We start from the raw sequence: 72,089 nt of genomic DNA on the forward strand, positions 1-72,089 counted from the left end.
CAGAACATCATAGCCGCGATTTGTTTCAGAAGAGATTGCGGGCCGCGAAGCAGAAAAATCTGAGCACAGTGTGATGTTGTTTAGATCTCTTCTGAAACATTAGAGGGGACAAATGTGAGAGTTGTTAGAGTATGTTTCAAAAGAAAATGTGAGTGGCAGAAGACTTAAGCAAAAGTCTCCATTTGATGCTTATCTAACCTCATTTCTGTCTAGGAGAAACATTAAAGAAGTTAAAGGTATAGTGGAGGATTTTCTTTTTCCGGGTGGATCATCAAGACTATTGGTCCTCCTAATTGTCAATCATTCTGGTGATATGTTTATGTAAGGCCGTCGTACGTGCTCGTCCCTAGGTAGTTTTCGCTTTCTGCGCATGCGCACTTTCAGGTGTATATGTGTGATGAGCTACGGTTTCAGCCATTCATTGAAGCTTGCCGTTCTCACCGGGTTTTTTCAAAATGTCTGAGGGTCGCAAGAGAAAAAGTGTCTACGAATTGTATGACAAGAAGAGAAAGGCCTCTGAAGAAAGAAACAAGACCAGAGTGTTTTTGGGAGAATATTTCACATACTGGCGTGCGCTAAAAGCACAGGTTGGGCTTCCCACTGATGCCTCAGTAGCGAAGTTTCTACTCGACAGGTAAAGTTTGGCATGCTATTTGGAGAAATCCATTTAAAATCACTGCTAGTAAAAGTTAATGTAAGCTATGATTGAAAAGTACAGAGAAGAAGAAATGAGTTGCCATTAGGGGTATTTCTAGCATTATCAGATACTGAAAGTGTGTATAATCCGTTTTTTTGTTGTTGTTGTTGTTGTTGTTGTTGTTGTTGTTGTTTTTGTTTGTTTCTCTCTCTTTTTTGTTGTGGTTTCCTTGTTGTTGTTTTGTTGCTTTTGCACTATGATTCTTTGTACTATTGTGAAATGAGTTTTTTATTGTATTAATTTGGGGTGTGGGCGCTTATAAGCTCTTTTGCTTCGGCCTACTCCTTTTGAGCAGAATGTTTACTGCTCAAATAAACTAATAAACTAAACTAAACTAAAAAAAACTAAAACTAAATTAGCGATGCTAGCCATCTCTCGTGCACACGTTTAATAGGCGTTCCCTCTCGGGTGTTGCGCATGTGCATTTTTTCAAAAAGTGGAGAGGGCGGTTCTTTTCTAAAATTCGGGAAAATCCTCCACTATACCTTTAAAGAATCTCATTTTTTATTTCTCTTACCTCTGGGCAGCTCTTAAAGGAACACTCCACCGTTTTTTTAAATAGGGCTTATTCACCTTCTTTCCTACATTTAGATAGGTGGGCAAATGCATTTTTGTCTCAGTGCATGCATTGTTTTAGTTTGACAGGGTTGGCGCTAGCTTAGCTTAGCATAATGAATGGAATCCTTTGTTGCCAGCTAGCATGTCCTGAGTAAAAGTTATATAAAAAACAAAACAAAAAACACCTAATTACTTCTTGTGGCCTGCGTATTCACAACAAGTACAAATAGCGATGCAGATTAACACTAGGCGATTTCCTATGCAGATTTTGACTTGGGACTATATTAGGGGGAAGCACAGGCGAAGCACTGCTACTTGGGCGCAGAGATATCACGCCCAAGTAGCAGTGCTTCGCCTGTGCTTCCCCCTAATATAGTCCTTAATATATAAGTCAATATCTGCCTAGGAAATCGCCTAGTGTTAATCTGCATCGCTATTTGTACTTGTTGTGAATACGCAGGCCACAAGAAGTAATTAGGTATTTTTATTTTTTTATTTTTTTATCACTTTTATTCAGGACATGCTAGCTGGCAACAAAGGATTCCATTCATTATGCTAAGCTAAGCTCACGCCGACCCTGTCAAACTAAAATAATGCATGCACTGAGACAAAAATGCATTTGCCCACCTATCTAAATGTAGGAAAGAAGGTGAATAAGCCCTATTTCAAAAAACGGTGGAGTGTTCCTTTAAAACTACTCGTTAGCATAGGAACATTAAAGTCCAACTGAAATCAAAATTGACCCTATTTACTTTGTTAGCGCATATTACTAGTCTTGTGGTGAACAATTAATCCGTGCAAGTTAAAACACAGAAAAAAATTGTTTACCGTCGTAATCTTTAATCAAAGTCTGAAAAGTTACTTCCGGTCTGGAATGGCGTCCCTTCTCTGATGACGTAGGTTTGAGGACTTGGGTTGGGAAACGCTTAACCACTCCCTTCAAATCGTTAGTCTGTAATGAGCGAGAGATGGAGAGGAGGAGCGCTAGAGTAAAACCCTGCCCTCTGTTCAATATTCCGTTTTACTGGGAAATACGTCACAGCACTGAAGAAAAGTCGTTTGCAACTTCCGGTTCACGCGGACTTTAACCACTAAATAAGTGGAATGGTTGATATACTATTTTAAGGACAATACAATGATTTTTTTTTTTTTAAGAGATTTACAAATTACCAATTGTTCTTTTCACAAACCCAAAGAATCATACAGCAATTCTGGCTCTGGCAGATGCACTACTTATACTGCCAAACAATCATTCTTGTGAGGTATTGTCTTTTTGACATAAATGTGTGCATGATCGAGAGTAGGTGTGGTCAACAAATTAGAATGTCTTTGAGGTACTGTAAAACTAAAGCTCAAACATTCATGAACCATGCCCTTATACCAGTAGAATTTCTTTATAAGCATGTATATATTTCAGCCATTAGTAAGCATACAAGCATATTAGCATACGAACCATGTAATACAATAATATATTATTTATTATAATATTTATTCTATTTTGTGAGGAATATTTATTTAAGTACAACTTATACGTTACAGCATCATATTTTGCAGTTAATGTCTTGGGGAGTGTTTTAAAATCAAAACACTCCCCAGTGCAAGACATTAGCAAACAACAACAACAACAACAACAACACAAAGGCTGTTCTAAAACATAATTGGCTGGATTAGACAGTAGGTGGATTTGCAACATTTTTGCTAATCTTATTTTGCTTATTTGTAAATGCATTGAATGCTTGTAAAACTATTTGTCAATCAGCTTTCTGTTTGTGAATCTATGTGCATTTATTAATTAATATTGCAACAACAGCCCCATACATGAATAAAGATCTGTGATGGACTGGAGATCCATCCAGGGTTTCTCTGTAGGACTTGGGATGCTGGGATAGACTCCAGCAAACCTACATTGACGCTGGGGTCCTGCATGTGCCAGTAAAATCAGTAGTCATCCAATAGCAATTTTGGTCTGTTTTCCAGAAAGGGAAACATCTTTTAAACATTTTGTTTGTTTGATTGATTTTTTAATATGTACATCTGACTAAACATAGATATGGCATCATTATATAGCCTATCATATAATTCATCATGATCACTATAGTCACAAAATTCCTGCAAAATTAACCATATCATTAGATTTAATGACAAATCGCATCTTCATCACTGTTAGTCCCTTTGTCTCCCTTTTTCACTATTGGGATTCTTATCCCTTATGAATCCTGTCAAATATTCATGTCCCCCACTATATGTTGATATCCGACATCTACAGTAGCATGGCAGGTAGCTGTCATAACTTGATTAATTTTCAGCATATCCTTTCAATACACTCTGTAAAGTTACATTTATCATCTATTGGTTACACATTTTCTCATCATGTGAATTCACAGGTCAGAATTCATCAAACTTGAACTTTCATACACATGTAAAACTTCTTTACATGGGCTTGCATTTCTGGGCTTTCATTCATATATATATTGAATTCAAGATGAATTATGAAGTTGTTATTGAGATGTTACTGGCTAATTTGTAAGAAAAACAATCAATTATGATAAGTGGACAGTTATTTTATAGACAAAATCTTTACTGCTGGGGAAAAAAACTGTATAATATTCTTTGAATTAGTACTTATTATTAGATTGCAAATTCCTCCAAAGGAACAAAAGGTCCCACAATTTGAATTTCGTTTAATGCACCTGAAAGTCCCCGCGCGCCCCCTGGTGGAGTAATAACTATGTCTCATTACAGGAAACAGTGAACAACATTTGCCGCCCAAATATTGCAGTAATTTTCTTAGAATATAATCATTTTTCTCTGATTCACCCCTCTCCTCGTGTACAACTACAGAAAGATACCTTTAAAATAATACAAGTGATACATAGTTTTTAAAATGGTTCAGTAGTATTTAACGTACACCATTCGCATCCGGCTCTATGATCCGGCTTGACGCGTGGCTGTAATATCGCGTTATTTCATTGTTTCATGTCTTTATGAACACACAACTCTAAAGTCTCGCGGCACTTTACTGCGTTGACAATATGCCACGTCGGTTTGAGTGTGAGCAGTAGTAGCATCTCATGGTCTCTACTCCACCGACAGTGAAAATAATCGAAGTCTTTGCAAATTATAATATTACTAGACGCGTGCACGGCTAGTAGACTGTTGATTGTGATACAGTGCGCGGTCTACAAGGCGTTTTCATCAGCAGCAGGTATTTACACGATGATCATTGCACTTTGTGAGACTGATCGTGTCGTGTGTTTATTATACTGATCACTGGTCTGTTCACTCTATAGGTAGATTTATTTGTTGTTTGTTGATACAGCAGATAAGTGATACTCTTTTTTAAATACTCATGATCATAGTGATAAGACCTGGATCTTGATTTATCTATCTCTAATATTTGACTGGAGCCGATCCATCACCAACAGATGCTTTTTATTTAACACCATTATCTCTTTAGCGTGGTTACTGAAAAACAAGTGTTTTTATACTCTGAATATTTATTTTAAGATTTTTTGGCTTGGTTAAGTAATTGTCTGTCTGTTGACTCCAGGTTTCCCACGGTTTTAAGATAAATCACTTTTAGTAAGTCATAGTCATGTTCTTCATGCTTGAGTCTGAACATATTTATTTGGATGGGCATTGCTATTTAATAAGTATTATCTTATAATAACTGCCCTCTTGAGATGTCATTGTTTTTCTTATAAATGTGTGTGATCTTCCTGTCAGGTCCACTTTGGAGGAGAATGTTATTCTGATATGTCAGTTATGACGTCACTTTGTAGGCCAATCGGCAGTTAGCATCACACTGGTTCCTTTTGGATTATTGCTAAAAACAACCTCTGTTATCATCAAAAGTTTGATACTTGCACTTGTCCATCAAGGTAACTTAATTATCACAGACGAACACAATTTTTATGAATTCTGAAGCCTAAATGCAGTCGTCAGAAGTAAAAAGCTAAAGGTTGGCTATAAAGGAACTAGGCCTATTCCCATCACCAAGCTTCCGACAACTCTTTCAGTTTTTATCTAAAAACATGTTCCCAGAACGTTTGAGTTAGAAAAGTTTATAAGATCACAATTATGAGCATAATTAAGCTGTTTTCTCTAATATTAATATTAGGAATGCACCGATATGAAAATTGTGGCAGATACTGATAACCGATAATTCTTTACATTTGAAAGCATTTAAAACATTTCAAATTTGTATATACTTTGATAGCCTGAATACAAAAACAAAATGTTTAACATTAAAAGGCATGGCCCAAACACTTCAACATAAATCAAATACGGTAGCCTAGTTTGAACCAGTGTAAGAGTCCTTAACTTTTAAAATTAATGTTACACTCCTATGGCCAACTTTCTTTATTAAAAAATGATAACATTTTATAATGTTTCATTTTGATAGCATTAGTTAACATGAACCAACAATTAATGAACAATACTTCTACAGCATTTATTAATCTTAGTTAATGTTAAGCTCAACATTTTCTAAGACATTTTTAAGATCCAAAGTTGTATCTGTTAACATTAGTTAATAATGCACTGCGAACTAACATGAACACAAATATTTGATTAATTAACAATAAAATCAGATCCAAAGCACGCACATCCACAGCAAAGCAATATGTTGCTCAAATTGGGTGCTCAACAAGGAAATTGTAAAAAGGTGTGAGTCTGTCATTACATTTTTCACATTTTTGGAAAAATTGATAGCAAAGGCTATTGCTCTCTGTTAAGTTCATGTTAGTTAATAAATGAGACCTTATTGTAAAGTGTTACCAAAAAATCTATTGCCTAACACATTTTTTAAATACAATTAAAATACAATAGCCTACCTAAATAATGCAAACAAGTCATTGGATAACATTGGGCTGCATAAAGAAACAAAATGCATGTGCCATGGATAAATAAAATGTAATTGCCTCTGCACGGACAATAAGGAAATCATTTTAATCAAACCATATTGTTGATGAAAATAATGCGAGAACAAAAAAGTGCTAGTTATTAATAATAACTAGGGCTGCAACTAACGATTATTTTGATGATCGATTAATCGGTCGATTTTTTTCGATTAATCGGTTTATGTACTTATATTTTAGTTTTGCCCATTTTTTCCCAAGTAAATTATTAACAAAGGGTCTTTATCATTCAACAGACTTTTTTTGAGATTTTAACCATTTTGCTTTGTCATATCCTCATCAAAAACATACCTGGAGTTGTGTTTTATTATGTGTTAGTAATCCTTTGTCGAACTCTTCTGCAATCAAAACACTGACCCATACGTACTCTAGCAAATTTCACAAGGAGATTTTCAAATAATGTTTTCACCATGGCAGTCCTTAGGGCTCCTAAAGTAGTTTAACATCCCGAACAAAGCTTGTTAAGGAATCTTTCAGAACATATTTTCACGAAGAATAAGAATAAAACAATAAAATTGCAGTAAATCGCATTTTATTATTTTTTTCCTGTAAACACACAGCTTATACCTGGGAAACAGCTTTATAGCTTATGCTGTGAAATTGTAAACAATCCTTCGAATAAAGTGCCAATGGCATGAAACCTGAATGGAACTCACATTTTAAAGTAAAATTTTAAGTAAAATCCATCAGAAGGTTGTCCAGAAAAAACGTGTTTTCGTTTAAAGGGATAGTTCACTTTGAAATAAAATGTTGGTATGTTTTAGCTTACCTCAAGGGCATCCAAGATGTAGGTGTCTTTTTTTCCGCAGTAGTTTCAATTTTGATATTTTTAGGTCAAACCGTTCTTGTCTGTCAGTCATATAATGCAGGTCTATGGTCACCACCTCAAAGAGCATGCACAGAGTCCAAATTAAACAATTCCCCATCGTAAGTACTGATGGCCTAAGACACGAAACGAGCGGTTTGTGTGAGAAAACGAACAGTATTTATATCGTTTTTACCTCTACACATCCACGTCCAAGTGATCTGAGGGCGCGCGCGCTTCCTGGTGTGTGACGTGTGCGCGCGTTCTGGCTTAGTCTGCCCAAGCGCTGGTTGTGTACAAGAGGTAAAAAACGATATAAATACGGTTAGTTTTCTCACAAAAACCGCTCGTTTCGTGTCTTACTTAGGCCATCAATGTGTACTTACGATGGGGAATTGTTTCATTTGGACTCTGTGCATGCTCTTTGAGGTGGTGACCATAGACTTGCATTATATGACTGACAGACAAGAACGGTTTGACCTAAATATATCAAAATTGAAACTACTGCGGAAACAAAGACACCTACATCTTGGATGCCCTTGAGGTAAGCTAAAATATACCAAAATTTTATTTCAAAGTGAACTATCCCTTTAAGGTGCTCGTGCAGAGACGTAGTACTCCCGTGCCAGGCCAGTTCAGTAGTGCAGAGTTTACAGGTTACTCTTCTTTTTTGAAGGCTCAAAGTGAAGTGCTCCCACACAGATTTAAAATATGCACGAAATGAGCCGCTTATGGCAAATAAAAGTTATTTAGCAACTAATCGATGACTAAATTAGTTGACAACTATTTTAATAATCGATTTTAATCGATTAAATCGATTAGTTGTTTCAGCTCTAATAATAACGCATCAATGTTTTTGAAATTACAATAATAGTAAACATCTTTAATATTAGGCTACTGTTTCAAATTACTTCATTGCTGTTTAAGCTGCAAGAATGAACACCTGTAAACTGAACAGCTTTGCTAGAAGGTTAATGAACTCAACGGTTGCTGAAGAATGTAGCCTAACTATACTCAAATAATTTACAACTATTTAATTACAAAAATAATTATATGTATATGCAATCCCAATTATAGCTTTTAATGTTTTGCATTACTGTTTAATCATTAAACTGTTTAATTATATACATATATATACACACAAAATAAACGTATTACAACTTACAATGGCACAAAATGCTGTGAGTGCTCAAGCGAACTTGACTGTGCTGCTTGACTCCATAGACTCGCTCTTTCCGCCACAACGCGCTCGTCGCGCTGAAACACTGGCATTCTTTTACAGTCGTTTTTTTCATTATAATGTTATGAAGCTTGTATGACAGATTTGTGCTGCACATGTTGCACTTACCTGTATCTTCCTTTTGGAAGTTATTCCAATCATTCAAAACCATCATGGCGAACAGTGCACATCTCTTAACTGAAGTAGGCTAAATAATTATCTATCGGCTTTGATATAACGGCCTAATTTTCTTATCGGATCGATAATGATAACATCAAAAATGATCATTTATCGGCCGATATCGATATGTGGTCGTAGTGCTGGGCGGTATGACCAAAAATCCACATCACGGTATTTTTCTAAATTACACCGGTTTCACGGTATGTGACGTTTTTTTTTTTTTTTTTTTTTGCATGACTGGGTGTAAAACCCATTTTTCACTGAGTGAGAGAGGAAATACTGCAGTAGATTGACTTAGAATGCCCTATTTTACTAGCCTGGGTTTCCCCATGCTGCCTTGAGCGCAGCGCGATTTTATTCACGCTGCTAGTCAGCATGGATTCCATGGACCAGATTTTCGCCTCAGCTAGGGAACCAATCACAGAACGGGGAGGGAGCAGCAAGACGATGACGACATCTATGCGACACACCGAAGCAGTTTGTTTATATCTATGGATCCAACATGACAGACGTAAAAATATATGCATATTTTTAGGAACACATCTACAAAAATATGCCTGTATTTCAAGTTGATAAAATAATTTAAAATCCACATCAGTTTATTTGTGCCGACGCGCCACGCCCTCCCAGGATCTATAACGTTACCTAGGCTACTTTCACTTTTAAAAATTCATCATAACCGCGCGCGCGCGATCTGCTTGCAGTCGCCGAGATGGATGCTGAGGAGTTGAAGAAAAGAAGCTAGTGGAGATTGTAAAGTTGTCGACAATATGTCATCAAAAATCAAGTCCAGTGTGTGGGAGAAATTTGGAGTTATCTGAAGAAAATATTGTGAAAGGCTTTGCTGCAAACATTTTCGTGTTGGATAGCCGCAAATGTGGAACTTCATCCCTGAGGAAGCACGCAGAAACTGTGGTAACAAAGCAGTTCTATTGAACGGTATTTTTCATATTTAACACTGTTAAGTATGTGTGGTGTGCAGGGCGTGTTTGAACCCAAAATGGTCAGATGTAGGCTAGACGAAATTGCGTGGCATATAGTGTTGTAGCCGCGACTGTTCGATTGGTAAAATGTTATAAGGCTACTCAGTTTTGTGGTAACGTTAGCCATGTTCTTCATGTATCGGCCTTTTGACAGCTTCGGCTGAAGTTGTCCTTGTGTTAATTGTCGTGTAATAACTTCTGTATGACCTGGCAATAAACATTTTTGTAAGCGTGTCTATAATGTGATAGTCTAAACTGATTTTATTTCGGGTGCGGGTCGGGTGTCGGTTCTATTTTAAGCGGGTCGGGTGCAGATTTTAATTCGTGCTGCTGTCGGAAAACGGGTCGGGTGCGGTTTTAAGCATTGCGGGTGCGGATTTACAAAATCGGACCCGTGCAGGACTCTGGTGTACACATAAATCTCTGACCCATCGTCGTCTTCTTCGTTGAATATCTGTCGCTCTACATACGTCATCTGGTATAATTGAAACGATTGGCTATGAGCTACGTACAGGCGCATTTGATAGACATTTGTAGCGCCCAATAAACGGCTCTGGGCATTCGTAAACCACGCCTCAAATACGAGAAAATGAACATGTGGTTCCCAGACCACGTCTCAAAGAGAAAGAGGTCTGACGTTAGCCAGGCTACTATTTTACTGTCATGAGTGAATATTGTAGAAAAAAATCCACACTAGTATTTATACAGGTTTGCAAGGCTGTTTACAAAGAGGTGCCAGCAGGAGGCGCTTTAGGAGCGGCAGAAATAGCGGTTTCCCCGGTAACGGCTGTACACAAAGCAGAAACGCTCATAAACGCTGATTTATCAGGAAAGAGAAAGAAAGATTCAATCGTAATAACAAAGAAACGTTTCTAAAGACCGTCAGTTCTCTTCAGATACATTCATATAAAAACACCCGCGCCGTATTTTGATTTTGAAACGTGCAGTGCTCATGTTTATTCAACGATGTCAATGCCAACCACAAATAGATTTTCCAAAAGGCTGTGTTGATATTGTGAACCAATGTATGGGAAACACTGTAATATAATTTGACAGCTATCAATTATAGTTTAACCTATCCATCTTCAAAGTCACGCTTAGTAACACGTGCATCACCACAATGCAACAGTGCAAAAGGACCGCGCCGCGTTCCGATCGTTATTAAAGCGACATACACCGATATTGCGGTATTTTAAAAATTCATATCATAACAAAAATAAACACCGGTATTCGGTATGAACCGGTACACCGCCCAGCACTATGTGGTCGATATATCGTGCATCCCTAATTAGGCCTGTCACGATTATGAAATTTGGCTGACGATTAATTGACTAAAAAATAATTGCGGTTATGCCGATTAATTGTCTGTGTTAGGGCTTTGGCGATTATGCCGATTAATTGTCTGTTTTAGGGCTTTGTGCTTCATTGATTAAATAATTGTAATGAATTGAATCCTTTGTAAGTTATCATTTTGCAGTGTAAGATTACAGTTAACACCTTTAAATATTAAATAAATATATTCAATAGCTATGACAATTTGTTTATTAAACTTAGTGAGTGTATAAATCAGCAGCAAAAAGTAATTTTTGAAAACATCTGCACAGTAATTTAATAAAAAAAAAAATCTAAACATGTTAATAAAAACAAATGTGCACAAACCATGATAATATGATACGCTTCAAAACAGAGCGGAACAAAGCGGGTGCAGAATGATGTGCTCAAAGCAACATGGAGTCACAGTGCGCAGCGCTGCACAAGTGCGCATTTAAAAGTTCACGGCACAAAGCGAAGAAATGTCGAGGGCAACAGTTTATTGATCATTTGTTTCTTAACAGTTTTAAACTCTAGTTATTGTGCGTCTGATGCCAATTCATAGTCCTTGTGCTGTGTAGGCACACGGTAGCAAGCGAGTCATTTAGAAACAGCAAAAAACTCCAGCAAAATAAAGTCATTTTATGCAAATCCACAGCCCTTTAACTACAGATCAAGCATTATAACGTCAATGTCACATTGGAGAAAGTTTTACCGTGTATCCTGTCGTAACCGGACGACGCGCGCTGTTTGAATGCTGAACGGAATGATTGACAGCTGCAGACGAGTTTGTGAACTTTAATTTAACAGTGTAAATATACTACTGTCCCTCACATTAAGCTATGGAATGGCTTCAGATGACTTTGAATATATTGCTGGAAAACGTAATTAGTGCTTGTCTATTTATTTTGGTCCATGACTCCCCCTTGTGCCGTAGGCCTATAAAAGAGTGCAATAATCGCGGTTGTCTGAAACAATCGCGGTTAGATCAAATAATCGCGATCAGACGGTTATTTAATTATCGCGACAGGCCTATCCCTAATTAATATAGCCTAGTACTTCAACCTGCTATCCTTCCCTCAATTTATTTTTCCATGGACACATGTGAAAAGTTGAGAATTTTTTTTACTGGTAATATTTTTGGAATTCGTTCTTGGATTGTATCTGTTAGTAATGATCCTGTTACCTTTGTTGCTCCTTTGAAACAATTGTCCTGTTTTGTTCCTGTGTCTCTGTCACAACTTAAAGACATAACCTAGTTGCACATGTGAAGCCTAGGCCTTCTTGTTCTTCATGTGATGTTATCCCATCTGCTTTATTTAAAGAGATTGTGGACTCAGTTGGTCCAAGTGTGCTATCTATTTGTCAATAGTTGATTGTCTACAGGTATTGTTCCAGGTATAGCTTCAAACATGCTTTCATTCAGCCCCTTCTTAAGAAAGCAAATCTTGATTCCTCACATGAATAATTTCCATCCAATCTCAAAATTCAAATTGTCTTTTATTTCAAAAATATTAGAGAAGATTGTGTTTGCACAACTGAATGAATTTTTTAGTTAGTAATAATATTCTTGACTGATTTCAATCAGTCTTCAGAGTTGGTCATAGTACAGAGTCTGCTCTATTCAGGGTCTCAAATGATATTTTATTAGGTGTAGATTCTGGTAGTCCTGTTGTTTAACTACTGTTAGATCTCAGTGCTGTTTTCGATGTGGTCGATTATGAAATTCTCATTGATCGTCTTAAAGACCAAGTTAGTATCCAGGGTCTAGCCTGGGATTGGTCTTCCTCATATCTTAAGGGTAGAACCATTTCAGTCAGTTGGGGAAACTGCTCGTCATCTGTAGTGCCACTAACGTGTGGTGTTCCTCAGGGCTCGATTTTGGGACTTTTTATTTTCCCTTTATTTGGTTCCATTAGGAAAGATTTTTGATAAGCACGGTAGTGCTCTATATGCTGATGGTTCTCAAATTTATTTCCCTATAAAACATGGTGAGCAATCTTCTCTTGAGTCTTTGTATAACTGTTTAGCTGATGTGAAGTGTTGGTTGGCAAATAACTTTCTCCAAGTCGAGGGCAAGTCAGAATTTATTGTCTTTGGTCAAAAGGGATATGGTATGGATACTAATGACAATCTGTCATTGCTTCCAGGAAAAAAAAAACGTTCCTTTGTGAAAAACCTTGGCTTTATTTTTTACTCTGAGCTTAAATTTGACCATCAAATAAATGCAGTTGTTAAAAATAGCTTCTTTTAAAAAAAAATCTGAGATCTATAGCCAAGTTGAAGTCTTTCCTCTCTTTTAATGATTTGGAGAAGGTTGTTCACGCATTTGTGTCTTCTCGTTTGGATTACTGTAACGCTTTGTACCTGGGTGTGAGTCAGGCCTCCTCTCTCGGCTGCTCCTGTATTAATTTTATTACATTGGTTACCGATTCGATACAGAATCCAGTATAAAGTATTATTATATTTACAAATCTCTCCATGACTTAACACTTAAGTATATCTCTGATTTAATCAGTTTACATCAACCTTTGAGATCTCTTCGCTCCAATGATCAGCTGTGTCTGACGGTTCCTCGATCGTGCTTGAAATGTAGAAATGATCTTAATGTCCCAGTGAATAGAGCTTTTTCTGGGATGAGCTCCCGTTGTCTTTAAAAACATCTCCTACTCTAGGGTCTTTTCAGAGAAAGTTAAAAACGTATTTATTTTGCTTAGCTTTTAATAATGTGCTGTAATTTCTATGTATTTTTGGTTGTAGGTATTTGTTTAATTTTGTTATTTTTATGTACAGCACTTTGGTACCCATTGAGCACTTTAAAAGTGCTCTAGAAATAAAGTTGAGTTAAAGCAGACTGAGCTTACCTTTTCAACGTGATGACGTTTAATGTTTCTGACTGCCTCTGTAGTCCCATTCAGCCACTTGTTAGCAACAGCCTTTTCAAGACACATAACAGCTTTAAAAAAATCAGGAGTGGGGTAATACTGATGTATTTTATGTCGTAGAATAAAACATGAAAGTGTCTTGACTTGAGCTTGTGTTCACCACAGACCTTATTTCAGTCATTTAGCCTAACCAAAATCCCATTCAAAAAACCCATTGACTTTGGGACGATGGAACCGGAACTGCTAAAATGCTAACTTGCTTCCACGATTTTGGCCTACAAAACCCAGAAGTAGGCCAAGGCTGCGTTTTCACTGGCACAAAAATAAATAAATAAAATAATCGGATATTTCTTTTTTTTACTCTAATCTGACACGGATCGGAATTTCTTTGCACACTACAAAATCCACACAAGATCTGTTTTTTTGTGTTTTTTTTGCATCTGTTCTGAGCTACTTAAAAATTTGGTTTTATCCAATACATATTCGATATCTGGACATCTGGGGCCATATTCACTAAACAATGTATCTTACCACTAAGAGTTCTCCTAAATAGCAGTAAAAGTTCTTTAAGAGTTTTCTCTTAACCTATTCGCAAAGCTGCTGAGTCCAACTTTTACTAAGGAATAGAGAAAAGTCTTAAGCTAAGAAAAAGGGCGGGGTTGACCTCATTGCTATGGATGTCAATACGCTTCCTAACTATGCACACAGTGATTGGCTGATAGAGGAGGTGTCTCTGTCAGTGATTTAATCATAAATATTGTAGAACTAGGTATCATTTTGCCATATTCAAATAAAGATATAGCCTATATATATATATATATATATATATATATATACACACACACACAGCCGACCTAGTTACCACAACCGTTTTCTGCACCCCTCTGCCTCCCCGATTCACTCTCAGCTGGGGATACGAGGAAGTACTCTCTGGGTTTGGGCTAAATTCCGAGCTCGGAGCCCTCGATCTCCTCGGACAGCAGCACGCCATATACGCTTATTATATTCTTTAACTTGTGGAAAAAAACTAACACAGGTAATCGGACATTATTGATTTATTTATTGAAGATTATTTTTGGTGTTTTGCCTTTTTATGATGATAGGACAGTGAGTAGACAGGAAGCGAAGTGGAAGAGAGAAAGGAGGGGAAAGGTCGGGAAAGGTACACGAGCCGGAACTCGGGTGACTCGAGCTGCCCACAAGTCTATCAGAGCTGATGATACGACATTATTTTCAACTTGATTGCAATGTCTTTTTCTCCATCATTCAATGCATTTTGCCTGTACATAAATTAACCTTTATGTCATCATCACAGATAAAAATCTATAAATCAAAATATTTATTGCATTTATGAAGAAAAGGCTCAGCACCCAAGGCTCTATTATTGCCTACTCCTTTTCACAGATTCAAAAAATGTTCAGTCCTAAATTTTTTATATTTTTGTTATCTATATTTTTTATAGTTTCTCCTAAATCGGCAAGTTAGGAGCTACTTTTAGCCTTAAGATGTTTTGTGAATACGGCCCCAGATCAGCCTAATTTAATTTGATTATCATCAAGTTATGTTTACCACAGGCTTTATTTTACTCATAAATTGAATAGCACATCAATATACAGACAGTATAATGAAAACAGCAATGGTACTAGCAGTAAAAGTGACAGCAGCCATAGGCTACTGTATGTGTCTGTCATCAATGTTGACGTCAAAATAACAAAAGATAGCTTTAATTGTAAGAAATGAGAATTAATAGCATCTGCATTTAATTTAGTCAGGAATCAGAACTAAAAGACTGTTATTTTACATTTGATTACTTTATTCAGTTTCTGTAGTATTTCTGAATACTAGTGTTAGATCTACCCAAAAAATGTTTTCTTTATTTGTATCTTTATTATTTTATATACATTTTTGCTACTTCTTTCAATTTAATTCAAAGATTGAAATCAAGCTTGTGTAAACTCTTAACAACAAAATTACCCCATTGTAAAAACGCAATGAGTGAGCAAACATTTAAGTGAGATAAATGTGATAAGAACATTTTCAAAAAAAATTAGTCTATATCGTCATGAATATCATTATCGCAAATATTCTTGAAATATTGTGATATAATTTTGAGGCTATATCGCCCATCCCTAACCAGGGGCGAATTAGTAATTTTGACGTCATCCCCCAATTAATGATTTGTTTGAATGACTCACTCAGATGTTTGAATCAGCCGTTTGAATGAATCGGTTGAAACTCAATGACTCATTAACAGTGACTTGCTGCCATGATGGACAGTTTTAATTTAACAATGAAAGTATCTTTTAAGGAATAATAAGTGCATAGACAGGTCATGCATCAACTAACCAGATACTGAATCCACTCATATTATGGCACTGATTCAGAATATGTTTGTGTGAGTTTAAAAACAATATTTCCTTTCTTTTCAGGAGGAATGTGGACCTTCAGCAAATCTCTATTGCTATTCACTGCTGGGATCTTAATGTCCCAGCAGACACTCGCTCACTCCCACCATCATCATGGACACTCCCATGGTGACGGGGGTTGCCACGGTCACTCGCATGGTGGGGGGAAGATGCATCATGGGGCAAGCAAATGGAGTGCTGAAGCTAACGTGCCCCATGACAAAGAGGAGCACCACGGACACACACACGACCACGGGCACGACCACGACCACACACATGATCATGGAGCTGAGCGATTGAAAAGCCATGTAGAAGCAGGGAGACGGAACATGGTGGAGCTATGGATGCAGGTAAAACATGATGATAGATTAGCGTACTAATAGATTCATATGATGCCTCTAGGGTTATTGTATTCCTCATCAGTTGTTACAATATGTCAGGGATATGTCTTTTGGGATCAAATGTATTTTGTTAAATGAATGAACATTTGAGCATACAGTAATAAAGTACTTATAAATCTTTTGCAACCTTTTAGTTAATTCTGATTCCTGAATGCCCGTGTGCATTTTACTTTCGCTTTTGAATTAGCGCAAATTCGGGGGTGGCAATTGCTTGAATGGTGGGTTCTAGAGCTGCACGATTAATTGTTAAAAGATCGCAGTCTCGATTCAACCCCCCTCGCGATCTTAATCCTGCATTTCTATGATTCTGCCAATGATATTCAACGAGATAAAACGCGCTAGGAGTGGAACGGATCGCACTAGATTCGGTTCGGCATGCATGTGATTCGCGGATTTACCGGGAAACTCACACCGGCCAAAGAGTAGTAGGCTAAAGGGGGTCGCACATTCGAACAAATTCGAACACATTATTCTCTATCAGTGTACACACCGGCGGCGCCATTCGGCGTCTGTCCGCGGCGCCCAGCTACGGCTCAGGGCCTTGTTCAAAATCCTGCCGCGCCACAGAGCGCCATTTACATAGTTTTATATTAAATTTACATTTATTTGTCTCAAATCGTCGTTACTGACTTCACCCTGTGCTGCAATATACATTTAGTTTTACATTAATTTACAGAAATCAGCTGCGTGGATGAAAACTGCTGATGTTATTGGATTTTCAGGAGATATTCTCAATTCATTCAGTTAACGGACGCTCTGAGGTAAAGTGTTCAGACTGCAGACTTAGCAACGATTGTATTTAATTGTACAGTACAATCATAACATAGTACAGACATTATCTTAATTCCATGATGTCCTTAAACATAACAATATTGCTGGCCATAAACTGAGAAAGTGCACGTCCGGTGTGCGATACCTCGAGTTGTCCTAGACGCGACGCGGCGCTGTGCTGCGCTTCTCGTCCGGTGTGCAACCCCTTTAATGCTACGTTTTGAGTGGATGACGAGCGCGAGACGCCGAAATGGATGCCAACAAGATTCTGAATGGAAAGTTTACTTTTAAAAAGTTGCCAAATGGTTCCATTGACAAGACATTGACAAGTGATCTGTGTGTTTTGTCGTTGTGAACTGAGCTATCATCGCAGCACATCCAGTCTTAAATACCACTTGACGCGGACACGAATTCTCTGATGCGATTATTTGCTCCGAGTGTGAATGTTAGTGTGAAATTGAACACTACAGTATATGCCAATGTTGTTTTCAATAAAAAAATATTTGCACAAAGCAAGCCGATCCACTTTTCCATGTTGATAAGTAGGGTTGGGTATCGTTTGAATTTGAACGATTCCGATTCCGATTCCTTGTTTCGATTCCGGTTCCTAACGATTCTCGATTCCGATTCTTTGGCAGGGTCAAAAAAGTTTAGATCAATTTTAATTATATTTACTTTTTACTTTTTATGAAATTTACTATGAATTTCTCACAGGGCTGTTTTCAACTACAATATAAATATCAAATCTACTTTAAACAACTTTTTTGACATTTTAAATGAGCTAGCTAACCAACGGTCTTTCTGAAGGAAATAGTCTGACCTTCTCCATCAATTGAAATATAAAAAAATTTGCATCACAATAAGTGTATTGTATTGTATGTGATTGTCACTAACATTTTAGTAACTAAACTGAATTTTATTAGGTTTAGTGACAACATGTTACAATGTTTACATGGTACAATTTCTGGTAAGCTACGCTTTTTAATTATTTCATTTCAATTCAGTTATTGTGATTTGATTTAATATTGACTCATTTGGATAAATATTAGGTACTCAAGATAGGCTTTAATTTTTCTCAAGAAAAAAACAACTCACCTAATGCTGTAAACATACAGAGAGCCCTATCAGCTGGCAGTATTATTTAAGGTTAAAAATAACTCAAATTAAATATAATGCGTTTTTTTTTATTATAATAACAACTTTATTTAATGATATAAGTTCAAATATAATAAATATGTAATATAGTACACATATTTAGCAAAATACTCTCTATAGCTCTTTTTTTCTTGCCAACTAGCCTATGTGCTACAGCCTATATGTTCATTAAATGGCTTGCCTGAGGTAAATATGACATAATTGTTCTCCAGCTATGTTATTGACCTCTTCACGCTGATAAAAAACACTGATTGATCGATATTATATATGAGGAATATACAGTTAGGTAAGTTGTAGTCTACTGTATCTTTCAACAGTGTTCGTGTTTTTTGTACTATTAGCTGCTAGTCGAGATGATCGGTTCACGTGCGCTAGGGATCTGTCGCGTCACATTTACAAGCGCCAAAACGGTATTTATTGTTATAATTTCGTAATAAAATTGACAGAATCTGAGAGCTGAGATTTTTTTGCATATCATAAAGTAACTGCTCTGTCTAGTCTGTCGGTCTCCGTGTCCTCTTTGCTTCACGATTTTATTGTGCGTGAGAAAATGGATGTGTGGTGTGAGAAGTGTCAATTGCGTGTGTCTCACGGTAAATGCGTGAGAGTTGGCAGCTCGTAAATGTGTTTTCATGAATATATATATTTTTTTACGTTCGCCGGCATCGCGTGCAGTTTTCAAACGGACGAGCAGAGGACGAGAGAATATGGTTGCAACTTGCAAGATACCGAAGAATAAGAAAACATCATAAGTACGTTTTTAAGGTTTAACGTCAGGGTTGTTTGCTCTGAATACATTTTATGAGACGCTGTGTGAGTTAATAAGGCAACCCACACAGCGTCTCATAAAATGTGTCGGTTCGCAGTTTAGCATAACAATCAATATAAGCTTACACCTGTGCTAGTACACGCATTTACCATGCCGTGTGTACGTTACAAATGTTTAACTAAAGTGTCAGCGAGTTAACATTTGGCAGTTTGAAATCGATTATGTTGTTACTTCAGTTCAGAATAGGGCTAGAAATGACTTAGACAGCGGTTTCTTCTTCCGGTCGGCGGACTGTGAATCGAAACTAGGAATCGAAATTTAAACTTTTGAACGATTCCGGGAAAATCGCAAAGCTAGTCCCGGTTCCAATCGATACTCGATACTCGATACCCAAGCCTATTGATAAGAGCATTAAAATGAGAAAAAAATAATGGGACAAAAAGAAATCAAGGGACATTTAGAATAGATAAAAATGCGATTAATTGCGATTAACTGCGAGTTAACTATGACATTAATGCGATTAAACGCGATTAAATAATTTAATCGTTTGACAGCACTAATTTAAATATTACATTATTTTTGTTTACTGCATTTATTTAAATTTGACTGAAGAGTATCATTTCTTATTTTGTTTCTATCTTGTTTGGTAACATAATGTTCAGATTTTGTAGATCTTTAAAATAATAAAGCTTTATTCCAAGATCTTTATTCCAAGCAAAAAAATCGTGATTCTCATTTTAGCCTGAATCGTGCAGCTCTAGTGGGTTCATTATTATTCTTAATAAAAAAAACAAAAAAACAGTACTATGACAAACTCGCTTAAAGAGGCGCTTTTCCACTTTGCTTTGAAACCAAATCTTCTGCCATTGTCTTGTTGTCAGTGAGGCAAAATGGGCGAAGTGAGGTGAAATCTGACTCCTGCTGCTGATCTGTGCTGTTGTTACTCTTGTTCAGCTCACCCTGAATTGAGCAGACACGTTTATTTTTTAATTGTAGTGTCTGTTATCTAACTGAATTAAATGTTTTTTTTATTACTATAAAAAAGATAAATAACGGTGGGCAAGTGATGTAACCCAGTACTATCACAGCAAGCCTGAGGTGGTGTTCACGATTGATAGCCATGTTAGCTTGCTGCATGTTGACACAAAATCTCGCTTTTGGGCGAGCTGATAAGAGAAAAACATGCAGCGGCACAGACGCGTGCAAGCTGGGCAAGCGCATCCCTTTTTCACAGACGTCAGTGGAAAGTTTGTAGTTCAGTCGGATGTCAATGCCAAAGAAAGTAAAACGAGGCATGTAGCTTATTAACGTTAACTGACGAGAGCGAGAACTGTTACCTGATTTATGTATAATGGGTGGTTCCCTACATTATTACAGGACGTTTGCAGGTCAAGAAGTTCCTTGAAAGAAACATCCAAAGCGACCGCTCCGAAAACCAACATCTTGATAGACAGCGAGCGAATTTTGAATTGAATTGTCTTTCACGTCTTGCGCTTGTACGATCGAATTCACTCAAGTTTATGTAAAAACGCCCGTCTTGGCGAGTATCCCAGTAAAACGAAGTCAGTTATCTCAAGTGAACGTAGACAGTATATTCAAAAGGGGTCTGTGCGTTCTGTCTTAAAGGGGCAGCAGTTTAAAAAACCTGCTGCTGTATTTTAATGTTAATCAAACAATGTTTTAATGTTAATTCTGGAAAAAGTGGTATCGGTGCATCCCTAATTGTAACCAAGGAGATCTTGGAACCAAGATCTGTTTGGTTACCAACATTACCAACAGAACAATGAAATTTATACAGGTTTGGAACAACTTGAGGGTGAATAAATGGTGACAGAATTTTCATTTTTAAGTGTGTGGAATGTGTCTAGATTTTCTCCTGGCTGTTGTGTTGCATTTCTGAATACATACACTTGATATTGCATGTTTTTCTTTGGTGCAAAATGGTTGGTAAACTTAGTCTTTACATCTGCGTATTTATCTGCTGCTTCAGCAAGCGTGTCATATGTCGTCTACCTTTTCTCCAGACAGATGCAGCAAAAGGGCCTCAAGTCTCGTTTCGCCACTAATGTTCATTGCAGTAACATAGTTGTCGAATATTTGCACCCATTTGATCCAGTGAAGTTCGACAGAGTGTGGTTCACTTTCTATATCAAACGCTGGGAATGAGTGCAGGGTAATTGCCATGTTATCATCTTACTGTTTGTGCTTGTCAGCGTCAATGTTGTCACAGTTCCTGCACATAGATTTTTATTCTCGTTGCCAGTGTGATGTTCTACCAAACTGTTAAAGACACTGAAATGCATGGTGTAGATTCGAATGTACGTTTACTGAACCGTCTTCTGCGTAACAAATGCACCCGGCATGTTGCCGCAATGTGTCAGTCGTACCACTACAATGTGGTTCAAATGTTGATTTATATCTTTCTAGATGCATTTTTAAATAGTTTATGCTCTTTATTATTTACATAAATGCACCAAGGTTCAAATATTTAGGCAGTTGAATATAAAAAGTCCAGTTCAAATGTTACTGCCGCTCATCAATGGCAGCTGTTAGAGTTGCTAGGAGACAAGGCTAGACCGTCCCATTTAACAAAAGCTCGGTCAGACCTTCGTGGCCTTCGAAGAGTTGGCTTTGAAGTCCGAGTCCTTTGAAGGATGCAGCCTCTGAATTGGGATGCTGCTTACGTCAACAACTATTGAAGTTCAGTCACAATACTTTAGAACGCTAGCACAGAGGACGCATGAAAGTACCTGGATGTTTTCTTGATATCGAGGATGAGTCGAATGCAGACTTGAGAGAATCCAACTGTTAGAAATTCCAGAAGAGGCTGCAAGCGTACGATGTACGGAAGCCTGTATGCTTTAAACTTCTCGTTCTCACTTAAGACATTACCGCGCAAGCTCTAAAATACGTGATGGCTTATGAAAGTAAATGTGTTTTTTTTTTTTTGCCAAAATTGAATAAAGTCAAGTCACCTTTATTTATATAAGCCTAGCGCTTTTTACAATACACGTTGTTTTATAGCAGGTTTAACAGAGATAACAGGAAAATAATGCAACAAAGTTTTTTTCCGGCTGTTCAGCAGCTCTATAAGAAAACAGTGTCATTGTCCAGCTTAAGTAAGATCAATGTTGATTCATTTCGGTTGTAAATATCATTAGTTGTTAATTTAGTTCTATACAGCAGCTCTGGAGAAAACAGTGATGTCATCGTCCAGCTCACGTCAGTTCTTATTACAATGGTGTCAATGCAGTTGACTGCAATACAATCTTTAGCATTTGTTTAATCATGAAAAAGGGCGTTAATATTCTGTTTATTTCAAAGACATTTATTTAATTTTTTTTGCATTATATAGCAGTTTACAGACCTGCTTCTGCAGTACCTTTTTAACCTCCAGGGGTCTGTAGCCTGGAAAACAACCATGGCTTTAAGACTTTTTCTTTTTACTGGTTTTAGGCAATTGGAGCCACCCTGCTCATCAGTGCTGCGCCCTTCCTCATCCTTTTCCTCATTCCAGTGCAGTCAAACACGGACCAGCACCAGAAACTACTCAAAGTGCTCTTGAGTTTCGCATCTGGTGGTTTGCTTGGAGATGCATTCCTTCATCTCATTCCTCATGCGCTGGGTGAGTTAGCACAATTTGAGGTGATGTAACTATAACACCCTGTCACATAAACTGATTCCCATACTGCACAGAATATGCTTTCTGCTATTTTTGACAATTACCTTTGGCTTTAGTTCTGTCTATGTCTATACCAGACTATATAAATCTATTAGCATATTTGATAAGTTTGCTTCATAAGTCGTTCTGTCCCCGCTCTCCACGCTTGCGGCTACACTCGGTTTTGCAACCAGTGCTGCGGCGGTCTCATGTGCAGCAAGCCCAGTCTGCAAACGAAGGCTGCGGCTGCCATCAGACCCAGTAGCCTCTGAAACGTTTTCAAGCGGACAGCTCTGCCTTGAACGAAGAGGGCTAGTGTATTGTGAATGGACTGGATCCTCGGCTCTGATAAGCGCGCGATCAACGTGCGCAAGTCCAGAATCATACCGAGGAATTTCATCTACTGACACGGCTGAAGCGTGCTCTTCTGTATGTTCACAGACAGTTCCAGGCATGCCAAATGGGCAAGAAGCCTGCATCTGTGTTCCTCGAGAGCGCTTCTCGTTTGAGTGATGACTAGACAGTCATCGAGATAGTTCAGAACGCGTATTCCACTTAGCTTCAGGGGTGCAAGCGCTGCATTCATGCACATTGTAAACACGCGGGAGGCTAGAGCCAGCCCGAACGGCAACACTTTTAATTGGTATGCAACACCTTCGAATGCAAAACTTCGAATGCAGAAAGCGCTTGTTATGCGGGGCTATGTGAAATGTGAAAATACGCATCCTTCAGATCCACTGCAAAGAAGTAGTCCTCGGGCTGTATATGCGTGAGGATTTGCTTCACCGTAATGATATTGAACGCGCGTTCCGCGAGCGCTTTGTTCAGTAATCTCAGATGCAAGATGGGGCGCATACCTCCGTCCTATTTCGGGACTAGAAAATAACGGCTGCAAAACCCGCAATTTCTCTGTTCCCCGGGCACTATCTCTACTGCCTGTTTGGCCAGGAGGGAGGAGATTTCTGCCCGTAGCAGCGGAGCGCTCTGTTCTGATTCCTCTGACATAATCACGCCGCCGAAGCGGGGTGGTCTGCGAGCGAACTGAAGCGTATAGCTGCATTTTACAGTGTTGATTACCCAATCTGACGCCGCTGGGAGCGTCGACCACGCGCAGAGGGGGCATTAATGCATGCTGCGGCGGGGCTGCGCTCCAGCCACCGGAGAAGCATTGACAGCTATACGAATGGCCAGTGACTCGTCCGCGGCTCTTTGCACGGGGACACACATAGTCACATCCTCAGGTTGTCCCGGGCTTCCGCTCTGCGAAGCGTCTCCCAGAGGAGAGGCTTCGCTTATGTCGTGGGTAATAGTTAGGGGAGGAAAAGAGCTCTTTTGCTGAGACATGTAATGCTTTTTGTTTATTGAGGGTGTACTCACACTAGCCAGTTTGAACCGTGCCCGAGTGCGTTTGACCACCAAAGCGCGGTTCGTTTGACTAGTGTGAGTGCTCCGAACCGTGCCCGGGCGCGGCTCGATTAGCCGGCCCTGGCCCGCTTGGAAGAGGTGGGCCAGAGCACGGTTCAGTTGGACTCGGGCGCGGTTCGCATGCAGTGTGAGCGCTAACCGTGCTGGACTCCATTGTGTTCAGTGAGAGCGCCGCTCTTCCTGTTTATCCCGAAACCGTCGCACCATAATGAAGTAAGCGTGCTCCGGCACGAATGCTGAAACCCTATGTGAGTGCAGGCCAGAGGGGGAGTGGGGAGGGGGGACAATCGTACTCGGGCCCGGTTCATGGCAACCGTGCCTAGTGTGAGTACACCCTGAAACAGAACACAGTTGTTTCATAAGAACATTTACACACACATTCTCGGCTTTCTCTGTTGGTTGCCGAGGGAACTCTGAGCGGGAACAAGCTCTTTTCGCCGCAGGTCCGCTGTCGTGCACAGACCGTGCTCTTTCCCTCCTGGCACGAACATCAGGAACGCTGCTCATTCTTGTCCGCCAGTCGCCCTTGGCTGCTGGAAGCTGGCTTTGCGCCGAAACGGGGCTTCCTGAATTGCCTCTGACGAAGCGGCGGTTCAGGCTCGCGGCGCTCTCTCGTGCTCGGGGACGTGCGTCTAGCGTATCCAGCCGTACGCTGAGCCGAGGACGATCTAGACCTCGCTCTAGGGGGGGCTTGAGACTGTTTCGGTAGAAGATGCGGCATCATCTTAGACTGTTTCAAGGTCTCGGCGTACTTCTCTGAAAAAGCCTCAACCGCGACGCCAAAAAGACCCAGTGGGCTTGCCGGGGCGTCCAGGAGCTGCTGCTTCTTTGCATCGCATATCTCGGTCAGCGTCAGCCACCGATGGCGGTGCAGAACCCCGAGGCTGCCCATATTGCGGCCGATTCCCTTAGGATTGCCATCGTGTGGAAGGCAGATGCTGCATGTCCAGCCGAAATATATGCCTTCTCAGCGATGTGGGCAGTGGCTCGACATGGCTTTGAAGGCAATAAGGCGGTTTTCCATCCGAGAAAAGGACACAGGTGGGCCGCGATGGTGTCCTCGACGGGAGGCGGTCGCTTGTAACCCAATTTCTCAGCCCCTTCCACTGTCGTCAGCAGCTGGGTACACTGTGCATGGGCTCGGGCTGAGTGAGGAGAGCGCCATGACCAGGTGAGCTCCTCATGGAGCTCAGGAAAAAAAGGTACGGGTCTCTGCGGGGCGTCCGCCTGGCGGCCCGCGCCGAGGCAGGACCCGTCCATCCACTTCCTAGACGGCTGTTCTTTGGGGCCTGCCCAGTCCAGCTCCAGGTCCGCTACTGCCTCTATGAGGATAGCCATGAGCTCCGCGTCAAGCGAGGCCGGGGTGGCTTCTGAAGGAGCCTCAGACCAAGCTCCAGGGTCGGAGGCACTCGTGGACATGGTGTCGTCCTCGCCATATCCGAAAGAGACAATTTCCTGTGCTTCCTTCGGAGGGCGGTAACTAGTCTCAGCATAGGAGAGAGGTTCTGACATGTGAGGGCAGCGTGGGCGTTGGGCCGTTGCTAACTCCTCGACAGAGTCTATTGACATAGCTTTCTGCAGTCTCCCGGTCCGCGGCTCGACGGCGGCGGGCGGAGGAGAGGCAGGAGTCATAAGGCCACCGTTACGGGTAATGGCCAGCCTTGCACGAAGGATCTTGATGGGAAGTTCCTCACAGGCTCGACAACCTGATTCTCTAAGTGCCGCTTCTGCATGGGCCTGACCCAGACACAGCACACTCTGCTTGTGTGCGTCCGGGAAGTCGATTGGACCACCACACATGCGGCAAAGAGACACTTTTTTTTGTTGGTTTCCTAGCAAAAAATCCGCCGGAACGCAAGAGGGGATAATTCCACGTTGTCCACTCTGTTTGCGTGAATTCATGGCGAAACCAGGCTCCAGGTGAAGAAGAAAGATTCTGAGGTTTTTTGATGCCCGACGTCACCTATATTGGAGGCTGCCCGCCAATCAGGGAAATGGATTTCCCCATACGTAATGTCGAGGGACCGACTCGATAAGGGAACTAAGTGAACCGAACATGTCCCCTCCCAATCACCGTTATGAGCTGCTTGCGCTGTTTGCTGAGACTAAATCTGCGATCAAACCTTCTCAGTGATAAACTGCAATAAATCCATTTTGTTTGGATTGCTGCTGTTTGTTTACATTTGTACTTAAAATTTTAGGTCAATTTTATTAGGTGACCATTTTGTGCAGGCTCCTGAAGAGTTACAAAGTTAATTTACTTTAGTTATTGTTAAAACTAAAATGTTAAGAAGTTATGTTATACTTTTACTTAAAATATCCAGGGGAAACACTACCAACTTGTACCAAGACTACTTTTTTTTCTATGCTTACATTTGACTCATGCTGTGTGATTTGTCACTACTATTGGACCATAATGCTGTTGCTGCCACCTTATGACAATAGATTACACTTCGAATTAGGTATTCTGTCATCAATGACACTAGCTCATTGGAAAATACTGGACAATTCCCTTCATTTTGTTTGCACTAATAAATGCTGAAATTCACATATGGCGTCTTTTGCGCGCTCAAGTGTGTTATTTCAAATGTAGGGGTGCGGCAAGCGCGCTCATAATGGAAGCGACGCGGTGCGCTTGTTTTTCCAGGCGCGCCTATGCCACGGCGAGATGAAAACATCTTAACTTTTCAGAATGCCGCAAGGTCATGAGACAAAAAACAACAGATAGGCTTGCATTTCCGTAACAACATCTTAAGCTCGGCCGAACAGCTGATCATAGCTGTACAGACTGGGTTTTTATTTTTCATCTCCATAAATATATCTAGTAGTAAAGCTAACGCAAGGGCTAGAAATCATTAATCCTTTGCTTATATATATATTATATTATATTATATTATATTTTATAATAGTATGAGCCAGTGGTATTTTGGGGAAATGGAAACTACAGTTACCTAATTAATTACACAATACTAGCATGAACTGTTATTAAAACATATGGGACCTTGATTTTGCGACCTTCTTCACCAACAAAACAACAGCTATCAGCAGTCAGTTCTCAGCTCCACACACACAGGAACCCAGACCGACCCCTTCCACAGCCAATACCCCTCTGTCCTCCTTTTCTTCGCTAACCGAGGAAGAAGTATCTACACTTCTCCTCTCCAGTCACCCTACCACCTGCACGCTTGACCCCATCCCCTCACACCTTCTACAAGCCATCTCTCCCACACTTCTACCATCACTCACACACATCATCAACTCATCCCTCCACACTGGCACCTTCCCTACAGCATTCAAGCAGGCTCGGGTTACTCCACTGCTCAAAAAACCAACGCTAAACACATCATTGGTAGAGAATTACAGACCTATCTCTCTCCTACCATTCATTGCGAAGACACTTGAAAGAGCTGTCTTCAACCAACTAACATCCTTCTTGTCTCTAAACAACCAGCTGGATGTCAACCAATCTGGCTTCAAGAAAGGACATTCAACTGAGACTGCATTACTGTCAGTCACAGAAGCCCTACGGATCGCAAAAGCTGCTTCCAAATCTTCAGTCCTCATTCTCCTGGATCTGTCTGCTGCCTTCGACACGGTGAATCATCAGATCCTTCTGTCCACCCTCTCATCGCTGGGCATCACAGGAACTTCACTCCACTGGTTTGAGTCCTATCTCACAGGTAGGTCCTTCAAGGTCGCATGGAGAGGCGAGGTATCCAGAGCACATCAGCTGACCACAGGGGTTCCCCAGGGTTCAGTTCTTGGTCCCCTCCTCTTCTCCATCTACACCACATCACTGGGACACATCATACAGGCACACGGTTTTTCCTACCACTGCTATGCTGATGACACACAGCTCTTCCTCTCCTTTCAACCAGATGATCCCACAGTAGCTGCACGGGTCTCAAGCTGTCTGGCGGACATCTCCACATGGATGAAGGAACACCACCTGCAGCTCAACCTGGCAAAGACTGAGCTTCTCGTCCTCCCTGCCAATCCGTCTCTACAGCACGACTTCACCATCCAGCTAGAGTCATCATTAATCACCCCATCAAGATCGGTCAGAAATCTTGGAGTAACGTTTGATGACCAGCTGACCTTCACAGATCACATTTCAAAGACAGCTCGATCATGCAGGTTTGCACTGCACAACATCAGGAAGATCAGGCCTTTCCTAACTGAGCATGCAACACAACTTATCGTCCAGGCCCTGGTCATCTCTAGGCTTGACTACTGCAATGCCCTTCTGGCTGGACTCCCAGCATGTGCGACCAAACCCCTACAGATGATCCAGAATGCTGCAGCTCGTCTTGTCTTCAACGAGCCCAAGAGGGCCCACGTCACTCCTCTGTTCATCTCTCTGCACTGGCTACCTCTAGCTGCTCGCATCAAGTTCAAGGCACTGACGCTTGCTTACAGAACTATCACAGGCTCAGCTCCCTCCTACTTTCACTCACTCCTACGAGTCTACATCCCTACCAGACACCTACGATCGGTCAACGAGCGACGTCTCGTGGTTCCATCACAGAAAGCCACAAAATCACTTTCCAGAACATTCTCATTTACAGTTCCATGCTGGTGGAACGCTCTCCCCACCCTCATCCGGAATGCAGAATCCCTGACAACATTCAAAAAACAGCTGAAAACCAATCTCTTCCGTGAGCACTTAACCTTATAGAAAAAAAAAAAAAAGAAAAAAAATCCTTTCCCTTTGAAACATCACTTATCAGGCTTATGCTACTCTGAATAATACCTGAACTTCGTATTTTGAGCACTTCCTGCGTTGTTGTTGCTTTTGCCTCTTTATGATGACTCGCTGAACTTAGTCCTAATTTGTAAGTCGCCTTGGATAAGGGCGTCTGCTAAATGACTAAATGTAAATGTAAATATGGACACTGATCATGATTAATTGAATCAACGTCATACCTGCATGTAAATACTTTCCAGCTTACACACAACATACTTTACGTAATTTATTGGTACTCTTTGGCAATTTCATACAGACTTACCAATTGACAATGTAACTACGACGCTGCATGCTTGTAATTTCATCTGCTCTTTATATATAGTGAAGTTTTGCGAGCACAGTATTATGTCTGACAGGACAGAAAAGTAATTTTTTCTGAGGAGAGACTTTTTATTTCAAGTTACGAAATTAACATTAGAATAATGACAATGACATAAAGCCTGACAACATCTCATCTGACAACTGATACCAAAATCAGCACAACACTTTTTTTTTCTCAGGCAATCTTTACTTTAACTACGTCTGACAGAAGAGTCAATGCTTTCATACACTTCTTTCAAAAATAAAGTCTCACACACACAAAAAAGTTTAGAATTACGTTTTTGTTGCACACTCTGCGACCCACTCAAAACGGTATTGGAACCAGCTTTTCTGTCTCAACCAACTGGTTGAGAAACACTGGTCTATAATAACTGGTCTAAGTCATGGCGACTTTTGATCTTTTGACTAAATGTAGTTACCATCTGAGTAACTGGCCCATACTAACCAGTCTGACCTTCACCTTTTGATTTTATCTCAACACAGAACCTCATTCTCATCACGGTCAATCACACAGCAGCGAGGAGTCACATGTTCATTCACATGGTAGTGAGGAGTTACATGGTCACTCCCATGGTGAGTCATTGTTCAGTTATTGAAATTGGTGTTTTTCTACTTCTTTTTTTTCTACAGAGGTTATAGTCTGGTCAAATTAAATACAAGAATATAATTTATTAAAAGACTACTTTTTATGCAGTCTGGTCAAATTAATTACAAGAATGGAATTTATTAAAATATTTTTTTGTGCAGTGTCAATAAATGCTTAATATCTGTCACAGGTGATGCCCATGGTCACATGATGTCAGTTGGTCTGTGGGTGCTGGGTGGCATTGTTGCATTTCTAGTGGTTGAGAAATTTGTTCGTCTTTTGAAGGGAGGACACTCACACTCTCACTCTCATGGTAAGAGTCTTGAATTAATAAAATTACGTGTGCATTAAAAACACTTCACATATATTCTTAATGCATATATCCTCTAGAATTGGAACAACTGTTTTAATCAGGGTTGTTACCTGCTGGCTATTTTTGATGAAATCGCTTCTCCTTTCAGAACACTCACCAATTAAGAATGGCAGAGGACCAAACAATTCTCAGAATTTGGACCAAACAAATTTTCTTGCTGAAATAAGAACAAAAGTGCACCGTAACACTGAGAATGTGTGTTTGTCTCTTTAGGCTGTTAATCTACAGAGCTTCTCTGAGAATTAAATTTCATAAACATAGATTGATCTTTTTCTGCACACTGAATAAAGACTCAGGGTCTAGTAAAAAAAAAAAACGAAAAAACTTTTATTTTTATTTTGCATAGTAAATATGTAAGTGAGGTAAAGGCCAGACCAATAATAGCAAAAATTTCAACACACTGCTTTCATCAGTGCTCACAATGAAGCGGCTGTTCCCAGTCGCATAGCGGAGCGGCATGCAGGCCAAGAAAATAATGTCATATTACTAACAATCAGAGCCGCCTTAACCTAATGTTAGGCCCCGGGGCTGAGAGGTTTTGTAGGCCCCCCATCCCCTCGATTTATAGAGTCTCATTTTTAAAAAGTGTAAAAGCCTATAGGTAATCTACATCACAAAATGCATTAGTTTCCTTCGAGACCTACAACAGTGAGTTTTTTTATATTGTTTTTAATTTCAATATTGTTATTAACATATCACTGAGCACATAAACACAAGACACTTTATTTAACAACCACACACAGCAACTAAATTTCAACTTTATGCAAATGAGAAGCTATTTTCGCGAGCGACAACCAATAGGAAAGAAGCCTTTCAGTGGAGCTCAGCTCCCGTCACCGTCTCGAGTGCAGTGCAGGCAAGACAAAAGAGTTCAAGGGCGATTTCTCTGTTTTATATGATTTGACTCTAACCACAAACATGGATATAATAAAATAATGCATGGAAGAGAAACTGTCGACAGTCTCAGTGAGTTTAATTCATAAATTTATAGTTCGAGTGTTGTAGTTTTAGCACTGCTGCAGTTCATTTTACAGTTTCCCCTGCATTATGTTGACTATTAGGGACAAGAAAATTTATTATTTGTCAAATTCGGATGACGTTTTAGTAATTTATGACAGTATGAGTGAGTTTAATTTGTAGATTGATCGATCGTTGATCTAGTAAATGATTTAATCCCTGAACACTGCTGTGGTAATATAAAAACACTCTCCCAACAGCATGCGGTTTCTTTTGAGCCTAATTCCTAGTCAAATTAAAATTATATAGTTGTATAATATCACTTGTGATGATGTTTTGTATAGATGGGACCAAACGAGCAGCGCCTCATTCGCGCCGCGGGACCTCTAGACGCGCGTAAACGCGTCTTTGCATTGACTTAACATTGAAATCACTCGCGCCAGACGCTCTATTCGCGTTTGGTGTGAACGCACCATAACAATAACGACAGCACTACCAACGCCCACAAGCGACTAGCGACATACAGCGACAAAATCTGACAAGTTAAAACAATATGACCTTTCCAGCTCATGAACCTGAACATGGGAGGCCCCTGAACTTGGGAGGCCCCTGGGCTTCAGCCCAGGTAAGCCCGTGCATTAATGCGGCCTTGCTAACAATGTTGCTGGTGCTAAAATAATATAAAAATATAATTTCTTATTTTTATGTATTTATTTAGTGATCTGGACATTCTTGACAGGTTTCCAAATACAATAAAAATATTTTCTTGTCTTGTTTTCAGCTGCTCCAAAGGCAAAGGATAGTGATGAAGAGGATGACAAGAAAAGAGAGAAGGGAGAAAAAGAGAAAAAAGTCTCGAATAAGAAACCTGTTGAGACAAGTTCTGGTATGGAAACTGATGTCTAAAAAAGTATTTGAGTTTTTATTTCTGTCTGTCAGTGCTGCTGTCTTGCTGACAGAATAACTCAACTTCTCTTTGTCTCTACAGATATTAAAGTGTCTGGTTATCTGAACCTGGCTGCTGATTTCACCCACAATTTCACGGATGGTCTTGCGATTGGAGCGTCATTCCTTGTAGGTCCAGCAGTTGGTACTGTTACCACCATCACCATCCTCTTACATGAAGTACCTCATGAGATTGGAGACTTTGCAATTCTTGTCCAATCAGGCTGCACAAAGAAGAAGGTATGGAGCTCCAGAGAGTGGATTTGTCAAAATATGGTTTGGGGCAAATTTACATACAGTTTAAAGGGGTAGTTCACCCAAAACAATTCTATTATCAATTACTCGCCCTCATGTCCAAACCTGTATGACTTTTATTTTTTTTCTGTAGAACATAAATTTTTTTCTCTCTCCACACAATGCAAGTCAGTGGTAAGCAAAACTGTTCTTCAAAAACATTCTACAAAATATATTTTGTGTTCCGCTGAAGAAAGTCAAACAGGTTTGGAATGACATGAGGGCAAGAAGAAAAAAAACAAAAAAAACAGAACTTTAATTTTTTCATCATTGTAAAGGCTTTCATCATCCAGTTGTCAGTGTAGTTAATATCTATAAAGACTATAAATTGCTTATGTAATATGAACTTAAATTGTCTTGTAAGACCCTACAAAATCACAATTAAGGTTTTGCTGGTTGCAGTCCATATCTGCTAGCTTTAGGATAATCTGGCAGTCAACTGATGTACATTTAAAATACTTTAAATGTGTTTGTTTTCAGAAGATATACAGTTTTTAAATCTGTAGTCTCTTCTGACTAAACAGAGGCAAATTATGACATCACAGGTTGAGCCTGAGAAGCATCAGAAAAATGCCTGCAGAAAACTAAAACGTCTCTGGTTACCCAATGTTACCGTAGTTCCCTGAGAGGAGGGAACGAGACATTACGTATGGGGAAATCCATTTTCCTCAAAATACTGAAGCCTGATTTGAATAACTATTTTGCTTGCAAATAGCCAATGGCGCCTTCGCCCTCGCCTGATTGGCTGACAGCCTCCAATATAGGCGACGTTGGGCACCAAAAACCTCAGAATCTTTCAACTGAACGAGAGCTATTAAGGCTGAAAAGGCTTTTCACACGGCAGTTTACGTAATGTCTCGTTCCCTCCTCTCAGGGAACTATGGTTACGTTGAGTAACCAGAGACATTCCATTATTGAGTTGGTCCCTCGACATTACGTATGGGGAACGTATAAAACCCCCGCCGTGTGGAAAATTGGCTGGCCCAGATCGCATCGAGCCCCTGTAGAGCACAAGTGCTAAGCACTAAGCCCTCAGACTATAGTGCGCTAGCCCTCCAAGTCAGGTACTGGACCTGGTTGAAACACCCAGATGTACTCTGGCACAGAGCCAACTCAGCGCCGACACCATCAGTATCTCCCCGTACCCAGTTAAGCAACACTGAACTGGTGTGATATGGGGGGAAATGCAGCAAACATGTTGGTGCTTGAGAATACTGCCGGCTTATGAACGCGGGCATAATAAAGGGGGCCACATTATAGTCAATGTGATTATCATCAACCACAGCTACTACTGTAGTAACTCGCGCTGCCTATACGACCAGGTTGAAACCATGGTTAGAAACACGCGCCTGTCTGGGCGTGTCCTCAGGTGTCCTCGCCCAATTGCTGCTCAGCTCTCTCCTCGTTCACTGACAGAACGTGTGGTGCGAACGAGGGAATGTCTAAGTTATAAGATCTCGCGAACGTGTTGTGAGATGACCAGCCCGCTGTGAGAGAAATGTTCTGAATAGACATGCCTTTTGCCTAAGCCCATGACGACGCCAAACTCCTCGTGGAGTGGGCGCGCACCCCCATTGGGCAAATTGTTCCTCGGGAAGCATAAGCTCTGTGATAGCCTCTGTTTCGACCCTTGGGCCAGTGGCTCGACAGCACGTCCCCTCCCAGAGGAGCCGTTGTCAGCGCGAAGTACAGCAGGCAGTGGGCATTCTCCTCTGAAGCAAAGAGGTCGATCTCCGCCTCGCCAAAGAGATTCCAGATCATATTTATAGTTTGAGGGTGTAGTCTCCACTCTCCGTGCACAATGCCATCCCTGGACAGCATGTCCGTGCCGCAATTCAAACTGCCTGGTACATGTACTGCTCGGATCGAAAGAAGTACCCGATCCGTCCACAAGAGCAGCTGACTCGCTAAGCCCTGTAGGGAACGCGAGCGCAACACTCCCTGGCGATTGATGTACGCTACCACCGCCGTGTTGTCCGTTCTGATGTGAACATGACTGTCTTTCATGAATGGAAGGAAGCTCTGCAGAGCTAGACGCACCGCTTCCATCTCCAAGCAGTTAATATGCCAGCACTTCTGGTCCCCCGCCCACATACTGAATGCTGGTCTGCCATCGCAGGGGGCTCCCCAGCCTGATAGTGATGCATCCGTAGTGACCACTACCCGCCTGACCACTCTGCCTATAGCAGCACCCTGTTTGTACGTGGTCGTGCCGGACCAAGGTGCCAGAGTCTCGAGACATAATCTGTCCCAGCTCTCCACGCCTGCGGCTGCGCTTGGTTCTGCAATCGGTGCTGCAGCGGTCTCATATGCCGCACGCCCAGTCTGCAGATGGAGGCTGCGGCTGCCATCAGACCAAGTAGCCTCTGAAACGTTTTCAAGGGGACAGCTCTGCCTTGAATGAAGAGGGCTAGTGTATTGTGAATGGACTGGATCCTCTGCTCTGATAAGCACGCGATCATCGTGCGCGAGTCCAGAACCATACCCAGGAAGGTAATCGACTGACACGGCTGAAGCGTGCTCTTCTGCATGTTCACAGACAGTCCGACAGTCGTCGAGATAGTTCAGCACGCGCATTCCACTGAGCTTCAGGGGTGCAAGCGCTGCATTCATGCACATTGTGAACACGCGGGGGCTAGAGCCAGCCTGAACGGCAACACTTTGAATTGGTATGCAACACCTTTGAATGCAAAACGTAGAAAGCGCCTGTGATGCGCCTGTGATATCTGAATGTGAAAATACGCATCCTTTAGATCCACTGCAATGAAGTAGTCCTCGGGCTGAATGTGCGCGAGGATTTGGATCACAGTAATCATCTTGAACGTGCGTTTCGCGAGCGCTTTGTTCAGTAATCTCAGATCTAAGATGGGGCACATACCTCCGTCCATTTTCGGGACTAGAAAAAAACGGCTGTAAAACCCGCAATTTCTCTGTTTCCCGGGCACTATCTCTACTGCCTGTTTGGCCAGGAGGGAGGAGATTTCGGCCAGGAGGGAGGAGATTTCTGCCCGTAGAAACAGAGCGCTCTGTTCTGATACTTCTGACATAATCACGCTGCCGAAGCAGGGTGGTCGGCGAGCGAACTGAAGCGTATAGCCGCGGTTTACAGTGTTGATTACCCAATCTGACGCCGATGGGAGCGTCGGCCGCGCGCTCAGGTGGCTCGACAGAGGGGGCATTAATGCAGCGGGGGCTGCGCGCCAGTCACCGGAGAAGCATTGACAGCTATATGAATAACGGGTGACTCGTCCGCGGCTTTTTGCACAGGGACACACGCACTCACATGCTCGGGCTGCCCTGGGCTTCGCTTATCTCGCAGGTAATAGTTAGGGGAGGAAAATAGCTCTTTTGCTTAGACATGTAATGCTTTGTGTTTATTGATGGGGACTTCCTCACACGCTCGACAACCTGATCCTTCGAGCGCTGCTTCCGCATGGGCCCGACCCAGACACAGCACACATCTCCGCCGGAACGCGCGAGGGGATAATTCCACGTTGTCCACTCTGTTTGCGTGAGTCTACGGCGATACCAGGCTCCAGGTGAAGAAGAAAGATTTTGAGGTTTTTGGCACCTGACGTCACCTATATTGGAGGCTGTCAGCCAATCAGGCGAGGGCTCGGGCGCCATTGGCTATTTGCAAGCAAAAGAATTATTAAAATCAGGCTTCAGCATTTCGAGGAAAATGGATTTCCCCATACGTAATGTCGAGGGACCGACTTGATAAGGGAACTTAATTTAAAATTGGTTACTTGTTCACTTCTTTCTGATTTAAATAAGGTTGTTACAAAAGTTATTTAGTCAACAGCGGAGATTTTTTTCTTTTTTTTTTCTTTTATGCCTTGAGATATATTTGTCTGCTTCAATTTAGACCAGGGTTTCCGTTGTCCGGTAATTGCCGGACATTGGCCGGAAAAAAAATGAAATGTCCGACAAAATTAAATCTCTCCGGTCAAATTGTCCGATTAAAATTGCCTAATAATCCCGCCCCCCTAACACAATCTGAATTTGAGAATAAGCCTAAAATGTATAAAGCAAAAATACACCGACCTTTGGCTATGTTATAAAAGAACAGTCTCTACCGTTTGAAAGTTATTAAACAACATAGCATGCTGCATTTCAAATAAAGCGCACACCTAAAACGGCTGTAATATAGACCTAAACAACGAACAAATGAGTGAGACATTTCAAATATGGCCAGGCCCAGGCAGACTAGCCGTAAAAGCTTTTTTCAGAGGCCAGACGCGACGGACGATGGTGAATCAGGAACGCCTGAAGCCTCAGATGTCCAGACAGCTCCACCACCACCAGAGAAAAAGCAGAATTGGATCAAGACGAAGCAGCGAAGTCGCCTTGCGGAGAACAAGGTTACGCGGCTTATGCGCATTGCAAGTTGTGGAGGCCGCGTTTCCACCCTTCAAATTGCGCAAATTGAAATTGAGAATTAAAAATACGCACAATGGAAACACGTCAATTTCGCAAAAACTCCAGTTTATCGCAAAAAAGTTTTTATGCTCGCATGAGGTGGTTTTTCAGGCAATTCGAAAAAGGAATATTTCGCAAAACTGCAATGGAAACAGTTTTTGCGCATTTACAATCACCTGACTTAGAAGACGCGGTGTGTTTGAGGTCCATGTATAGCTACGCAAATAATAATAATTGTACATAATTGTATTATATTATAACATTTAATAGGCTATATTTAGAAGACGCTTTTATGCAAAAAAGGAACAAAGCTGAGTGTGGAGCGCGCACTTCATGGCACGGAGGCGCGGGCGTGAACACTTGCATTTTCCTATCAACAGTGGAAACAACTTAAAATACTCTATCATTTCTGGTCATACAGAAAATAATAATACATTATTCTCAACTACTTTTATTTGTGTAAACTCACAATAACAAGAAAACGTTGTGCTTTTGTAAAATAAAATAAAACAATCAGACGCACTTTCATGATCTCCGTAAACTGGAGCGCGAGAACTGAAACAAAATATAGCCTATGTAGGCTAAAGCTTGAAATGTCCACTTTAAAACAAACAAATTCGAATCGAAAGCTAATACCTTCTGATTATGTAATCTCTCTAAAAGCGCATCTGCTTAACAGCGGAGATGGAGATGTGATTTTAGCCGACACTTAGAAAACAATAGTTTATTAATAATATTAATGGCTCTTCTCATTCAGCACTGCGGGAAAAAAATTAATTCCAGGTTCTAATTTGGCCTTAGAAAACCAGTAAAATCGACATGTTTTCCATATTAATTTGTGAATATTTTAAATGTTTAATAAAGGGGCAAAAAGTCATAAACAAAAATCAGAAAATTCGTCGATATTTACTTTTTTGCGCAGCAGTTGGTGTAGCCAGTTCAAATGAAAATTTTGGTGTTCAACTTTGCGTTTTAAAAAGACAACAACCGTTCATTTTTCGTTTTTCAATTACGGGTTAAAAAAGGAAAAACGAATGGACACAAAAGTAGCCTACATGGATCGTTTGGACAGAATACGAGACAGAGTTCTTTATTAAATTCATAAAAGAAACAATAATTAGCCTATAGGATACTGGATTCTAAATCTCAAAGAAATGCCACAATCAAAACCTCGGAGCAGAAATGAGGGCGAAACACCCAGAAACTCCTTTTATGTGTCGTTCGCAGTATAAGGGTCTTTCCCTGCCATTAATGATTGGATAACACGCCACGTCGCCTTCCATTAATAATAATAATAATAATGTCTAATGCGGTGGCTGTGATATTATATAAACCAACGTCCGTTGCCGTTATTTTTTAAATGACTTATCGTGAGAGAAAAAGGGACGTTTTAGTCACATAACATCGGTTAATGGAAACGCCGTCATTTCGCAATAGTTTTTTATCGATATTTAGATAATAGCGCAAAACATTTGCGCAAATCTTTAATGGAAACGCGGCTACAGGGAAGTTTTGATTTTAAGTCGGCAGCTGCACTATTCAGCACTGCAAAACAGCGTAAAAAGTAGCCTAAAATGACGCGAGACAATGTTATAGGCCTAGTTTGTTCCAGTTCATTTGACAAGGAGTCATTTCACGGTGGCCAATTTAAATGTTACCAGCTAAATGAGACATACTGAGAGTGTATAATTAAGTTCGCTTGAGTAAAAACAATAGGCTACTATTCAGATATTTTATGTGGGGAAGGGGGATTGGTTTGTTAAACTATGAATGTGAAACCATAGTACATTTACATTTACATTTAGTCATTTAGCAGACGCCTTTGTCCAAAGCGACTTACAAATTAGGACAAAATTCAGCGAGTCATCATAAAGAGGCAAAAGCAACAACAACGCAAGAAGTGCTCAAAATACGAAGTTCAGGTATTATTCAGAGTATAGCATAAGCCTGATAAGTGATGTTTCAAAGGGAAAGGAAATTTTTTTTTTTTTTTTTTTTTTTTTTTTTTTTCTATAAGGTTAAGTGCTCACGGAAGAGATTGGTTTTCAGCTGTCTTTTGAATGTTGTCAGGGATTCTGCATTCCGGATGAGGGTGGGGAGAGCGTTCCACCAGCATGGAACTGTGAATGAGAATGTTCTGGAAAGTGATTTTGTGGCTTTCTGTGATGGAACCACGAGACGTCGCTCGTTGACCGATCGTAGGTGTCTGGTAGGGATGTAGACTCGTAGGAGTGAGTGAAAGTAGGAGGGAGCTGAGCCTGTGATAGTTCTGTAAGCAAGCGTCAGTGCCTTGAACTTGATGCGAGCAGCGAGAGGTAGCCAGTGCAGAGAGATGAACAGAGGAGTGACGTGGGCCCTCTTGGGCTCGTTGAAGACAAGACGAGCTGCAGCATTCTGGATCATCTGTAGGGGTTTGGTTGCACATGCTGGAAGTCCAGCCAGAAGAGCATTGCAGTAGTCAAGCCTAGAGATGACCAGGGCCTGGACGATAAGTTGTGTTGCATGCTCAGTTAGGAAAGGCCTGATTTTCCTGATGTTGTGCAGTGCAAACCTGCATGATCGAGCTGTCTTTGAAATGTGATCTGTGAAGGTCAGCTGGTCATCAAACGTTACTCCAAGATTTCTGACCGATCTTGATGGGGTGATTAATGATGACTCTAGCTGGATGGTGAAGTCGTGCTGTAGAGACGGATTGGCAGGGAGGACGAGAAGCTCAGTCTTTGCCAGGTTGAGCTGCAGGTGATGTTCCTTCATCCATGTGGAGATGTCCGCCAGACAGCTTGAGACCCGTGCAGCTACTGTGGGATCATCTGGTTGAAAGGAGAGGAAGAGCTGCGTGTCATCAGCATAGCAGTGGTAGGAAAAACCGTGTGCCTGTATGATGTGTCCCAGTGATGTGGTGTAGATGGAGAAGAGGAGGGGACCAAGAACTGAACCCTGGGGAACACCTGTGGTCAGCTGATGTGCTCTGGATACCTCACCTCTCCATGCGACCTTGAAGGACCTTCAAGGATAGTAAAAACAATTGGCGTTGATTGACGCCAATCGGACGTTCATGTTTTTTTCCGTCTATTTGAAAGTTAGGCTAATAAACATGTTGCATTCTATACGGCCTGATTATGTCATTTTTTAAGTTACATAGCCTGCCTCCAGTTTTCATCAACTTGACTAATTAAGAGGCGATATTTGACCGGCATATCATCAAAATGTCCGGAAAACGAAACCTCTGCCGGTCACTTTGACCGGCACCATTTTTTTCTAGCAGAAACTCTGATTAAGACATAACCGACTGTGTGTTTTTTACCATTAATCACAATAAGACGGGAAAGAGAACTCAATTGCTTGACAGGCAGTTTCCTGTACATGCACTTTGTCAGTAGCTTGACCTTTTAAACTGGCAAGACTTAAAAATGCGTGCAAATTATGAGCTTCTGTGAGACTATAATCCAACATTTCAACTGATTGTCAAATTTATATTGCCCAATCCTTCTACCGTGCTGCAGAGTGTATCATATGCACGATTCAGCCAGTCTTCCCTCTATCACATTCCAGACACATTTGAATTCTGCACAGAATATTGTAATTTAGAGCGCTATTTAGGAGCCCAAACATCCCCAGTGGCTAGAGAGCCTTGGTATTATAAACACTGAAAAAGAGAACAGGAGACAGCTGTTACAAGATTTTTCAAACTACATCATTACCATTATTTGAAGTGAAGTGAAGTGAAGTGAAGTGAAGTGACGTGAAGGCCAAGTATGGTAACCCATTCTCGGAAATTGTACTTGCATTTCATCCAGTGCACACACACATTAGGGGCAGTTGGTAGTGAACACACAAACTGCAAACCGTGGAAACACTCACTTAGCAGTGGGCAGCCATTCACTGCGATGCTATTGGGGTTAGGTGCCTTGCCAAAGGGCACCTTAGTCGTTTCCTGCCGGTGTTGAGAATCGAACTTGCGACCTTCGGGTTACAAGTCCGACTCTCTAACCATTAGGCCACAACTGCCCCAAAAATTAATAAACATTATAACTGTCTTACTGCAGTAACCAGTAACTGGTATTAAATAAATGTTATAGTTTCATATTACATTTTTTCATAAGAATCTGGCTGTCACAAGCTGTCAGATTTGGCTTTGCAGCTCTGTGAAATAAACTAAACGCTATTGGCTATTTAAAAAGAGAGAGAGATAGACAAGCTCTTTTATAGGTCCTGTCCCCCTTAATGTGTTGAAATGTTTTGGGTCGAAACCAGGCGTGCCGCACAAGCCCTGAAAAGTGAAGCCAAAACGTCTCGATCGCCCCCCGGTGACTGGTCCTAGTATAGGTCATAAGCCCCGCCTCCCCGTGTTATTCAACGGGACGTGAGACCAACTAAACAATTAAATTACACTTCAAATATCTTTTTCCAAAAGTGGTTTCTTTAATTTGCTGTCGTTTTTTATCACGCTGATGTTAGTTCAAGTGTCTGTTTCAAAAATAAGTTGGTTTTTAGTTAGTTACGTGATGCGGTGGTGTAACGTCATGATTGACAGCTGTGATTGACCGGTTCTCTGAGCGAAGTAGTCACTGAAGCACCAACGGACATTTTTTTCGGGATCTTCGGTGGACTGAGGAGATTGTATTTACTTTATTTTAACAAGCCTCTTGTCGTACTGCAATCAATTTTTTTAAAAGTGCACTCGGAGAGTGCATTCTGCGAGAGTGAGAGCGGAGTGTTGATTTCGCGGCTTTATTTCCTGCTCACTACAGCGCTGGTCTGGTCCCGAGATCGCTACTGCGCAGACTCAAGTTCCAAGATGTCAGCGCCATATCGGGACTCTGGCGGCTTCAGTTCTCACCAATGGAAGAGAGCGAAGGGGCGTCGTCCATCTTTTTTATCAGTCTATGGTCGAATCATGGAGGAAAACTGTGCTTATAAAGCCACTTCAAAGAATATAGCAAAAGTTAAATTGGTTATAAAAAGTTTCATGTTGATTTAATTAAACATCACTGTTTTTACTTTACCATTATTCTTAACTCTTCTTGTTTTCATCAGGCCATGTGTCTTCAGCTTCTCACCGCCATTGGTGCGTTAGCTGGAACTGCCTGCTCCTTATTGGCTGAAGGAGTGGGTGCTGCGGCCACAGCCTGGATCCTCCCCTTCACCGCCGGAGGCTTTGTTTATATCGCAACTGTCACGGTTCTCCCAGAGCTGCTGGTTGGACGGTCTAGTTTATGGCAATCAATGCTGGAGATCCTAGCTCTGCTGTTTGGGGTGGGAATGATGGTGTTGATCGCAGAGTACGAGTGAGAGAGGAAGTGATGTTTGAAAGAAGAAATTGGGGTGTAGAAACCAATGCATCGTCACCAGAACCTTTAGAGACTAAAGACCTTGAAATGAGTGTTTTGAGATGAATATTGACATAGTCCACAAAAAAGAAAAAAAAGAAAAGAAAAATGAAGTGGGAGAGAGTGAAAGAAAATGGAGAACTGCACTAATTTACCCAGAGACCAACATGAATGGATCACTTAAGTTATCTTAGGCACATGAACCAACCTTCCCAGGGACCAACAGCTAGAAAATCATGTTCGGTTCATTATACTGATAAGATCGGGATCGAAATGTGGGGACTCTTCGACATTGACCATTATGATCCCAAGATGTATTGTCTCCAGTCACTGAAGCAAATGCTCATCAGTAGATTGCTTTTAAAGAAATATCGGTTGTGTTATCATTGTCATTTGACTGCTGTTCACACAATAAAGGTTTATGTGATTATTTTAAAAGCAATTTGCTCTTTGCCATGGAGTTTCTTTGATTTTACTCTGCTGAAATAGTCAGTTGTTTCAGGTATAGCTGTTACTCAGTAATAGTAACTGTGTACTCAATGAAAGTAACTGTGGCTCTCCACAATTTAATACACACACACGCACATACTGCAGAGTAATCTATAGTTTCACATTATCATTGGTGATGGTTCTTCAGAAGAGACAAACAGTGTACAGTACTTACTGAATTTTAGTTGGTGTTTTTTTTTCTTCTTAAAGTCTGTAACCTTATTCATGCAGTTGTTTTAACCATGTCTTGAATTTGTTTAGTGTAAACCCTTTGCATTCTCTGTGTAAAACAAGCAGAAATGGAGGAAATGTTTTGTTCAATTTCAGTTAAATAAAACAATTGTGGTTCATCTCTAGCAGTCTCTATTCTGCCTTAGTACAGCAAACAGAATGGCTGTCATGAATAATTGAGAAAGCAATTTCTCATTGGACAAGGCTTCCTGATGAAGTATTATGAAACTGCTGTCATAAGGCCAGAAAATTCCCTAAATTGTAAAAAAATGTTGCTAACATTTCCATCATCTTCACACAATGGGCACAACAGACTATCAATGTGGGCTAAACTGTTAATCATTTTCCATTGCTTTGGCATTAAATGTGTTCAGTGACTACTGTCAAATTGCATTAATTATTTTCTCACTCAAATACAACCACTGCCAAAACTCTATGTAACTACAGGCCAATATGCACATTTACATACTTATTTCAAAACTTTTAAACTGGTTCAAACCTTCTAACAGGAAAAGCTGTCAAAAAACAGAAGTGTACAGCAGCGTGCAAGTTTTTATTTTAGTTTATTTTAGTTTAGTGTGGTTGTCGATGCTTGGAAACATTATCTTGTTTATTGTGGTAACAAATACTGAAATCAATGTTGCTTTCTCCAGCTTGTTCTCATCTCTTTGTTTTTGTGACCTGTTTTCACTATGTGCTTCCAAATCCCTTCTAATACTAACACTCACAAAGCATGTCACACAATGGAAGCAGCGCAATTCTAACCTGTGTACTTTCCCTATGTCCTTTAGTTCATTGCTCTCTTTTCCTATTCTCTGGAATTGCCAGTCTGTTGTAAACAAAGCAGACTTTATTACATCTATTACTCAGGACTCAACCTCATAGCAGTGACTGAGACCTGGATCAGACCAGAGGACACTGCCACACCTGCAGCCCTCTCCACTAATTTAACCTTTTCACACACCCCTCTCCTGACTGGGTCTGCCTCTAACATCTTGTTTAGACAACCCCATCACGCTTGTCAGCATCATTCTAAACTCAGGGCTGCAGAGGAAGTTGCTCAAATCAAAAGATTGCACTGACCTTGGTTTTTATCAATCACTCTCTTTTTTCTCTGCAAATGTCTCTACTGCTAAAATGACATACCAGCACAACAAAATGAACAATTCGCACACTTTTCAAAAACGTTTCCTCTCTTCTTAGTTCTCTCCCTCCTAATAAAGGCCTTCTGAAGCAAAGCGATGAGTTTGTGTAAGAAAAACTTTGCAGTTTTGCCTTGTGCGACATTAGGAAGATCAGGCCCTTTCTATCAGAGCATTCTACACAACTCATTGTCCATGCTCTTGTTCTATCCAGACTGCAATGCTCTCTTGCCAAAGTTATTTTCAAGAAACGGCAATTGTCCAACACCTGACCAATTAATACTAGAACTTACTATTCTATTTTGTATATCTATTTAAAAAAATAAAAAATAAACCTTGCTATGTGTACTCTGCTAGACTAACTAGGACTGGTTACACCACTTACATATTGTTGGTTTGATTTATTCTATTGTTCTCATTTGTAAGTCGATTTGGATCTGGTAAATAATCTTAATGTAAAACAAAAATGAATAGATATCTAAAGTAATACCATATTGAAATATATTCCAAATCTAAAAAATTAAATACTATATTGTTACCACTTTAGGCTTTGGTCTAGGGTTGGAAGAGTAACATTGAGATTTTGTAGATATTTGGTGTGGTGATGATGCAAGGCACACAATGCTAAATGAAATAATGCCAAAAGAAATTATTTCTTATACAAAGGTGAAAATAAGGGCACAAAATATGTACATTTGTAATAATGATAAAAAATTTAAATATATATATATATATATACACACACACATATATAGGCTATTTACACAATGAATTAAAACAAACAAACAACCAAAAAATAAACCCAAGGGAAAAGGGACTCAAGCGGTGCCAAAGAAAAGAACATCAAAAAACCAAAGGCTAACTTGAGTTTAATTCTCTAACCTAACTAACAAGATAAAAATATTAAAATCAAGTCTTCAGCGATTGCACGCTCTAACTGAACTATACTAACTTTCAAAACACAAAACTTACAGGGGGTGTTGCACGATGTAGGTCACGTGACATCTCACCTATCCACTTTGCCCCTGGGACTTGGAGAAATCGCCATCAGAAAAACATGAAATGACAAAATACGAGATGGCAAAACTAAAAGCTGTACAAGTTAAGATTGTCACTGAGGAGACAAACACTAGCAAAAATGTTAGACTACACTATCAACAGAGAAGCAAACAAAGTAGGTGAGCCTAAATAAACCCCTCGCATTCACTCTGGCGTGCTTGTGGGAGACTTGATTGGGAGCAGGGCATCCAAAAGGAGACAATTTAGGATTAATGCTGTACTGAAATGTAAACATATACTGCAGTGAATTCTAAACATTAGAGAGGTTTCATTCTTACTATGTGAAGAAAACATTGTGTCATGCTATTTGAAAACATGCAAGAAAACATTGTGTTATGCCATTTTTTTGTAGTGTTTTTAGGCCATTATTTTATGAGTGATAAAGTGTGTTTTTGGGGGGACAATCTTTGCTTGTGCTATGGAGGAATGAGTTGATTTGAGAGGTATGAAGACATGAAGGTTTTGGTGGTTCAGTGCATTTTGAATGTGAAATGAACTGCATATAGGTAAAGAGAACTGTGTGAAGAGTTTGAAATGGTGATGTTATTATTGAGAAAGGGGTCTTATTGATTGTAAATATTAATAATAAATATAGCTGCAAGCAGCAATTAACTGGGTTCAAACACTTTAAGGCCTTTAAGCACGTGTAAAAAGGTATTATGCTTATAGATGGAAAAGACCATTTAAAAAAATTGCTTTTTAAAGCTTTTTAACAGTTATTGTGCCACCTTTAGAATCATATGTCACATGTGCTCACTTAATTTCGTGAAGTTTGGAGTTTTTGTTGAGGATTTATAGGCATTTGGTTATATTCGGCCATGCCCCTTTTCTAAATGACCCTGTCATAGCTACCCAAAGGGAAAAGTCACATTTATTTTTTGATAAGTATTGACCATAGGGTCCGGAAAATTGTACTCTATTGGTTTTATTGAGGTTGAGCGATAAACCTAGGACTAGTTCATCGCGAATATTTTTTTACGAGTTGTAAAGCTCGTTAGCGCCACATTGTGGCCGATTTCTTTCAAAATTCTTACAGACCTCTAGGGCCATGAGTCGAACATTCCTACCGAGTTCCGATCGGCCTCCGTTAACCTTGTCTAATAGGTATTCAAAACTTCATTGGCCGATGGCAGCCATGTTTTTTGACAATTTTCAAGTCAATCAGACTAACTAGGTGGTTATAGCAATTTTCATGTTCTTTTCCTGTGGCGCTACCAAGTGGCCAACCGCCACGTTTTTTCTCACGTGACCAAAGATTTAGCCCATACACACATGTACTGAGTTTGATGAAAATATCTAATTCCGTTCACGAGTTATAGCCATTTTAGTAAAAGTGGCCCTGGCCACTTTAAACGTTTTTGGCACCTCTTAACGTTTGCACCACCTCTTATCGAAATTTCAACTTTTTGGAAAAAAATGTAATAAAATCATGCCGGAAATGAAATCGGAGATATATGTTTTGTTCGTCTTGACCTATGGATTAAGTCCCAATAATATAAGGCACTTGAGTCTCAAAAACGGTCTAGGAGTTATGAGCAGTTTCGCATTTTTAATCCCTGTGGCCGCCTATTGGCCAATCGGGGTCATACCTTTTCAGTCTATCCCCAAATTGAGACCTACCATCTGGCTAAGTTTCAAGTCTCTAGGCCTTACGGTTTAATTGTAATCCTTACAATTACAATAGGGTTTCAGCACTTCGTGCTTGAACCCTTAAATAATTAAATGGCAGCCATCTACACAGATTTCATTCCTTCCCATTTATTTCACCAAAGTATATCACACAAACCCGCATCATAGTGGAGTTTAGTTTATATATACTGCCAAACACATGTCTGGAGCAGGAAGATGATTCATTTTATAATATTATTAAGATGATGTTTTCATAATGAAAGTGACAAAGTCACAACAGGCATAACAACTGTGGTATTTTTTGGCAGGGGTATGAGTGCACTCCAGAGACTGACAATCTATAAAAAAAACAGCACTATAGTGAACTGCAGTTATGAGTATAATTATAGTGAAAGTGTTTGATTTTCAACCATAATCCTGTTTTAAAAACTTTTAAAAAGTATTCATGTGATAACCACATATACCTCTATACTATTTTTTGTTGCTTTTTTTTGTTGTTGCTTTTTTAATGATAGTTCAGTTAAAATTATCTCATGTTCATGGAGGTGTACAGATGTTTTTACACATTTATAGAATTACTTGGGCTACAATGATACTAATGATTATAAAAATATCACCACTTCAGTACTCATATCATATCCATGTGCTTTTGCAATGCTTCTTGTTTGCCACTCAGTTGTCTTGTGACATATAGCGTGAAACGGAAATAGAACAGGAGAAACAAAATCCTTGAATCATTTCTGCATTTTATTTCATCACAGATATATGTTGAAACAGTCAGTTGAGTAATCATACACCATCATACATAAAAATAAGATATTCTGGTTTTATCTGGCCTGTGTAAGTCTCATTTCCCACTTTGTTCAACTGGTGAATTTTTTTTATACTGGTCATAGCACTATTCTCAACAAGCTACATGACAATTTAAGGTCCTTTTAATTGTCAAAAGATTTCTTGAATACCTTAAATCAGTTTCATTGCTGTTCTCTCAGGTTAATGTAATACAGATCATCAGTCTCCTGTGTCTGAACGTGGAACGTGTGAGCTCTTTGCTTTACATTGACAGAAGAGTATAAAGCTTGCACTGCAGCCGCAGTAGCAAAGAGAAACATCAGAGCTGCCAGTCCAACACCTCCAAACATCAACACTTGCTCCATCACATTCACATGGACAGTACCTGAAGATAAAAATAAAAAAAACGATTTAAATGTAATTCTCACCATAGGACATATTCTGGCCTACAATAGCAACCCTACTTTTTATTATCAGTGAATGGTGTACATCTTGAATCATCAGTGAATCAAACTGGAATTTATGAATGCTTTTTCTTAAAAAGTGCTTTTTCTTTTAGGTTTTCTTAAAAGAACAAAAGAGCATTCTTAAGAAGATCATTGATAAGCACAATATACAGTAATACAATGCATTTATAACATTTTTAAATTAGAGAATTAAAACTAAATTATTAAGAAGGATATGTTGTGAATCCAGTCCCAGGATAGCACAACTTTCCATTTATAAAGCAGGTTTTCTCTTTGTGTCTTTCATTTGACACAACCTTTTCATAAATCCTCATTTATTTTCTTACAGTGAAAACTCATGAGGAAGCGAAAATATGAATTAAATGAATGATGATCTGGAGTCTCTTTATTACACAACAAGTTGGCTCTGAGTTCCATCAAAACACAGAGAGAACCCTGAGCTGAGCAGTATTTGCTTTGATTTTGTAAAAAAAGAAAGGAAATTAGTTAAGCAGCAGTTAAAATTCAAGAACGATACACATCAAGCGTAGTGTTAGTTCTGGCAGGTCACGTTAGTCAAGCTCACATCAGCTGACCCTCAGCTGATCCACATCTACCTGTAGGAATACGACGCCTATAACCGTATACATATAATCTCCTTCAGTATTATCAGAAGCTATCGCGTTTCTCAGGAGCTAATAACCCTCCTCCATCCCCAGCTCCACTCGCCCAGTCAGGATTTGGCATTCTGATTCCCCTTGAATCAGAATAAATTCTCAAATGATGTTGTACTTTAAAATCTTGAATTAAATATATTTGAAAACTTTCATGTTGGTTCTGTTCGGTTTACCCCAAGGGGGGTTATTGCTGTTCTCCCTGCTCTTATCCATGCTAGGCTGCATGGATGCGCGGGGAGTTCTCGCCCAGAACGGAACCATACCGCCAATCCAAACTGTATGCTAATTGTCAATTGTATTTGACGGTAGTGGTCCTGACAGAATTAATTTCTTACTGACCTTTGAGACATTCAGTCAGATCTGTCCTGTTCTGTCCATCTGCAGCTGCTGTGTAAATCATATACAGAACATAAGTATTAAATACAACAAAGTAAAATTTTGTTCTCAATTAATTCATAAGAGAAAAATAATTTTAAATTTGACTGAAACCACTCCCAAGAGACTTTTTTTATAAAAGTTGTCACAACTGATGTGGTAGTTCTCAGAATGAAGACAAGAAAGATTAAATGCTAACTTTCTTTAATAAAAACAAAAATAAGGCAGAGAGAACAATCACACAAACTACTCAGATATAGACGAGAACCAACAGTGAACTGAAAGAAACGGGGTATAAATACACAAGGAACATAAGGATAGACAGCTGAAAGTAATCAGTAACCAAGGAGACTAACTAGCAGGTGATTAAGACTGAACTGAAGCACATAAAACCAACACACAGAAATGAAATTAACTCAAGACACAACGTTATCCTGACAGGCTATATATATATATAAAATATATATAAAATAATACAACAATTGAAATATTTTGTTATTTATATATTATATTATATTTATAAAATTATATTGAATAATTTTAAATTCATTTTACTCACTTTCATATCAGAAGAAAAGTGTTTGTGTCCCTTGTTGTGAAATTATTTTATAAACAAATGAAACATTTTTTCAAAATGGTACTAAAATCTCTTGTTTGTCTTTTGACTGTGTTTCCCAAAAGCACAGTAAGCCTAAGTAGATTTTAGAGACCATTGTGATATTATTGATGTTTTACCATCTTATTTGTCCCCCTTGTACACATTATGCTCTGTTAGGCAAAATGTCATTATGAATTAAATTCATTAGCAAGCAAGCAATTAAAAATGTATTCCAAAACTTCAAAATGACAAATAGCTACAGCCTTTCAACATCCTGGAACATAGATTTAACAGAGAGGATTCCATATTATGCTTTTTTTTCTTTCTTTCTTTCTTTTTCTTTTTTTTCAAATCAGTCATTACTTTGCAACCACAAAATATATATTAGCAAAATAGCTGCATTTAAAAAAACGTTTGGTACCAATTCCACCATGTTATTCCACAACATTTAATATTACATATATGACATGTACCATATAAGATTCAAAACAGTTTTTGGTTTGTTTTGTTTGTTTTTCAGTGTATATCTTGATGGTTTCTTACCTGTTTTCACTGTTAGACATGCCACAGGTGTCCCGTTGCAATAATACAAGCCTTCATCCCAAATTGAGACAAACCAGATAATCAGAGACAGGTCTGACAATAAGTTATGATTGCTATTATTCATATGTCTGATTATCTCTCCATTATCAGTGCTGAGGATGGACACTTGATGTCCTTTCATATCTCTGCTCCAGGTCACTTTCCCGACCTTCAGGTCACCACAGGGAAGAATAGCCATGCCATTGGGTCGGACTCGCTGGTGCTGGAGAGCTGACACAACGCAGAACAACAATTCAACTAATTTAAGACGAGCATTATTAATGGTAAAAAGCAGACATACCATGTGTTGTCAGAATGAACCCATAAAACGAAAGATGGAGTAAACCAATGACACTCATGGTCTCATAGATGTGATCTGGTTGATCTCTCTGAAACACTGTTCCTCTATCCCTTTTTTACTCTTACGTCATGAAACATTTATATGGTGTGATAGGTCATGTGGTCGTTCTGGACAGTCATTGTCATTTTTTGTTGTTTTTTATTTATAATAACCTAGAAGTATCAATTTGGGATTTAGACAGAATTCTTTAAACATGTTGAGTTGGTTACATCTTTAAGCAGAGTTCCAGCATTAGTTCATAAAACATGATAATTTGAAAGATAATTCTTAGTCTTTCAGTTTTTTCCGATTGCTAAACGACAGTGAGCACAACTGGAGCTACATGTGCAAAACGTACTCGGTTACTAACGTAACCTCGGTTCTCTCTAGAAGAGGGAACGAGTACTTGCGTAAGTATCTTACGCTAGGGGAAAACCTCTTTTCCTCGAGATATTGAAGCCAAAAATTATCCCTAATTTTGCAATAATGTAAAACGCATTGCAGCAGCATGCAGACAAGGGCGAGACAGCTCGCGCGCCCATTGGCTGCTCTGCGGCAACTGCACCAGCCTATCGATAGAGGCCCCTCATGACGTCAGAACCAATGAGGGTGCTTCGCGCCCATTACGTCATGTCCCGCCGAAAGCGGGTCGGGCTAGGGCTATAAATACGGCCCAGAGAGGCTGGTTTGGTCAGTTTTTTTCATCGCTGAAGCGAATCAGAACGTGACGCATGCACGGCAAGATACGCAAGTACTCGTTCCCTCTTCTAGAGAGAACCGAGGTTACGTTAGTAACCGAGTACGTTCTCTTACGAGAGGTTCTCTCGTACTTGAGTAAGTATCTTACGCTAGGGGAACACAGTGTAAAACGCCGTGCGTGCTTGAGACATAACACTAAAGTCCCAAGGGCAGGTGCCCGGGGCTCATACAGTGCCTAATCACAAGGGACTCACAGAGAATCCAGGAAGAGGGGCTAGAATAGCATCATTCCTGTAATATAGAGCTCTGATAAGAGCATATTATATCAAGTGTTCCACACAGCCAGGGCGAGAACAGAAGTATACAGACCCACAGAAGCCCACAGAAGTATACAGACGATCAGTGATCGACGCTCTAGCAGTTTCAGCATCCTGAGCCGATAGCATCGGGCGGGCAATACTGAAAAATTAAACCGAGAGCAACCTAGCTTGTAAAGCGGGAACCTCGAGGTTATAAAACCTTATAAATGTAGACGGGGAGGCTCAGCCTGCCGCCATACAGATATCTTGCAAGGCAATCCCACTGGACCAAGCCCACGACGAGGCCATGCCTCTTGTGGAGTGCGCTTTGACACCTATCGGGCATTGCAGGCCCTTGGATGTGTAAGCTAGCGCTATAGCATCAACTATCCATCTGGATAGTCTCTGTTTTGATGCAGCTAGTCCCTTAGAACGTCCGCTGAACAAAACAAAGAGCTGCTCCGTCTGTCTGAAAACAGATGAGTGAGACACATAGGCTCTTAACGCCCTGACCGGGCAAAGGAAGCCTGCGTCCCCTTCCTCTTCAGATACCGGCAGGGCCTACAGGGAGATAACCTGTGCCCTAAACGGTGTATTGAGGGATTTAGGAACATATCCGTGCTTTGGTTTGAGTATGACTCTCGAGTCATTAGGCCCAAACTTCATACACGTCGCGCTCACTGAGAGCGCTTGCAAATCCCCTTTGCGCTTCACTGAAGCGAGAGCCAGAAGAAACACTGTTTTGAAAGACAAGAGTTTCAGGTCTATTGACTGTATTGGCTCGAATGGGGCACCTTTCATGGCTTCCAGAACCGTGGAAAGGTCCCAAACGGGAACTGAGGGAGGTCTGGGAGGGTTCAGCCTCTTAGCTCCTCTAAGGAAGCGAATGACCAGATCGTTCCTTCCTAATGACTGGCCAAGCGGTGGTTCAGCGAACGCTGCTATGGCCGCCACATAAACTTTGAGCGTGGATGGGGTTCTGCCCTTATCCAGAAGCTCTTGTAAAAAGGAGAGAACCTCCGGCACCCCACAGCGTGAGGGTGAAGTGCCACTCGCTGTACACCAGCTAGTGAACACAGACCATTTTGAGGAATAGAGCCGCCTCGTAGATGGAGCTCTAGCCTGTGTGATCGTGTTTAACACTCCCGCTGGGAGGTTAACGGGTACCCGTTGATGGCCCACACATGTAGGGACCAAAGCTCCGGGTAAGGATGCCAGATCGAGCCGTTTGCCTGCGAGAGGAGATCCCTCCTCACCGGTATCGGCCACAGGGCGGTACTCGTCAGCTGCATCAGGACTGGAAACCAGACTTGGTTTGTCCAAAAATGGGGCGACGAGTAGCACCGGGCATCCGCTCTCCCTGATTCGCTCTAACACCTGGGGTAGGAGCGTGACAGGGGGAAACGCATAGAGCGGGCAGCGGGGCCACGTGAGCCAGCGCATCCCTGCTCTTGGAGAAAAATTCCTGACAATGAGCGTTCTCTTGAGACGCAAATAGGTCTATTTTCGCTCTGCCAAATGTCCTCCATAGCAGTTTGACTGTCTGTGGGTGTAAAGACCATTCTCCTGCCGGAAGATAGTTTCTGGACAGTCTGTCTGGTCCCACATTCAGATGGCCGGGCACATGCGCTGCCCTGAGCGAGCGCAGATTGTGCTGAGCCCAGACCAGGAGGTGTTCCGTCAGCCTGTGAAGGATTCTGGATCTGATACCTCCTTGGTGATTTATATAAGCCACCACTGACATGTTGTCCGAACGGACCAAGACGTGGTGTCTTTTATCTGGGGACAAAAAAGCGCCTCAGCGCGTTGTCGACTGCCATCATTTCCAGGCAGTTTATATGCAGAAGCTTCTCCCGTTCCGACCACTGGCCGAATAACGGTCTGCCCTCGAGCAGCGCTCCCCATCCCGAGGTTGAGGCGTCCGTAGACACCACCTTCACACTCGAGGAAGTCCCCAGGCTTACTCCTGACCGGTACCAGTCGGTCACTGTCCAAGGTTTCAGAGCTGCGATGCATTTCTGATCGACCTTGAGGCGCGCGAGACCGGAGGTCCAAGCTCTGCGCGGCGCGCGCTTTCAACCAATACTGCAGCGGGCGCATGCAAAGCAGACCCAGCTGAAGCACTGAGGATGCTGAAGCCATGAGACCCAGCATCCTTTGAAACTTTTTGAGCGGGACTAAAGCGCTGTGGCGAAAAATCTCTGTCATGCGCTGAATACTTAGTCTGCGCTGCGGCGACAGCTGTGCTGTCATAGACAGTGAGTCCAGATCTGTGCCCAGAAAATATATTTTCTGACTGGGAGACAGCGAACTCTTCGCCCAATTGACTGTGAGACCTAAATTCTCGAGGTGATCGAGTAATATGATCCTGTGTTCTATGAGCTCCGACTGTGATCGAGCTAGAACCAGCCAATCGTCCAAATAATTCAGCACTCGTATGCCTCGGAGCCTGAGGGGTGCGAGCGCTGCATCCATGCACATCGTGAATGCGCGAGGTGCCAGGGATAGGCCAAATGGCAGGACTGTGTACTGATATGCCTGACCCTCGAAGGCGAATCTCAAAAATCGCCTGTGACGTGACGCTATTTGTATTTGAAAATAAGCGTCTTTCAGATCTATCGACATGAACCAGTCCCCTTGGCAAATTTGCTAGAGGATTTTCTTGGTCGTGAGCATTCTGAACCGTCGTTTCAGAAGTGCTTTGTTTAGTCGTCTTAGATCTAGAATGGGTCTGAGACCCCCGTCTTTTTTGGGTACCAGAAAATATCTGCTGTACATGCCCCCTTCGCTCTGAGCTTGTGATAAGGGTTCTATAGCCCCTTTGCTCAGTAACTTCGCTATTTCGGCTCGAAGTAGGTGTGCTACTTCCTTTTTCACCGTAGTATCGATTCGCGCCGCTTTGCGTTGCGGGCGTCGACCGAACTGTAGCGAATAGCCTCTTTCTATAATGTCTAGCACCCACTTCGAAACCCCAGGTAGCCTTGCCCATACGTTTGCACGAATGGCTAGGGGTTGAATGCGAAGCGCGCTCTGGTCGCTTAGCGACAGAGGGGCTTCAGTGTGCTGCAACATAAGCGTCGCGCTTATGACATTTGAGGCAGGGGGCGCGCTGATAACAGCGGGCAGATTGCCCGCGCTCGACTCCTCTGCGGTGGTCAACCGAGAGGGGGAGGGCTGGGCGAGTCCCGTAAGACCTGTCATGTCTATGTGTGAATGTGGGCGTGGGATAGCGGGCACATTTACAACACTGAGAGCATTGTCCGCCTGAGCAGAGCGAATGCATGTTGGTTTCGTTTTACAGAAACCTTGAGACATGCAGAACGTAGTGTTTGTGGGCACTGGGCAGTGGGCACATTTACCACATTTAATGCGCAATCGATCTGGGTCGATTTCATGTGCGCGAGCCCTGTGTGACGGGCTGTGTTTCTGTGTAGGAATGAGCACTGGGCAGTGGGCATTTTGTCTACACTCATAACACCATCGGCCGTGGCCAGAACACCAGAAAACACACTCTTATGGGATTTATCTGGGTAGCCGTAAAAACGGCGTTTGTGTGCAGGCAAGCGGGCTGTGTCGCCGACTTGTTTACTGCAGAATACACTGGAACAGTCGCATTTACTGGATCTGAACGAGCGAGAAGTTGCCATAGAAACAGAGAGCGTCAACATGCTGGCATTTGTTTGTAGGCGTGCGTGTATTACAATAGGCTCGTCCACTGCAATATTGACATTTCCAGAGAAATGTGTGAGAATGGAGGTAGATCCAGCTTTTCTCCTTTCGCCAGTGACGCACGGAAACCATAGAAACGGTGCTTGGGTGCAGGCGAGCGGGTTGTACAACGCGCTCGTTGGCTGCAAAAATACACATCTGCAGTCGCCTTTTCAGGGAACTGACAGAGCAAGCATTGACGGCATAATTTTATCTGCCGGTCGACCCGGGCTCGAACACGGGTCTCTCGCGTGATAGCCTGAGAATCTGCCACTGGGCACAGGGGAAGACACATAGGTATTTAGTTAGCGCGAGTATTATCAGAGAGCGTCAACATGCTGGCGTTTGTTTGCGGGCGTGCGTGCATTACAACAGGCTCACTCACTGCAGTATTGACATTTCCAGTCGCCTGAACTTCAGAGGGGAATGAGAAATGTGTGAGAAATGGATTTCGGCCCGGCCGCAGCGGGACATAAACGCTCTTTTCTCCTTTCGCCAGTGACGCACGGGAACCATAGAAACGGTGTTTGGGTGCAGGCGAGCGGGTTGTACAACGCGCTCGTTGGCTGCAAAATGCACATCTGCAGTCGCCTTTCAGGGAACTGACAGAGCGAAGCATTGGAGGCATAATTAATCTGCCGTTAGACCGGGATTTGAACACCGGTCTCTCGTGTGAAAAACCAAAGATTCCGCCACTGAGCCACAGGGGGGGACACAAAGGCTTTCAGATGCACGAGCATATAAGAGCGTCAACATGTTTTCTTCAGCGTTTGCTTGCAGGCGCTGCAATACTTATATTTCCAGTCGCCTGATCAAGGAACTGAGAAATGTGTGAGAAAATTCAGGTCCGTCCAGCTTCGGCGGGACTATAAACACTATATTCTCCTTTCGCCGGTGAGTGACGCGTGAATGGGGCGCAGGGGCAGGGTAGCTTTCTTGTACGTAAAGAAAAACTAACCCCGACGGTCCGCTTCCAGCCTCCCCTGTGAACGGCGCGGTTTGCGCGGCTCGAACAGAGGGAGAGCAGGTATCATCCTCCAAGCAGGCAAGGCAAGCGGGCGCACCGGCGAGCTTTGCGGGCGGGGGGCGGAGGCGCAGTCTCGGAGAAGGATGCCAGGTGAGTCCGCAGAGTCACCATAGGCAGTAACTAGCTCGCAGTGAGGGCAGTCGCCGTCAGCGAGCGCGTCCTCAGGAAAGGGGCGTCTTGAAAAAGACGCCCAGCTCTTTTAGTGCAATGAGAGTGTGTGTCGCGGCGGCGAACACACACATACACAAAACACAGTAGCAGAGAAAAGGATATGTACGCCGGAAGCGTGAGCAGGAACGGCGACTGAAGGTGGCGAGTTGTCGACCGGCAGCTTCAGATGCAGAACAAATCCCGCTGAGTGCTTGAATCAGACGGCGTGGCTTCCTCTCAGGATCCAGCGATGCGTAGGCTCGCTGAAGAGATAAAAAACTGACCAAACCAGCCTCTCTGGGCCGTATTTATAGCCCTAGCCCGACCCGCTTTCGGCGGGACATGACGTAATGGGCGCGAAGCACCCTCATTGGTTCTGACGTCATGAGGGGCCTCTATCGATAGGCTGGTGCAGTTGCCGCAGAGCAGCCAATGGGCGCGCGAGCTGTCTCGCCCATGTCTGCATGCTGCTGCAATGCGTTTTACATTATTGCAAAATTAAGGATAATTTTTGGCTTCAATATCTCGAGGAAAAGAGGTTTTCCCCTAGCGTAAGATACTTACGCAAGTACGAGAGAACCTCTCGTAAGAGAACTCTAACTACAGTCTGCACTACCAACAGTCACCTGAGCTAAACAGTTCACATCACCTGAAAAACTCATTCCAAGCAACACAACTCTTACAGTTTTTTTCGATTGCTAAACGACAGTGGGCACAACTGGAGTCACATGTGCAAAACTCTAACTACAGTCTGCACAGCAGCAGTTCATGTGGACCAAACTCTAGTTCATTTTTCATTGCTTGAACACAGTTTTCAAAACTCTACACACTTATCCCATGACTTTAACCACAACCTGCACAACACTGTGGATTTACAGCACTTTGTTCAAATGCTAACACACTGCTGTCAAAACTGTGAACCACCCCCCTGCGCAAAGTTACCTCCAGATGACGTAGTTTCAACGGTGTGATTGTCCGTCCTATGTCGGTATCAGGAGGGTGCAGACTCTGACGCCAATCAACGTATTTTTCCGCCGTCTACCGAACTTCCTGTATCGACTTCCACAGGACTTCTGTTTAAGGGCTAAATGTAGTCCAGATATGGTGGTTGTGGACGTCTCATTTTGGTCCCCTATACATACAGTCGGCATCTAGTCATAGTTGGGGGCGTGGCGAGGGTGGAGTCGGCGTGGGGGAAAACACTGCGAACATCGTGTGTATTTGAATGACAAAAATGTGGTATTGCGAGTCATTGACGCCTGCCGACCGGCAACGGTACATTGTAAAATTAACTGCAATAGGTTATGATAGCCCTTATTTAATTAAAAACTGGGTCAATGACCCAACCAAATGGCCGGAGGTGTCGTTTCCAGACATATTTTGTTATCTGGTTGAATCTCCAAGACATCGCGGTAGCTGTAGCGGTAACATTAGCCTATAACTCAATCAACTTATGTTGCATACTATAACTCCATAAAACCTTGTCACTTACCAATTGTACGTATGCTTCACTCCAAACTATTAATCCTTTTGTAAAACGGTGATCAGTAGTATGAAGTTTCTGAGGAACTGTGCTGACAGTTATCCCTAAAGTCCTCTAGTAACTCACAGACTGCAGTCTACTCCATAGGTTCACGGCTCGCGTCATGAGCCTTCAGCTGATAACGCTAATGTGAATGAGACATCCCTTATGAAAAACAACTATAGGAATCTTGTAGTATTTTGGGACAAAATATTATAGTAATCCTATAGGAATACTATAGTATTTTGGGACATAGGCTACTATAGAAGTACTATAGAGGTATTACAGAACATCACATAAGTATTATACACTACTATAGAAATCTTATAGGATTACTATAGTTCTTTTTCGTAAGGGATGTAGACAAAACTAGCCCAGCACTGCCTAATACGAGTTTAACACCCACTACTATATCACACAGGGATCTACTCACACAGTAATCTCAAAAAAGAAAGCTCAAAAGCCATTTTGTCCTCCTTTCCGGTTCTGTGTGTTAATTAGGAAGGATGTAGAACATCAATTCATAATTTGTTTGTTTATTGGCGGGCTGGCGGCACAGAAAACGACACAGCAACTCTTCGGCATGATTGCCCCGTGTATTTCAATGAGCGCCAAGGCAATGTTTTCCCCCACGGGCTAAATTCACATCACGTGACGGGGCGTTCCCGGGGGCGTTCCCAGACCAACCGTCTGTATCTATGGGTGCAGACTGTAACGCCAGACGACGTCTTTTTTTTGTTGTCTAATGATCGTCCTGTACTAACGACCAGAGGACCTCTACTGGGCTAAATATACTCCAAATGTGGTCATTGAGGACTTCCAAGTTTGGTACCTTAAAGGTGCAGACTGTGACGCCAAATGACGTCTTATTTAGTCGTCCAACAAACGTCCTGTATTAACGTCCTTCGGATCTCTGTGTAAGGGCTAATTGTACTCCAAATGTGGTCATTGTGGACGTCCCATTTTGATACCTTAATTTTTTTTTTTTTTTTTTTTTTTTTTTTTTAAGTTATAACAACAACATTTCAGTCTTTCCAGTTCACATTCGTTATAATAGTAACAATACAATAAATTAAAGGAAAAAAAAAACAAACAAAAAAAAAACATCAAATTACCAATAAAGAAAAACAAATTTTGTGACAGATTTGTATCTCATGACAAAAATAGTTCTAGTGACATATTATCCATTAAACATTTCTGAATGAATGTTCATTACTGATATGCATTTCTTGTTTGTAATTAATTTAAGAGACTTAAAATAAAAATCCACCTCTATCAAAAACAACTTAAACGATGGTGAAGAATTCTGGAATTTACATTTATGGATATGAAACTTGCCTAACAAAATATAAAGGTTTACTATAGTACATAGTTTCTTTTCTTTGAAATCAAAATATGTAATAATGTTCTTCCCCTCAATGTTGATTTTGTGTTTTGTTTTACATAATATATAATTCTCAAGTTCTTTCCAAAATGCATTACTGTATGAACAACCATAAAACAAATGGGTTACATTTTCAAGTTCATTTTTACAAAAAGTACATTTGTTATCAATATCAAGAAATCTTGAAATGTACATCTTAGATGGGTATATGTTATGTAGTATTTTTAGATGTAATTCTCTAATTTTATTTGTGACACAAAATTTAAAAGGAACAAGCCATGCTTTCTGCCAATTAATATCCATAAAAATAGCATTCCAGAAAAATTTCCCCCTATATAGGTATTATTTTTTTGGCATTGTAGAAACATTCTCTGATATGTTTATTAGTAAATTTTTTGCTTAGAATGTCAATACCGTTTATGTAAAGAATGTTAGGAGTAGTGCGTTGTACATTTTGCTCTACATAGCTTTTCATTAATTCTAATATTCCACTGGGAATAGAGTTAATTACTGAGCTAAATTCTTAAAATTTTACCGGGAAAGTTTTCTGTGTAAGAAAGTCTTCATAGCTAAGAAGTTGACCATTAGGGCTAAATAAGTCTTTTAAATAAATGATATTTTTATCTATCCAGTTTTGTAAATACAATGATTTGTTCCTTTTAGTAATACACTCATTGTTCCAAATGATGGATTTATGTGGTGAAAAGTTATGTGAATAACACAGCTTCCAGGCCAACAGAGCTTGGTGATGAAATTCCGACATCTTGGTAATTTAGAAATACTGTAATTACAAGACAGTAAGAACTTGAGACCTCCAACCTTCTTGAATATATTATGAGGAATAAAATTCCATAATGAATCTGGAGCTTTTAAGCATTCCTTTAACCATTTAACTTTAAATGTATTATTTAAATCCACAAAATCTAATAGATCAAAACCACCTTTAGCTTTAGGACCAGAAAGCAAAGCTTTTTTCAAATGATGGTGCTTGTTCTTCCATACAAATTTGACAAACATATCATTGATTTCTTTACATGTAGAATCACAAACATTAAGAGAGAGTGCTGGATACACAAATCTAGAAACTCCTTCAGCTTTAGTCAAAAGGACCCTACCTAAGATTGATAAGTCTCTTTGAAGCCATAGGTTCAATATAGTTTTAGATTTTTTCATTTTGGGGGTGAAGTTAAGTCGTTGGCGCTCTATAACATTCTTACAAACAAAAACACCAAGATATCTAATACAATTTTTAACAGGCATATTATATATGGTTTTAACATTTGTTTCAAACAGACATAAAATTTCGCATTTAGATTTATTCAATTTTAGTCCAGAAGCAGCTGAGAATTTGTCTATTAATGCTACAGCATTTTCAATCTGATGTTTGTCCTTTAAGAATAATGCTGTATCATCAGCTAGTTGGGTCAATTTAATTTCCTTACCAAAAATAGACAAACCTTCAATTATTGGGTTATTTAAAATATGTAATGAGAGCAATTCGACAACAATCACAAATAAAAAGGGAGAAATCGGACAGCCTTGACGGACGGATCTCAGCACTGGAAATCTTTTGGTAGTGTTTGGATATAGTATAACACAACTGTCAATATTTTTATAAAACATTTCTATTGTTGAAATAAAATTTTGACCAAAACCAAAGGTTTGAAGTGTTCTAAATAAAAAATGATGTTCCACCGTATCAAAAGCCTTGTAAAAATCAAGAAAAACTATAAGGGAGTCATTATCAATGTTTTCAGAGTAGTCTAATAAGTCAAGAACAAGCCTTATGTTGGAACTAATATGACGGTTGGCCATAAATCCAGTTTGAGTTTCGGCGATAATTTCTCCAAGATCTTTTTTTAACCTTTTAGCATATACCAATGAAATAATTTTGTAATCTATATTTAAAAGCGTAATAGGTCTCCAATTTTCTATCATAAGGTGATCTTTTTCCGGTTTAGGAATTAGTGTTATAATACCCTGTTTCATGCTTGTTGACATTTCTTTCCTATCTTGACATTCCTTAAATAATTCCAATAAAGGATCCACAATAATATTCCAAAAATGTAAATAGAATTCAACCGAGAGGCCGTCGTTGCCTGGAGATTTTCCTTTTTTCATTGATTGGATTGCTTCTGATATTTCTGATTTTGTGATGGGTCGTTCACAGTTAGTTTTGAAGGACTCTGAAATGGTTGGTGTATATTTTTTAATTGATTCAATAAACGTATCACAATCATTGATTTGGGAATTTGATTTGTATATGTTACTGTAGAATGAATAAACAAATTTTGAAATGTCCAAATGATTAGTGGTTATGACATCATCAATCTTGAGTGCAGAGATATTGTTTCTTTTTTGATTTCGTTTCTCTAGGGCAAAGAAGTAGCTAGAGTTCTTTTCGCCTAATTCCAACCATTTTGCTCTTGACCTTATGAAGGCTCCTTTAGCCATATTAATATATGTATGATCTATTTCTTCTTTTAGTCTCTTCAATTTAATTTCTTCTTCCTCTAATAGATTATCTTTCTTCAATAATGTATTTAGTTCATTCATGATACTAATTTCTTTTGAGGCGTTATTATTTTTTATTTCTTTACTCCGTCTCATTGCTGCTTCTCTTATCTTTAAAGTATTTAAAGTATTCCCATTTTTGAGTATGATTCATTTTGGGATCCCTAAATATCTGTTTCGCTATTCTTTTAACATCACTACAAAATATTTCATCATTTTGATACCTTAAAGGTGCAGACTGTCACGCCAAATGACGTGTTATTTAGTCGTCAAACAAACGTCCTGTATTAACGTCCAGAGGACCTCTGGAGGTGCAGACAGTGCTTTTATACTGCACTGTTCATAACCTTTGTCTCATTTCAACTGTTCCAGTTCATTTTTCTGTAGCTTCATTTGATTGCTTTCCTTACCACCACATAACTGGAAACACATTCCAATCTAGCCTATTCCATCCATTTCCAGTTCAAACCTGCCTCTGAGCCAAACAAAGCTACAGGAAAATTAACTGACCCTCCACCCTCTGGAAAGGTATAGGCATACAGTTATGCACAATTCAATCCCCACACATTTTTATTTTTTATTTTTTGTAAATCACTGTATGGTCTGTACAATTTCAGTTAAACACAACTATCACACAAGTGCTAAACTGAATCTGTGCAAAACAAGGTGCAAAAGTTGAGTGACTGAGTAACTGACAGCTGTGTGTGTGTGTGTGTGTGTGTGTGTGTGTGTGTGTGTGTGTGTGTGTGTGTGTGTGTGTGTGTGTGTATATATACAGAGCCGTCGCATAGACTGTGCGAACTGTGCAACCACACAGGGCCTCGCGCCACTAGGGGGCCTCGCAATCCTGCTGTTTGGAGGGAGGGAGGGAGGGAGGGAGAGAGGGAGGGAGGGAGGGAGGGAGGGAGAGAGGGAGGGAGGGAGGGAGAGAGGGAGGGAGGGAGGGAGAGAGAGAGAGAGAGAGAGGGAGAGAGAGAGAGAGAGAGGGAGGGAGGGAGGGAGAGAGAGAGAGAGAGAGAGAGAGAGAGAGAGAGAGAGAGAGAGAGGACGAGAGAGAGAGAGAGAGAGAGAGGACGAGAGAGAGAGAGAGAGGACGAGAGAGAGAGGACAGAGAGAGGACGAGAGAGAGAGAGGACGAGAGAGAGAGAGGACGAGAGAGAGAGACAGATGAGAGAGAGACAGATGAGAGAGAGACAGATGAGAGAGAGACAGATGAGAGAGAGACAGATGAGAGAGAGACAGATGAGAGAGCCAGAGAGAACTTCGGCTGGAATGCGGGCGGAGGCCTTGATACACTGTGGGTCTGTTGAGTTGCAGTTTTATTGTGGAAATGAGCACGAGTGAAACCTTACAGTGTGTGGTGGAAATGTGAGTGTGGGAATTGTTTCTGCTGTTCACTCGCAATCACAGCTGTCTGTTCCTCCCTCTGTCTGAGTCCAGCGAAGAGCCTGCTAATGCTTGAAGAGCCTGCTAATGCTGTGAGTTACACGTGTCTATTCCTCCCTCTGTCTGAGTCCAGTGAAGAGCCGGCTAATGCTGGAAGAGCCTGCTAATGCTGTGAGTTACACGTGTCTATTCCTCCCTCTGTCTGAGTCCAGTGAAGAGTCTGCTAATGCTTGAAGAGCCTGCTAATGCTGTGAGTTACACGTGTCTGTTCCTCCCTCTGTCTGAGTCCAGTGAAGAGCCTGCTAATGCTGTGAGTTACACGTGTCTGTTCCTCCCTCTGTCTGAGTCCAGTGAAGAGCCTGCTAATGCTTGAAGAGCCTGCTAATGCTGTGAGTTACACGTGTCTATTCCTCCCTCTGTCTGAGTCCAGTGAAGAGCCTGCTAATGCTGGAAGAGCCTGCTAATGCTGTGAGTTACACGTGTCTATTCCTCCCTCTGTCTGAGTCCAGCGAAGAGCCTGCTAATGCTGTGCCGAGAAACGCGAAGAGAACGCTGAAGAGAATGCGGAAGCTGTGGATTATGTCCATTCCTCTCTCTGTCCGAAGGTGCTGAGAAACGCGAAGAGAATGCGGAAGCTGTGGATTATGTCCATTCCTCTCTCTGTCCGAAGGTGCTGAGAAACGCGAAGAGAATGCGGAAGCTGTGGATTAGGTCCATTCCTCTCTCTGTCCGAAGGTGCTGAGAAACGCGAAGAGAACGCTGAAGAGAATGCGGCTGTGGATTATGTCCATTCCTCTCTCTGTCCGAAGGTGCTGAGAAACGCGAAGAGAATGCGGAAGCTGTGGATTATGTCCATTCCTCTCTCTGTCCAAAGGTGCTGAGAAACGCGAAGAGAATGCGGAAGCTGTGGATTATGTCCATTCCTCTCTCTGTCCGAAGGTGCTGAGAAATGCGAAGAGAACGCTGAAGAGAATGCGGAAGCTGTGGATTATGTCCATTCCTCTCTCTGTCCGAAGGTGCTGAGAAATGCGAAGAGATGCATGAAGAGATAACCTGAACTGAAGAGACTTTTAACATTGTTTTTATTATTTAATAAAGAGTATATTTATTTTGAATTCTGTGTCTGCCAATTCCTTCGTGTCCACGGCCGGCTCCTCAGGGGCGGCACGCAAGCAAAGGGGTGGGCGGCCCGCTGGCGCTCCACCCTGACCTGTGACATAAAGTGGCGTAGTCGGCAGGATGCCGCCCTGAGTTGAGCAACCGTGGGCCGAAGGTATGGCGACCAGTTTTTTTTTCCCTTTTTTTTTGTTTATTTTTGCTTTGTTTATTTTTATTTATTTATTTATTTATTTATTTATTTTTTTCGGCGTCCTGGAGCGGATTGGTGGGGGGGTATGTCACGGGGTGACAAACAGCTCCAGATCTGTATGAGTGTTTGTCGTCATGACAACTAAACGGCAGATTGGCGACAGGTGTAGGGACTTCACTCTGAGCGTCTGATTGAGGCCATTCCCGCTTTTTGAGAGGATAAAACACACAAGGAGGATGGGAGGTGGGGCGCGCAGCACGTGAGCGGCCGTGGCCGCGGTCGCGGCGGGAGGCCGCGGGAGAGAGAGGACGAGAGAGAGACAGATGAGAGAGCCAGAGAGAACTTCGGCTGGAATGCGGGCGGAGGCCTTGATACACTGTGGGTCTGTTGAGTTGCAGTTTTATTGTGGAAATGAGCACGAGTGAAACCTTACAGTGTGTGGTGGAAATGTGAGTGTGGGAATTGTTTCTGCTGTTCACTCGCAATCACAGCTGTCTGTTCCTCCCTCTGTCTGAGTCCAGCGAAGAGCCTGCTAATGCTTGAAGAGCCTGCTAATGCTGTGAGTTACACGTGTCTATTCCTCCCTCTGTCTGAGTCCAGTGAAGAGTCTGCTAATGCTTGAAGAGCCTGCTAATGCTGTGAGTTACACGTGTCTGTTCCTCCCTCTGTCTGAGTCCAGTGAAGAGCCTGCTAATGCTGTGAGTTACACGTGTCTGTTCCTCCCTCTGTCTGAGTCCAGTGAAGAGCCTGCTAATGCTTGAAGAGCCTGCTAATGCTGTGAGTTACACGTGTCTATTCCTCCCTCTGTCTGAGTCCAGTGAAGAGCCTGCTAATGCTGGAAGAGCCTGCTAATGCTGTGAGTTACACGTGTCTATTCCTCCCTCTGTCTGAGTCCAGCGAAGAGCCTGCTAATGCTGTGCCGAGAAACGCGAAGAGAACGCTGAAGAGAATGCGGAAGCTGTGGATTATGTCCATTCCTCTCTCTGTCCGAAGGTGCTGAGAAACGCGAAGAGAATGCGGAAGCTGTGGATTATGTCCATTCCTCTCTCTGTCCGAAGGTGCTGAGAAACGCGAAGAGAATGCGGAAGCTGTGGATTAGGTCCATTCCTCTCTCTGTCCGAAGGTGCTGAGAAACGCGAAGAGAACGCTGAAGAGAATGCGGAAGCTGTGGATTATGTCCATTCCTCTCTCTGTCCGAAGGTGCTGAGAAACGCGAAGAGAATGCGGAAGCTGTGGATTATGTCCATTCCTCTCTCTGTCCGAAGGTGCTGAGAAACGCGAAGAGAATGCGGAAGCTGTGGATTATGTCCATTCCTCTCTCTGTCCGAAGGTGCTGAGAAATGCGAAGAGATACATGAAGAGATAACCTGAACTGAAGAGACTTTTAACATTGTTTTTATTATTTAATAAAGAGTATATTTATTTTGAATTCTGTGTCTGCCAATTCCTTCGTGTCCACGGCCGGCTCCTCAGGGGCGGCACGCAAGCAAAGGGGTGGGCGGCCCGCTGGCGCTCCACCCTGACCTGTGACACGGATACAGTGTTTTCTCGTGTGGCTCGCACACACACCGCACTGTCTTCCTTTGGACGCGCGCTTCAATCCGTTGCGGATACTCTATATGCACACAAATGTGTCCCTGCTTGATATACAACCACTGATGAACACAATCGGTTTTGATTAAAAAAAATAAAAATAATAACGTTATACGAGAAAATATATATATTTATACGAGTGCGGATTCAAACCTAGAACCTCTGACACGCTTGGCGAAAGTTCTACCACTGGACCATTAAGATATACATTGGTTATGTAGGCGGATCTATGTATGTATTCGGACAAATTCTCGAGCTGACTTTATGTAAAGGACTCGTTGCACCGTTGATTTTATACCGTCTGAAATAAATAGCAAAAAGTCATAGCTGAAACTATGTGCATGATTATGCTGTATTATTATACTTCATAAAAACGTATTGCAGCAAGATTATGCGTGCAATAGAACTAGAACAGCTACGTCCGTGTGACTGTTATTCATGCGCAATTGAGCATCCATATCAAAGAGCAGGGCCTCGCATTTCAAGTTCGCACAGGGCCTCGCACCCCACCTGCGACGGCGCTATATATATATATATTCTCTGTGTTCAGCACATGATCAGTGACTATGTGGAGTGAACCCTCCACCTCCACTTCTTTGTGGTGCGTGTTTAAGGTGTTCTGAGGTGAAAGTTCTAATGGAGTCCTCCGTAGCAGTTTGGTTGAACTTCATAACTCCATCTGCACAAGTACAAAAACACACATAATTACTATCATACAAAGGCACTCTGCAGTCATACATCAAGTCCCTCATTCTTTTTTTATCTGGCCTTACCTTGTAGTGCTCTGTATATTTTTGTGTTTCCGAAAGGCCTCTTGCCTTTTTGCCCCCTCCCCTTCATATTAAAAGATGCCATTACGGCATTAGAGAAGAGTCTAAAGGAAAATAATTTAAATTTAGAAATCAATAGGAGAAAGTATGTTCTGTGGCCACAAACACATATACAAATAATAATCTGCATACACACAGTCATGTCAGTCAGGGGGGTTTATGATGAATGATGTTAGCTGCTACTTAAGCTTCGGTGCAGTGCGAAAGTTGTTTTCAAAAGTAGGCTAACTATGGCCAATGTTTAGCTGGTGGAGATGCACTCCCTACCCCACAACAGGTTTAGGTAGGCTAGTTTAAGACAATAACGCTAAAACAGCTAAAATTAGTAATGCATAATTTAACATAAACTTCACTAAGTTGACCGAACCTACCTTGAAAACAAGGATTTTTCAGATTTGTCTCTTGCTTGAAGTTGCTGCCGTTCACTTTTCCTGTGGTGTTTCCTGTGGAACTACCATACCGCAGGCGGGACTTCCTGTTTCATATATATATGCGGACCAATTCCGGACGTCATCACGACGTGCAAACTACTTCTGCTTTAGACCTAGGCTACTCATGAATCACGTTACAAAAACCATGTTAATATTTAACATAAAAAAATGCATTTACGAAGCTAAGCATGTCAATGATTAATGCCTCAGTCAATCAAACATTTCCCTACATTCATTGTTCATGTCAATTTCCTGCACCTGTCTTAGACGTCCACATGGCGTCACAGTCTGCACCTTCAGGGAACCAAAATCTGACTTCCAAACATGACGTAGAAAAGACCTCATTTGGAGGTAACTTTGCAAACCTAGATCATGTCAATTTCCTCCACCTGTCTTAGACGTCCACATGGCGTCACAGTCTGCACTTTCAGGAAACCAAAACCTGACTTCCAAACATGACGTAGAAAATACCTCATTTTGAGGTAACTTTGCAAACCTAGATCGTGTCAATTTCCTGCACCTGTCTTAGACGTCCACATAACATCCAGAAAATTACCTATTCCGGCGTTCAAATATTGAATATTATATTGACGTCCAGGTGGGGTCATGGTTAGATGTCCAAATAGCAGACCTAGATTGCACGTTGCATAAAGGTAAAAAATTGGTCTTGGACCGACTGACGCAATATAGACATGATCTGCCTGTCCAATAGACGTCTGATGTTTACTGGGACACATTCAAAACAGAATAGATTTCAGCCTTGTGCCTTTCAAACACTGCTGACTGCAATTTCAGCTGAAAGGCTAAGCAGGTGTCTTGTTTTAGACTTGTTAGTGAACACACACCTATATATATATATATATATATATATATATATACATATATATATATATATATATATATATATATATATATATATATAGGTAGAGCTCAGAAAGACTAATTTTGGAAATGGAACAAGGAAGACGGGTTCGTGGAGGGAGAAGGGTGGCAGGGAGAGGGCGGATGCGTGCCGGATGTGAGGACACGAGTCCAGAGGACTGCCAGGGATGGATAAGGCACTCCAGAAGGTTCTTCCCCAGGTGCATGGCAAGAGAGAACATTAGATGTGATGTTGATGAAAACCTGTGGCCTGATGCTAGAGAGAGGCAGGATTAGCCCCTCAATTATTTGTTCGAATTACAGTAGGCCTATGTACTTTTAGTTTCTACCTTTTTTTTTCTCATTACTGTAATTCCGTAAATTACTACAGACTATTGAAGCAAACTGCTAATTTTCATTTACCTTAAAGAATTGTTATGTTCTAAAAATTTTAATAAATCATGTGAAAGAATGTCACTCTTTTCTTTGAAGAAAATATTACTTTGTATGAAGTCACTGAAATTGTTCAAACTGTAAAGATGAAAAGTTTGTATTTTCTGTATTGGTGTTTGATGCTAGTGTTTTTACTCTCAGTGTGTTCTGAGTGACAGTGTGTGTTATCTCAGTGAGGGTTGTGCATAGTGTTTGGCTGCACTGAGCCTGTTTTGAGCCATGTGTGTTGAGCCAGTTGTGTTGCTTGGAATGAGTTTTGCAGGTGATGTGAACTGTTTAGGTCAGGTGACTGTTGGTAGTGCAGACTGTAGTTAGAGTTTTGCACATGTAGCTCCAGTTGTGCTCACTGTCGTTTAGCAATCGAAAAAAACTGTAACACATGGCTCAAAACAGGCTCAGTGCAGCCAAACACTATGCACAACCCTCACTGAGATAACACACACTGTCACTCAGAACACACTGAGAGTAAAAACACTAGCATCAAACACCAATACAGAAAATACAAACTTTTCATCTTTACAGTTTGAACAATTTCAGTGACTTCATACAAAGTAATATTTTCTTCAAAGAAAAGAGCGACATTCTTTCACATGATTTATTAAAATTTTTAGAACATAACAATTCTTTACTGTAAGGTAAATGAAAATTAGCAGTTTGCTTCAATAGTCTATAGTAATTTACGGAATTACAGTAATGAGAAAAAAAAAAGGTAGAAACTAAAAGTACTAAAATGTGTGTGTGTGTTCACTAACAAGTCTAAAACAAGACCCCTGCTTAGCCTTTCAGCTGAAATTGCAATCAGCAGTGTTTGAAAGGCACAAGGCTGAAATATATTCTGTTTTGAATGTGTGGTTCACAGTTTTGACAGCAGTGTGTTAGCATTTGAACAAAGTGCTGTAAATCCACAGTGTTGTGCTGTGGTTAAAGTCATGGGATAAGTGTGTAGAGTTTTGAAAAATGTGTTCAAGCAATGAAAAACGAACTAGAGTTTGGTCCACATGAACTGCTGCTGTGCAGACTGTAGTTAGAGTTTTGCACATGTGACTCCAGTTGTGCCCACTGTCGTTTAGCAATCGAAAAAAAACTGTACGGCATTTTTGTGAAGTACTAAACAGATTTTCCAAACAAACAAACTGATGCAGTGTGATCCAGGCAGACGAGCAATGAATATTTCAGAGATCAAAGTTTTGAATAAAGAATAACAAATTGTATTAAATAAAACGTTAAATTATAAAGCCTACAAATGAATCAAGTAAATATTAGATTTGTAATAGCAAAGAACAAATCTAGTCAACAGATTATAAAAACATCCAAAGTATTGTATCTAACATGAAATTTGTAAGCATCAGAGTATATAGAGAAGTAAGATATCTGCAGAATGCAAGAAAAGGAAAAAGAGAAGAAGCCCAGAGTCTTCTGAAACTAAACATTTTATATGCGGTGCAAACATCACAGGGAGGGACTAGGGGAAGTACCCATTAAAATTCGTAATACTTCTCTTGGAACCATTTAAAGATGCACTCCAGACAAAATGTACCCTAGCATGTCTTGTTAGGTCACCATGTTCTCGGAAGGCACGCAGAGTAACTTAACTTTATGCTCTCCTCATGTAGCTGTAGTAGCATTCATAAATGCAAAATAACTCCAGTGCATGCAAAAGCTTGTTAAAACAGCTCACATAGAGTAAAACAAGTCTCACATTGGGTGTCTCTGCTGACCTCTTCTGGAAAAACAAATTACAGTTTTTTTTCGATTGCTAAACGACAGTGGGCACAACTGGAGCTACATGTGCAAAACTCTAACTACAGTCTGCACTACCAACAGTCACCTGAGCTAAACAGTTCACATCACCTGCAAAACTCATTCCAAGCAACACAACTCTTACAGTTTTTTTCGATTGCTAAACGACAGTGAGCACAACTGGAGCTACATGTGCAAAACTCTAACTACAGTCTGCACTACCAACACAACAGTCACCTGAGCTAAACAGTTCACATCACCTGCAAAACTCATTCCAAGCAACACAACTCTTAACACATGGCTCAAAACAGGCTCAGTGCAGCCAAACACTATGCACAACCCTCACTGAGATAACACACACTGTCACTCAGAACACACTGAGAGTAAAAACACTAGCATCAAACACCAATACAGAAAATACAAACTTTTCATCTTTACAGTTTGAACAATTTCAGTGACTTCATACAAAGTAATATTTTCTTCAAAGAAAAGAGCGACATTCTTTCACATGATTTATTTAAATTTTTAGAACATAACAATTCTTTACTGTAAGGTAAATGAAAATTAGCAGTTTGTGTCTAATTTACGGATTTACAGTAATGAGAAAAAAAGGTAGAAACTAAAAGTACATACTGTAATTCGAACAAATAATTGAGGGGTGAATTCAGCTGAAATTGCAATCAGCAGTGTTTGAAAGGCACAAGGCTGAAATATATTCTGTTTTGAATGTGTGGTTCACAGTTTTGACAGCAGTGTGTTAGCATTTGAACAAAGTGCTGTAAATCCACAGTGTTGTGCAGGTTGTGGTTAAAGTCATGGGATAAGTGTGTAGAGTTTTGAAAAATGTGTTCAAGCAATGAAAAACGAACTAGAGTTTGGTCCACATGAACTGCTGCTGTGCAGACTGTAGTTAGAGTTTTGCACATGTGACTCCAGTTGTGCCCACTGTCGTTTAGCAATCGAAAAAAACTGTAATATAATGATATTTCATGACTCTTGCCACTGGTTGGCCTTATAGATCAATATGGAGCAAATGGGGAATCACCCGGAACACAATGTCTCCATTGTGACTGATTGATTTTAATTTGAAAAAATGTAAAAACCAAAATTCTCATTATAAGACCCACCCATTCATTTTAATGCAGATTCCTAAGTGTGTGTGTGTATGCATGTTGAGTGTGTTCTGCATTGGGGGTGTTCTATAGTCTCGTCTCATGCCTTCATTTGTGTGTGCGTTTGTTCTGGATTGTTCCAGGTTATTTTTTATTTTTTTATTATTATAATTTTTTTGGACAAAAAAAAAAAAAGAAATCCCCATTTTCCCCCATTTCAAATTGACCCGCAAGGGAAGGGAGTGTTACTAGTTTTATTACAACCACATAAACTCCTTGAAGTGAGTGAGTGAGTGTGTGTGTGTGTGTGTGTGTGCGTGCGTGCGTGCGTGCGCGTGCGTGCGTGCGTGCGTGTCAGAAGTCTGACAAAAGTCCTAAGGTCTGGAACCACTTCGATTAACTTCTGTATTATTTTGATGGTCCCTTTTCAACATTCTGTTGACCATAAGTAACTTTGCACCTACACATCAACCAACTCTCATTAAAGTATTAGTAGACTGTCTGATTATTATCAGCTAACTCTTTACTGTCTTTATTTTTTCTTTGGATAAAAGTGTCTACTAAATGAATAAATGTAAAAGTATTGTGATGG

At 41.0% G+C, this 72,089-nt stretch overlaps 2 protein-coding genes and 1 long non-coding RNA gene across 6 annotated transcripts; 1 reads left to right on the forward strand and 2 right to left on the reverse strand.

Annotated features, from left to right (window-relative positions):
• Nucleotides 1–4,273: 4,273 nt before the first annotated feature.
• Nucleotides 4,274–42,958, forward strand: slc39a7 (solute carrier family 39 member 7). Of its 2 annotated transcripts, none has more exons than XM_082186749.1 (8): nucleotides 4,274–4,460; nucleotides 15,987–16,312; nucleotides 22,515–22,683; nucleotides 29,696–29,785; nucleotides 29,989–30,117; nucleotides 31,910–32,014; nucleotides 32,117–32,313; nucleotides 41,827–42,958. In XM_082186749.1, the coding sequence occupies exons 2-8, from the start codon at nucleotides 15,992–15,994 to the stop codon at nucleotides 42,079–42,081; spliced, it is 1,266 nt and encodes a 421-aa protein (XP_082042875.1). In that variant the 5' UTR covers nucleotides 4,274–4,460; nucleotides 15,987–15,991; the 3' UTR covers nucleotides 42,082–42,958. The 2 variants fall into 2 exon arrangements, with proteins under 2 accessions (XP_082042875.1, XP_082042876.1); XM_082186750.1 differs by having other exon boundaries at nucleotides 4,275–4,460; nucleotides 29,989–30,111.
• Nucleotides 42,959–47,398: 4,440 nt separating this feature from the next.
• On the reverse strand, nucleotides 47,399–67,465 carry LOC309511540 (uncharacterized protein). Of its 3 annotated transcripts, XM_082186813.1 has the most exons (5): nucleotides 67,272–67,465; nucleotides 66,844–66,944; nucleotides 50,101–50,370; nucleotides 48,924–48,971; nucleotides 47,399–47,846 (listed from the first exon to the last, which is right to left on the reverse strand). In XM_082186813.1, the coding sequence occupies exons 2-5, from the start codon at nucleotides 66,923–66,925 to the stop codon at nucleotides 47,644–47,646; spliced, it is 603 nt and encodes a 200-aa protein (XP_082042939.1). In that variant the 5' UTR covers nucleotides 66,926–66,944; nucleotides 67,272–67,465; the 3' UTR covers nucleotides 47,399–47,643. The 3 variants fall into 3 exon arrangements, with proteins under 3 accessions (XP_082042939.1, XP_082042941.1, XP_082042940.1); XM_082186815.1 differs by lacking the exon at nucleotides 66,844–66,944 and having other exon boundaries at nucleotides 67,272–67,460; XM_082186814.1 differs by lacking the exons at nucleotides 66,844–66,944; nucleotides 67,272–67,465 and adding an exon at nucleotides 50,441–50,720.
• LOC309511576 lies at nucleotides 56,473–62,621 on the reverse strand. Its single transcript, XR_014210687.1, has 3 exons — nucleotides 62,007–62,621; nucleotides 58,611–58,855; nucleotides 56,473–57,480 (listed from the first exon to the last, which is right to left on the reverse strand). It is a non-coding gene; the product is annotated as an uncharacterized lncRNA (long non-coding RNA).
• Nucleotides 67,466–72,089: the final 4,624 nt, after the last annotated feature.

This window comes from Leuciscus leuciscus, assembly GCF_965113295.1.
Source record: "Leuciscus leuciscus genome assembly, chromosome: 12".
Classification (NCBI taxonomy): domain Eukaryota; kingdom Metazoa; phylum Chordata; class Actinopteri; order Cypriniformes; family Leuciscidae; genus Leuciscus; species Leuciscus leuciscus.

What these genes read in the sequence shown, in the direction of transcription:
- LOC309511540 (XM_082186813.1), bottom strand. Translation starts at nt 66,925, where the DNA reads ATGGCATCTTTTAATATGAAGGGGAGGGGGCAAAAAGGCAAGAGGCCT. An exon ending in AATATACAGAGCACTACAAG is followed by an intron (nt 50,371 to 66,843) that starts GTAAGGCCAGAT and finishes GCGTTGTGTCAG; the next exon opens with CTCTCCAGCACCAGCGAGTC. An exon ending in TCTGACTGAATGTCTCAAAG is followed by an intron (nt 47,847 to 48,923) that starts GTCAGTAAGAAA and finishes TTTTATCTTCAG; the next exon opens with GTACTGTCCATGTGAATGTG.
- slc39a7 (XM_082186749.1), top strand. Translation starts at nt 15,992, where the DNA reads ATGTGGACCTTCAGCAAATCTCTATTGCTATTCACTGCTGGGATCTTA. An exon ending in GTTACATGGTCACTCCCATG is followed by an intron (nt 29,786 to 29,988) that starts GTGAGTCATTGT and finishes TATCTGTCACAG; the next exon opens with GTGATGCCCATGGTCACATG. An exon ending in ACCTGTTGAGACAAGTTCTG is followed by an intron (nt 32,015 to 32,116) that starts GTATGGAAACTG and finishes TTGTCTCTACAG; the next exon opens with ATATTAAAGTGTCTGGTTAT.